Source organism: Liolophura sinensis, chromosome 9, assembly GCF_032854445.1.
Source record: "Liolophura sinensis isolate JHLJ2023 chromosome 9, CUHK_Ljap_v2, whole genome shotgun sequence".
Classification (NCBI taxonomy): Eukaryota; Metazoa; Mollusca; class Polyplacophora; order Chitonida; family Chitonidae; genus Liolophura; species Liolophura sinensis.
This window is the reverse complement of record NC_088303.1, coordinates 18,365,697-18,437,785: the sequence shown is the minus strand read 5'-3', so window position 1 is coordinate 18,437,785 and position 72,089 is coordinate 18,365,697. Positions and strand designations below refer to the sequence as shown.

General features: G+C 39.7%; 2 protein-coding genes across 2 annotated transcripts; one reads left to right on the top strand and one right to left on the bottom strand.

Annotated features, from left to right (window-relative positions):
- The first annotated feature begins 24,660 nt into the window (after positions 1-24,660).
- LOC135475889 (palmitoyltransferase ZDHHC1-like) lies at positions 24,661-42,902 on the top strand. The gene is made up of 12 exons (XM_064755837.1): positions 24,661-24,793; positions 26,424-26,597; positions 26,993-27,165; positions 28,606-28,707; positions 30,369-30,493; positions 31,161-31,199; positions 34,336-34,461; positions 35,338-35,456; positions 36,594-36,673; positions 36,998-37,121; positions 39,114-39,225; positions 39,909-42,902. The coding sequence occupies exons 2-12, from the start codon at positions 26,424-26,426 to the stop codon at positions 40,547-40,549; spliced, it is 1,815 nt and encodes a 604-aa protein (XP_064611907.1). The 5' UTR covers positions 24,661-24,793; the 3' UTR covers positions 40,550-42,902.
- A 7,633-nt stretch (positions 42,903-50,535) lies between these two features.
- On the bottom strand, positions 50,536-67,278 carry LOC135475888 (bactericidal permeability-increasing protein-like). The gene is made up of 15 exons (XM_064755836.1): positions 67,052-67,278; positions 66,270-66,369; positions 61,298-61,420; positions 60,105-60,175; positions 58,787-58,941; positions 58,255-58,318; positions 57,767-57,858; positions 55,616-55,792; positions 54,796-54,870; positions 54,313-54,480; positions 53,547-53,626; positions 53,109-53,151; positions 52,371-52,434; positions 51,623-51,702; positions 50,536-51,267 (listed from the first exon to the last, which is right to left on the bottom strand). The coding sequence occupies exons 3-15, from the start codon at positions 61,333-61,335 to the stop codon at positions 51,103-51,105; spliced, it is 1,272 nt and encodes a 423-aa protein (XP_064611906.1). The 5' UTR covers positions 61,336-61,420; positions 66,270-66,369; positions 67,052-67,278; the 3' UTR covers positions 50,536-51,102.
- Positions 67,279-72,089: the final 4,811 nt, after the last annotated feature.

Here is a 72,089-nt window from a genome sequence, read left to right as displayed (position 1 = left end):
ACCCAGACAAATTGTAATCAGGAACACTAACAGAATGTACGTGAAGTCTGACGGTTTTCGGTCACAGTTTTTTTGTTAAGATTCTGTGGCTTAATTAACACTTCACCGGCGCCAGTGCCTATCCTTACTATCTGTTGTTATATTATTAATTTACCCAGGTGTAAGACTCTTAGTTCAGTTCAACAATATCTCTGCGCAATTCGCTAGCTTCACCGCATCCTCGAGATACCTCACCCATCCCACCATTGTTGGCACATTCAATCTGTTCTTGCTGCTTTGAACTGTTCAGGAATGTTTCCCCTGCTACAAGTTACCCTTTACGCTCTGTTTTCTTCTGGCAATTCGCAACAATTAAAATCTGGATTCTCTGTCCGATTCGCAGGTTTGGGTTGCAGTAACTATCGTGTTCTTTGGCCTTCTTTGCATCAGTAATCTGACCGCCTGTACCGTTACAGGGAAATTTTACAGTTTGTAATGGGTGTCATCATCATTATGAAATCATCTAAAACCATCCAGTTTCGCCAACGGGCTCATGAAAGGGTCAAGGGCCTTCCCCTTGCTGTCAGACAGTCCGCTTTGCCCGGCCTGCAATTTTCTGCACTTTGTGTCCGCTGTTGGCCAGTTGGATTTTTCCTTTCCTGTGATTACTTTTATGGCAGAGGATAAAACGTGGTTTTTGGCCCCTCTTGTGCCTTCGGGGGTGCCTCATGGTTAGTGTGTATACATCTGGATGCAAAGATTACTTATGATTTGTATTGTATGTTATCGTGAATAAATCTTTTTTAAGGCATTTTTATTATGTCATATGTTAGCACTGGATTATTGCATACTCCCTTTTACTTTATGTTTATTTATTTATTCGATTGGTGTTTTACGCCGTACGGCTGCCAGCTTTATGGTGGGAGGAAACCGGGCATAGCCCGGGGGAACACCCACGACCATCCGCAGGTTGCTGAGAGACCTTCCCACGTACGGCCGGAGATTTTTTATGTTCAAGCTTTCACATCCTTCATTGGTATTGCACTAAGTTATACTACAATACTTGAAATGATTACAGCAGTGTTACTAAAAAGTATGGTTGCTATGCCTGTGGCACGCTATTAGAATAGAATACAAGTGTACATTAGATAAATTTACCAATATATATCCAAATAAATCTATCAAGCCCATCCTGTGTGTTTAGTTTTACCACCCTCGTTGTTAAATGTCCTCAGACAAAGACATATGCTTTTCAACACCGTTATCGTTAGATGTCCCCACTTCCGACAATTACATATTTTTACACCACCGTCATTGTCAGATGTCCCCCCTTCCGACAATGTCATATTTTCACCCCACCGACGTTGTCAAATGTCCCTGCTTCCAACAGTACCATATTTTTACTCCACTTACATTGCCAGATGCCCCCACTTCCGACAATGCCATATCTATACCCCACCGACGTTGTCAAATGTCCAAATTTCCGACAATGCCATATTTTTACACCACCGTCATTCTCAGATGTCCCACTTTCGACAATGAGATATGTTTATAATTCCGTCATTGTCAGACGTCCCCACTTCCGACGATGCCATATTCTTACACCATCGCCATTGTCTAATGTCCCCGATAATGACATATTCTTACATCACCGCTATTCTTAGATCTCCCACCTTCGGACAATGAGAGATGTTTACATCACCGTCATTGTCAGACGTTACCACTTCCGACAATGACATACTCTTACAACACCGCCATTGTCATGTGTTATCACCGTCACTGGCAAATGCCCCCTGCAGGATCGTATGTGACTACATTCTCGGGCAGTTCTCCTCGTAACGTCTATGTGATCGTTATCATAAAGTGGTAAAAATCCAGTGTATTTTATTAGAAAAGATTGCTTGGAAATAAATAATTTGTTTTTTATAGCTGGATATAGAAGCTAGTATTTATATCATCTGGATTTACCCAGTGGGAAGGCGATATGCTTTTGAATGCCGTCAAGGTCCTGCTGCGGGAGGTTGACAGGTTCTCATCAGTGTTACCGGATAAAGCATATGCCCATCTCATCCGATCCCCTAGAACGGACAAAAGGCCTTATAAACCACAGCAGTTGGATGCAGAAGAATAAATCATGTGTTACCAGTGTACATGACGGGATCACGGTTCTGGGTGTTCATTCACTCCCTTTGGAGATTAACATTGGACAAACTGATAGGCAAAACTGATCTGGGGCCCGTTTCACTAAACAGTTGTAATTTCACAGTTCACGAAACTTCTATAACTACACATATTGAACAGATTGTTACTGTGGTAAATGCGCTTGATGTTGCATTGCGGCAGGTTTGTGAAACGGGCTCCAGTAGAACATTCAATAACACATTTCGCCGGAAATAACCCACATGTGACCACTTCTTCCAGATCAACAGTGTCGAGGGAGTAAGAAGAGTTTGTAAATTGATGTCAATAGATCTAGTGACATGTAACAGGCGAATCAATGGCTAGGCACAGTAGATCAACATTGCTGCTAAGGCGTCATATCTGTACCCAGCATTCCATACTTTCTACCAGTAACTGATCAACACGACTATTTTATTTTTGGGCAGATTTTACTAGTCTTATTAAAGGGATTCTGTTGTATTTATGGATGGATGAAGGTCTTTAATATCCAAGCAATGGGAAAACAACATGCAATAATAAAGCTATTCATTTACTTATCATAAAAGTAACCAGATATGACAATGACACAGACCTAAACATCTATTTCTAGCGGAACGAAAATCTTCAAAACAAGCTTTACACCCAGAATTTCATACCTGAAAAGAAGACATGACAAACGACTACAGCATGAAAGTGACGGATCGGACGTCATGAGTCCTAACGAGCACGGACATTATGGAATCTGATAGTTTTGGGTTACACAATACATGGTCCTTAATGGACTTCCATCTGTCGGTTGACGCCAACACTGTCTTTACGGTCCACAAAGACTTGCCTTGACGACTAAGCGCCGTATGAGTTCCAGACAGCCTTGTGCTGGCGGAAGCTGACGCTGTGATGTTCCCAGTCATGTCTACCTGCCAAGGACAACTGTGGTACAGCCCTGAAGGAATATATTCATGTCAATGCACTCTCGTTGGTACGATGACCCATTAGTGTCATTCGAAAGGTTTAGCCTTTACTACTTATTTACAACGTGAGGTAAGCTTTCCTCTTATTTTATCACTAAAAACAAAGTGCAAACAAAGGAGAATTTGACGGAATCAGAAACATTCAGAATTCGACAATGCTGTGTTACGACCCAAACTGTCTGTATTATAAAGAGATGGCTTGTTCGAAATACACGACAGTTTATCCGCACAAAAAAGTAACCAAAACCAGCAGATTTTATTTTACAACAATTTATTAGCTTTAACAAGAACAGATAATAAGACTTATACAAATACTAAAGTACTTAAGTTTAACAAGGAAGGAAAGCAGTACCTATACAAATACTAAAGTACCTACATGTACAACGGTGTAAACAAAACAGAGTAAAAAACTGTGTTAAAGCTTTTACAACAGACTTGGTGTTTATATTCCTTAAAGGAACAGCTTTGGGAAATCTGGTTGCTGTACACATAATAGTTAATATATACTGATTCCCCGACGTCGTCTTAGGTAGAGGGCCTACACAATCAATCAATATTTTGCTGAATGGCTCTTGAAAAGCTGGTACAGGCTCTAATGGTGCCTTAGGAATAGTCTGATTAGACTTACCCACTACCTGGCACGTATAACATGATTTACAAAACTGGGTTACATCTCCCTTTAATCCTGGCCAAAAGACGTGGTTCAGTATCCTGTAGTAAGTCTTGTTAACATCCAAGTGACCAGCTAATGGCATTTCATGTGCAATACGTAAAATTTCAGTTCGGTATGCCTTAGGTACAACAATCTGATGTTTAACAGCCCAGTCATCATCAACAGATACATCAGGTGGTCTCCATTTTCGCATAAGTATATCAGACTTGACATAATAACACACAGGTTCAGATGAAACAAGACAATCATCGAGAGCTCTGTCAAACAAACATGAAATTTCCGGGTCTTTATGCTGTTCATTTACAAGCTGATGTTTAGAAACATGTGATATGTCACTAGGTGTACATTGGTCTGATTTATAATTAGTAATGCAGTCGCCTTGAGTAAACATTTGTGTAAGAAATGTATCCTGTAAGTCCGTTACTGTGAAAAGTTTGTTTGACATAGACCTCGTTACAGCACAAGAGGGATACAAATCTGGAATTTCTTTCTCAACAGGATCAACAGTTTGATTTAAACAAGGTTTATCAGTCACAATAAGGTTTATCAGTCACAAGTGACCAGCTAATGGCATTTCATGTGCAATACGTAAAATTTCAGTTCGGTATGCCTTAGGTACAACAATCTGATGTTTAACAGCCCAGTCATCATCAACAGATACATCAGGTGGTCTCCATTTTCATATCTTTTTAAGATAACATCTTTCACAAAATCATAATCTGCAGCTTGTTCTGTTGATAACTCTGTGTAAATATCCATAGCTTTGCCAGTTAACACACTCTGTAAAAGGGTAGTCCAAAACTTTTTAGGCCACTCTAAATTTTGAGCAATCTTCTCAAACTGTAGAAAATATTTATCTACATCAGTCTCACGAAATTGTGGCACCAATCTTATGTTTCTAGCGACGTCAAATTTTGGAGGCATATCAGAAAAACTTAAGCCAGACCTATCTCCTTCTAGTCTCCTCGCTTCAATTTCGCTCTGAAGTCTCAATTTCTCCAATTCGAACACTCTTTCATTTTCCCTTTCTTTAAACAACCTTTCTTTTTCGTTTTCCTTTTCTCTAAACAATCTTTCATTATCCTTAAACAATATTTCTTTTTCATTTTCTTTAAACAATTTTTCACTTTCGTTTTCTTAAACAATCTTTCATCTTACTTTTCTTTAAACAATCTTTCACTTTCCTTTTCTTTAAACAATCTTTCATTTTCCCTTTCCTTCAGTTCTAATTCCTTCAGTCTTATTACAGTGGAATCATCGCCCTCAGGCCTGTACGCATTTAATGCACTTTCATCAAACTCCTGTAATTCTACCAAACATTTAGCAATACTAAACTGCACATCTTTCTTACGTAAGGATCTTTTGATATTAAGATTCAGGTACTTGTTTAAAGCATACAAATCATTCTTATTTAACGCATCAAAAATGTCCTGATCTGGCGCTTCCATAAAATCGTCGGGCTTAAAATCTGACAAGATGAATAAAATCTGCTGGCAAAATTTACTACAAAGTCAAAGGCTAGAAAAATGACACAACTTACACAAAATCCTTTTAATCCCAATTCAAATTCACTTCCCGGACAAGCTACCAATTTGTTACCACCCAAACTGTCTGTATTATAAAGAGATGGCTTGTTCGAAATATACGACAGTTTATCCGCACAAAAAGTAACCAAAACCAGCAGATTTTATTTTTTAACAATTTATTAGGTTTAATAAGAACAGATAACAAGGCTTATACAAATACTAAAGTACTTAAGTTTAACAAGAAAGGATAGCAGTATCTATACAAATACTAAAGTACTTACATGTACAACGGTGTCAAGTCCAAACGGACGCATATATTCCGCAATATATACCACACAGGCATAAATGCTCAAAGGCAAATTCACAAGAGGGAAAATCCACAGTATAACTGAGTGTATGACGAAATGTGCACAAAATTCCACAGACAGCGTCCGTGTACTAATAAGCACAGTGTACACAAGAGCACAAATTAAATATAAATATACAAGCTCAAACTGAACAAGTGCTCGGTGGAGATATGATATAACAAAGCCAGAGGCTATAAAGACACCAATATTCAGCACAAAAGGCCTACACACAGCGAAAGCATCCCAAACTCTCAATAACTCTCCTTTCTCCCTTTGTGACCTGCTTTCATAGGTCTTATATAGCCTGGTGGAATTGTCTAGAATAAGAACACTTGATCTAAACAAACAGGCCCCGAACTGAGCGTATTCTGGAACATTCTAAGGTAGATGCAGACAGCAGGCCCTGAACTTAGCATATGTAAACAGTTGTAAGCTAAATTTAGAAGCTTGGCAGTTGTGCACATAACAGCTGATAAATTCAACTATAAACTTCGAAGAAAGGTTTTCTCAGAGACGTAGGCGTTTAAGTTTCCTCTGCGGTATAATCGCTTTTTCCGTGGTGTAAAGGTATGATAAGCGATCTAAAGGTTTCTCCTCGGTAAAAGATTTCCACCACGGTGCATGCCAAAATTTCTCCTCCATGGAAACGTCTTTATCAAATCAAAATGTTGGGTACCTAAAAATCAGACTAAATGTCACGTGAGTTTCCTCCACGGGGAGAATTATTTACACCGCGGTGATCTTTGTACAGAGGAGGAAAAACCCTACAACTTCAATAATTTTCTATTAAATGCAGTTTAAAGTACGAGAACTTGTTTATGTTCAAAGGATAGATTCGAAATGAAATGTCGCCGGAATGTACCAGTGGCTTTGAGACAGATAACATGAACCGTATGTGGGAAGGTCTGCCGGAAGACCGCGAATGGTCGTGAGTTTCCTCCGGCCTCTGTCCGGTTTCCTCCCATTATTATGCTGGCCGCCGTCGTGTAAGTGAAATGTTCTTAAGGATGGCGTAAAACACATATCAAATAACTAAATGAAGGCCTGAATCGTATAGATAAAACATGAAATCTTTGCTAAGAGGTGCCATCAGCCTGAATTTTTCTTCTAGATTGTCACTGAAAGAAACGTTTTGTTTTGTTTGGGGTTTTTTTTTGGGGGGGGGGGGGGAGGGTGTTATATTTTCTCACTTTTATTAGTTTAACGAATAAGCCCTTTCCACAAAATTCAATTTTCCCTTTGAGGAATCGATGACGCACTGGAAGACCAGACAAACAACCCTGGTAATTAGTCACCAAGGACATTGACCGCTATAACAACACAGGGATCATATTCTAGAGGAGATGACAAGCTATGACGATCACGGGCTGGATAAAGGCTTAATTGATTAGCCTTGTGTACACAAGAGCACAAATTAAATATACAAGTTCAAACTGAACAAGTGCTCGGTGGAGATATGATATAACAAAGCCAGAAGCTATAAAGACACCAAAATTCAGCACAAAAGGCCTACTAAAGTAACACACAGCGAAAGCATCCAAAACTCTCAATAATTCTCTTTTCTTCTCCTTTGATCTGCTTTCATAGGTCTTATATAGACTGGTGGAATTGTCTAGAATAAGAAAATTCTTGAACACTTGATGTAAACAAACAGGCACCGAACTGAGCGTATTCTGGAACATTCTAAGGTAGAGGCAGACAGCAGGCGCTGAACTCAGCATATGTAAACAGTGGCAAGCTAAATTTAGAAGCTGATACACCAAATCCTTCACACAAGAGCTAGTGCCTGTTACACCAAAATCTTCACACAACAGCCTTGTGCCTGTTACACCAAAACCTTCACACAAGGGCTTAGTGCCTGTTACCCTAGAACCTTCACACAAGAGTTTAGTGTCCGTTACACGAGAACCTTCACACAAGAGCTTAGTGCCTGTTACACCATAACCTTAACATAAGGTTTTCACGTTTAGTGCCTGTTACACGAGAACCTTCACACAAGAGTTTAGTGTCTGTTACACGAGAACCTTCACACAAGAGCTTAGTGCCTGTTACACCAAAACCTTCACACTGAAACTTAGGGCCTGATACACCAAACCCTTCTGAGGTGATAGCTTTAAGGCTATTGTTCTTGTTCAGGGGCCACGCGTGTTAACCCGTGGAACACCTATTGAAGTCCCTCAGGTTATTACCCTCTCAAGTTGAAGGCGGGATGCTGGAAGCCTAGTGTTCTTGCTCCCAAGTTGAATGCAGGAAGATGGAAGCCTATTGTTTTTGCCCCCAAGTTGAATGCGGGAAAATAGGAGCCTATTGTTCTTGCTGCTAAGTTGAATGCGGGAGGCTTTGATCGTATTGTTCTTGCTGCTAAGTTGAATGCGGGAGGCTGGGATCGTATTGTTCTTGCTCTGAATATTAATATTATTCTTTTCGTACTGTCATTTCTGTTGTTTTTCTACAAAAAAGGCAACTTGCAGCTCTTTGAAATTTGGCAGTAAAACTCTTCCGGATATTATCTTCTAGGGTTTTGATTTTTTTATTTATTTACTTGATTGGTGTTTTACGCCGTGCACAACAATATTTTAATTATACGACGGCGGCCAGCATTATTGTAGGAGGAAACCGTGCAAAGCCCGAGGGAAACCCACGACCATCTGCAGAGTGCTGGCAGGCCTTTCCACGTACGGTCGGAGATCTAGGGGCCGGAGATCTAGTGGCGGCCATGTAGAATTTTTAGCAAAACCGATAGACATCATTTTGGAAGAACCAACGGGCTAATTCATTAACATTTTGATATGCGTGTAGAGTATCATTAGTTGCATTGTTTGAAAAAGACGTAATAAAGACTTTATAAGTTCGTTATTCGTCGAATATGAAACGTTATAATTTTTTGCCCGAATGTTGATAGAAATTTAAAGTATTTCGGTGTATGCCTTGGTTTATTGGCGATATTTGTAACTTTTGCAGATGTAGTGGAAAACCTAATTTAAGTTAAGTAAATTCAGTGGCCTGTAAATTGAAAGTTTAGAAATTTGACTCCTACGGCTTTCAGAAATAGAACTTTGAGCCTATATAAATACAATATGTAAGCTTAAAATGTCACTGAACTAAAAATGTCACTAAACTTCTTTTCACTGGCATTTCTGTGGTAACATTTCTGTACTGAAATAAAACCGTGAAACTGCAGACAGTTTTAGATGACTTTGTTGGTGGCCGGTGCACTCTAAAGATAAATGTTTAGTTAGCCCAGTGCTTACGGTGAATGCGTTTGACGAAAAGAAAATCAACGTTTACACGATTCACGGGCTGCACAAGAAAAGTAGACCTGATATTTAGCGATGTCCACATTTACCTAGCCAAAAGTGCTGTTTAAAATGGCAGGAAATGTTTTCTTTGTCGCTGTGAAACTTTTCTTTTTTCTCTCTCTCTATCTCTCAAAATTCAACACGTGTCACATTCGGGAAGTAAGCTGAATTTGTTGCATCAGGATCACAAGGTGTGTTTAACTTACATCGATCTAACTGATCTACGCATACAGACCTGCAATCCCCAGGAAAGCCACTGATTTATCAGGTGGCCCCTTAAGACATATCTCCAATTTCATCTCAACATACAGGAACAGAAGTTAATTAGTTTCGATCTATTTGGCCTAGCGATCATCGGTTCTACAGGCTGACCTACATGCACAACAATTTTGAGAGTCTCCATGACAACAGCTAACTCAAATACCAAAATAAAGTGGATTACATGTATCAGCAGGTTTAATGGCTCCGCGTACAACCAGTCGTCTTAAAGGTTATTAAAGACGTGTGTTCTAATCTTACAGCTAACACTTCCTCCTCATCGATCAGATTTTCCTGGTAAACTTAGCATTACCGAGGAGACCTGGTCTCTTTGCATTGCTATCATGAGATTGTTTATGTAATATGACGACAGCACAGCATTTTTTAGTAATTCTAGATCAGTCGAGAGCAATAAATTCCAGTCAACATCATTGTATTCCTGCATCTAATGCTACTTAAGCCATGATGCTAGAGGGTGTAAAAGACGCTGCTTTTTAGCATTTACTTGAACGGTTAGAATAAAACCCTAATTGAGGTAAATTTACATGAGGTCAGGTTTTCGCAAGTATAAATTTCCGGACCACATACATAAAACTGCGTCTAAGCACCCATATGCCATATATGGCCATGAAAGAAATGGTTGCTAACTAATAGCCGGCCAAAAAATGCATCAATTTTTGACTCAAACGAGGCAGTGTGATTTTATTGTACTGTATGCCATCAATGTTATCGAGAAAAATATTTTTACATAAACTTTTTTATATGTATTTCGGTTTTGCTGTCAAAGTTTCCTTTTGAATAAACCCCTGTCTTCATATGTAAAACCTAAATTTTGTGATGTGATCACCTTTGTCATATTTTGGAAAGTTTACAATCCTAATTTCTGATGAAGTCTCTAAGGCATCGTTCATAGTAGGCCTATACAGAGAACTAAGCAAGTCACTTAGGAGAATAGATATAGCACATGGAGAAAGAGTTCGACTCTTGGTTCTGCTTTTTTCTTTGGAAAAATACTTTTATGTGACTAAAGATATAGACTATTTTGCATTAAAGAAATGTTATCATGAATTAAAATCGATACTAGTTGAGGTATGGTAATACGTAACATGTGGCAACTATACCGAAATTATACGGGAATCACTACAGTATACAATATAGTGTCACATGATTCATATGCAATGCAATGTCCCTACTAAGTGTATATAGTTTTGGCAACTATAGCGAAATCATACGGGAATCCTGCATGAGATCACATGTGGTTGTTTATCATTAACGAATCCTGTTATATGTAATGTGTAACGGAATTATAAGGCTGAAAGTTGCATTTGGTATATATTTTTTACATAATTTATTGGTGTTTAATGCCGTGTTAATTTTTTTTTTTTAAAGTTACAAGTGATTTTGTTCATCTTACAGTGTGTAGTACAATAATGCATCTCAGTGGAAATGGTCATAGTTTCGATTGTATGTATATATTGCTTCAGTGCATGCCTGGGGCTTTATAAGACGCAGGTTTACCATACAACATTGTCATACTTGGTACATTGAGGATGGATGAACATGGCCGTGGTTTCACTGAGTAATCTTCAGTTTACTCAAGCTGAATACCGGCGGGCAAGAGGAAATGTTTTGAGCTGACTGTCGATTAATACGCGACTAGTTAACAAACTGTTTTACCAAATCCCTACTTCAGAGAATAAACATGGCATAAAACAGGTTCCGCCTGGAGATTCAGATTGACAACATAGATCTCTCGGTACACGCATCGAATAAGCATACCATTAAAACTGTGCTCCGGAAAAATAACAGGAAAACCATGATAATCTCTTGGAAACAACATCCGGTAGGAAAACAAATAAGTCGGTCACCAAGAAAAAACATCATGTAAAAGCCTGAAATCCCTCGTGACAAGCACTGAAGGAACAAATCAGTAAACTGGCCTCCAGCAAAATGTGGACTGCAAGCTCTTCCTCGCTAAATCTCCCAGAAACCAGGTACCAATCAATTATTTGTTTTACCACTTCCACCCAAAAGATTTAAGCCGCTTAGATCAATGAAAAATTAAACAATAAGAATTAAAACCTTGACACGCTGGAAGGGAGAATAGAAAATGGCCGTCAAAGGCCAAGGAACCGTCCATCAGGCCTCGTGTTCTTGCTGTATCTGTAAGTCAGGAGATTTATAAAGTATCTACCAAAGGTCGGTGGTTACCTCCGAACATTCCGCTTTCCTACATACACGAAAGTGACACTTTTCTTCAACACAGTCAATTAAATCATTCTGCCCTCAGGACGACCAGAAACTGTTCCGTCTACTGCTAGATCAGACGACCAAATCTGTCTCGCCTACTACTAGATCAGACGACCAAATCTGTCCCGCCTACTTCTTGAGCAGACGACCAAATGTATCTCGCCTACTGCCGGAGCAGGCGATCATGTCATATGGTAGATATACTGTGTGCCAAGGCGAGTCCATGTCGCCAAAGTACTGCCGCCACTGAAGTATCACGCCGAAAACACCAGATATGAAACCCCACCCACTCAGATAATGCTCACCGAACAAACCAGTCCCGTTATCTTCCGGTATTGCTGAGCGCTAAGTGAGGCAGTGAAAAGTGCCATTTTTAAAAATCTTTGGTATAAACCAATCTGTTTTGATTATGGGGTCTCCCAACTTCGAGGCGGGCGCTCTAACAATTGGGTCACGTAGCAGTACAAGATTTATTTAAGAAATTTTGGTTTGTTTTTGATTTCAAATATAAGATATACTGGTGTTTCTCCTGCCTTTAGTAATTTTTATGCAACACTGATTTTTCATTTTATCAAAACATTTGATACAGCTAGAATTGCAGAACTGTCACAAAATCTTTTTACTTCTACCGAACCTGTGAACATGTCGGTACTAATTTGGTCTGGCCACAAGGGGTACCGATATCACGTCTGGTCCATGGACTAATATAAGTCTTCCGCTTTATTGGAATTTGATTGCTTTTTCGGTTATATCAGAAAATAATTTAATTTACAGATATATGTATCCTGTATAAATGATGACTGCTTCTTATTTTGCAGGCACAGGTGTGCGGCCTCTGTAACAATCTGGCTTGTTAAAATAGAACCTCGTCGCTGGACCTTCCAAACTACATATAGATGCTTTTATATTCCTTGGATCCATTCCTATAGTTTAAAACGTAGAAAAAGGAAGAAAAACGGTTGAATTTCGTGATCTAAAATGAGAAAATCATTCTACTCCACCAGGCTCGAGCCAACGTTGACCTTGTAACGTCGCGGCGGTGCAGGCATGTCAGGCTTCTCTATATGTGTACAACACAGACCACACGAAACAATCGCTATACTCGAGACATAATTATTCCATGCCCAAGTGTGGCATTGGGACTGCAGTAACACAACGCAGTGTACTGTAAAGTTACATACATTTCCAGGGGCCTCCGTGGTTCAGTTGGTTAACCCGCTAGCGCAGCGTAATGACCCACGAGTCTCTCACCAATGCGGTCGCTGTGAGTTTAAGTCTAGTTCATGCTGGCCTCCTCTCTGGTCGTACGTGGGGAGGTCTGCCTGCAACCTGCGGATGGACGTGGGTTTCCCCACGGCTCTGCCCGGTTTCCACCTACCATAATGCTTGGCGATGTTGTATAAGTGAAATATTCTTGAGTAGGGCGTAAAACACCAATCAAATAAATAAATAAATACATACATTTCCTAAAAATGCCACGGATTGAGAAAATATTGACTAGATCTCATCAAAAACATCCTTTCATTGCGGAGGACTTGATCCTCGTGGTATGAGACTTGCTAATTCAGCCATACCTACAAAAATAAAAGGCCAATGGACGAGGCTTGTTATCCCCCCCACCCCTTGTAAAAGTTTTTGCCTGCTTGTTTGACACAGGAGGCTGTGGCACATACTGTAGGGAGCCGCTATCCTTTGCCCTTCAACGGCCACGACGCTAGAGGGTTGCCCTACACCTCAGTTCACACCTCACATACAGGTCGCTGTGCGAGCGTTATACCCCGCAGCATACCGTACCTTGAAGCCCATAACGGGAACTCATTATTTTAACTGGCATTTCTATGTGTTACCAATCGCTGTTTCCGTTAAACATAATTCAAGTTTCATTTATTTTGGTGATAGTTATTTAAAACATAAAAGATTAGCTCGATCGTTAATTTTCACCGGTGACACACTGTTCTCGTCACTGCAAATCACGATCAGGCTGCCCAACTGCATGGATCATCGTGTAGGCGGTAGGCCTATCGCTTGACATGGCTATTAAAAAGTATAATCTGTGGACTGCGAAACCGCCTCAATTTCTCCACGGATATTACTATAATTCCATGGATGTCCAATTCGTGACAGACAAACCAGACGGGAGCGCGTTTGCGTTTTCTACGCTGGCCAGTATGTGGGTGAAAATCGGTCATCGTACCACCCAGTCGCTATGGTGTACACGTTTTTCCAGGATCTAATACAACTCCGGTATCTTTCAAAATATATTTTGTAAAACTGTTTTACTTATATGATTTTCAGGGTGCTGATTAAGGGGTGTACACGTAGGGGTACACGATAACTTCTGGAAAAACACACAGTGAGTAGGCCTAATGCATGGATTGGTCAGGGCTTGGCAAGGCTTTCCAATAGATAAAACCCAGAGATGGCATGACTTGACCAGGGCTTCGCGACCGATAAGACTTTTTTTAAGTGAAACTAGTTAAAACAATATTTTTTAAACGCAGTTTACATACTAACATAGCCTAAATATTGTGTTTCGGGAACATTTAGTGTGAAAACAAAGCCGTTGGGGTTCTCCTTTAAACTTGACTTTACCTGACCATGGGCAAGACGAAGAAAAAAAACAACTCTCGAACAGTGGCTCAGTATAACATGGCTTTGTGGCTAAATCAATCAGTTAGCAGAATTTTGACAACCGCTGTAGCGCACAACTGCAGCACCAGATGATTCACCGTAAAAAATGCATTGGTGTAATTTTATGGTCAAAGGAAAACGCTACATTACAACACTAAATCATTCAGTGTAAACATTGTATTGACATAATTTAAATACCGTAACATAGATTTAGGGACCCATGTAAAATACAGAAGGGCATATTCAGGTTTTAAAACGTTTTAAGGTGCCTGCTTTCTTCCCACCTTGAGAATCCTGTCGTTGCGTTAACTGAAAATCCTTCCGAATATGTATGTATGTATGTATGTATGTATGTATGTATGTATGTATGTGTGTATGTATGCTTGGGGTTTTACGTCCCACTCAACCATATTTCTGACATATGACGACCAGGAGTCATTACGTGTGTGTATATATACTTTGTCTTCTTATGGCAGGGCTAGTAGGTGCCGTCAAATTAATATCATGCCCTAACCAGTCACATCATTCTGACACGGGGCAAACCATTCCTGCTTCCTTGCTCTAACCTTTCAGTGCTGAGCGCCAAGCAAGGCAGTAACAAGTGCCATTTTTGAAGTCCTTAGTATGACCAGTGTTCAGCTCGGGTCTCCCAACTTCAAGGCGCACGCTATAGCCATTACGCCCTTCTAGTCCTTCTCAAAATGAAATCACCTGATAAATTCACAGTAGAATATCGCATAACGTCACAGTATAATACCTTCAGTAGCCCTTGTATGGAATATGGTTTGGTTGAAAAGTATACCTTGAAGACTGATGCTCTCAACCGCATTGGAAGCTTCTACGTGACTGGATAATATAACCATAAACATTATTAATATGAATACGTTTCAGTTTCTATCTAGTAAACTTTTTGTTATATATACATTATGAGATAAGTCTTCCTAACAGGCGGTTCAAAACACCCTCTCGTCGGAGTGCATGGTGGGTATGTGCACCTTGTCTGGTGAAGCTAGACAAAAGAGAAAACCGTCACCCTCTCGTCGGAGTGCATGATGGGTATGTGCACCTGGTCTGGTGAAGCTAGACAAAAGAGAAAACCGTCACCTTCTCGTCGGAGTGCATGATGGGTATGTGCACCTTGTCTGGTGAAGCTAGACAAAAGAGAAAACCGTCATCCTCTCGTCGGAGTGCATGATGGGTATGTGCACCTTGTCTGGTGAAGCTAGGCAAAAGGGAAAGCCGTCATCCTCACGTCGGAATGCATGATGGGTATGTGTACCTGGTCTGGTGAAGCTAGACAAAAGGGAAAACCGTCACCCTCTCGTCGGAGTGCATGATGGGTATATGCACATTGTCTGGTGAAGCTAGACAAAAGGGAAAACCGCCACCCTCTCGTCGGAGTGCATGATGGGTATGTGCACATTGTCTGGTGAAGCTAGACAAAAGGGAAAACCGTCACCCTCTCGTCGGAGTGCATGATGGGTATGTGCACCTTGTCTGGTGAAGCTAGACAAAAGGGAAAACCGTCACCCTCTCGTCGGAGTGCATGATGGGTATGTGCACCTTGTCTGGTGAAGCTAGACAAAAGGGAAAGCCGTCATCCTCTCGTCGGAGTGCATGATGGGTATGTGCACCTTGTCTGGTGAAGCCAGACAAAAGGGAAAGCCGTCATCCTCTCGTCGGAGTGCATGATGGGTATGTGCACCTTGTCTGGTGAAGCCAGACAAAAGGGAAAGCCGTCATCCTCACGTCGGAATGCATGATGGGTATGTGCACCTTGTTTGGTGAAGCTAGACAAAAGGGAAAACCGTCACCCTCTCGTCGGAGTGCATGATGGGTATGTGCACCTTGTCTGGTGAAGCTAGACAAAAGGGAAAACCGTCATCCTCTCGTCGGAGTGCATGATGGGTATGTGCACCTGGTCTGGTGAAGCTAGACAAAGAGAAAACCGTCACCCTCTCGTCGGAGTGCATGATGGGTATGTGCACCTTGTCTGGTGAAGCTAGACAAAAGGAAAAGCCGTCATCCTCTCGTCGGAGTGCATGATGGGTGTGTGCACCTGGTCTGATGAAGCTAGACAAAAGAGAAAACCGTCACCCTCTCGTCGGAGTGCATGATGGGTATGTGCCCCTGGTCTGGTGAAGCTAGACAAAAGGAAAAGCCGTCATCCTCTCGTCGGAGTGCATGATGGGTATGTGCACCTGGTCTGGTGAAGCTAGACAAAAGAGAAAACCGTCACCCTCTCGTCGGAGTGCATGATGGGTATGTGCACCTTGTCTGGTGAAGCTAGACAAAAGGGAAAACCGTCACCCTCTCGTCGGAGTGCATGATGGGTATGTGCACCTTGTCTGGTGAAGCTAGACAAAAGGGAAAACCGTCACCCTCTCGTCGGAGTGCATGATGGGTATGTGCACCTTGTCTGGTGAAGCTAGACAAAAGGGAAAACCGTCACCCTCTCGTCGGAGTGCATGATGGGTATGTGCACCTTGTCTGGTGAAGCTAGACAAAAGGGAAAACCGTCACCCTCTCGTCGGAGTGCATGATGGGTATGTGCACCTTGTCTGGTGAAGCTAGACAAAAGGGAAAACCGTCACCCTCTCGTCGGAGTGCATGATGGGTATGTGCACCTTGTCTGGTGAAGCTAGACAAAACGGAAAACCGTCACCCTCTCGTCGGAGTGCATGATGGGTATGTGCACCTTGTCAGGTGAAGCTAGACAAAAGGGAAAACCGTCACCCTCTCGTCGGAGTGCATGATGGGTATGTGCACCTTGTCTGGTGAAGCTAGACAAAAGGGAAAACCGTCATCCTCTCGTCGGAGTGCATGATGGGTATGTGCACCTTGTCTGGTGAAGCTAGACAAAAGGGAAAACCGTCATCCTCTCGTCGGAGTGCATGATGGGTATGTGCACCTTGTCTGGTGAAGCTAGACAAAAGGGAAAACCGTCATCCTCTCGTCGGAGTGCATGATGGGTATGTGCACCTTGTCTGGTGAAGCTAGACAAAGAGAAAACCGTCACCCTCTCGTCGGAGTGCATGATGGGTATGTGCACCTTGTCTGGTGAAGCTAGACAAAAGGAAAAGCCGTCATCCTCTCGTCGGAGTGCATGATGGGTATGTGCACCTGGTCTGATGAAGCTAGACAAAAGAGAAAACCGTCACCCTCTCGTCGGAGTGCATGATGGGTATGTGCACCTTGTCTGGTGAAGCTAGACAAAAGGGAAAGCCGTCATCCTCTCGTCGGAGTGCATGATGGGTATGTGCACCTGGTCTGGTGAAGCTAGACAAAAGAGAAAACCGTCACCCTCTCGTCGGAGTGCATGATGGGTATGTGCACCTTGTCTGGTGAAGCTAGACAAAAGGGAAAACCGTCACCCTCTCGTCGGAGTGCATGATGGGTATGTGCACCTTGTCTGGTGAAGCTAGACAAAAGGGAAAACCGTCACCCTCTCGTCGGAGTGCATGATGGGTATGTGCACCTTGTCTGGTGAAGCTAGACAAAAGGGAAAACCGTCACCCTCTCGTCGGAGTGCATGATGGGTATGTGCACCTTGTCTGGTGAAGCTAGACAAAAGGGAAAACCGTCACCCTCTCGTCGGAGTGCATGATGGGTATGTGCACCTTGTCTGGTGAAGCTAGACAAAAGGGAAAACCGTCACCCTCTCGTCGGAGTGCATGATGGGTATGTGCACCTTGTCTGGTGAAGCTAGACAAAACGGAAAACCGTCACCCTCTCGTCGGAGTGCATGATGGGTATGTGCACCTTGTCAGGTGAAGCTAGACAAAAGGGAAAACCGTCACCCTCTCGTCGGAGTGCATGATGGGTATGTGCACCTTGTCTGGTGAAGCTAGACAAAAGGGAAAACCGTCACCCTCTCGTCGGAGTGCATGATGGGTATGTGCACCTTGTCAGGTGAAGCTAGACAAAAGGGAAAACCGTCACCCTCTCGTCGGAGTGCATGATGGGTATGTGCACCTTGTCTGGTGAAGCTAGACAAAAGGGAAAACCGTCACCCTCTCGTCGGAGTGCATGATGGGTATGTGCACCTTGTCTGGTGAAGCTAGACAAAAGGGAAAACCGTCATCCTCTCGTCGGAGTGCATGATGGGTATGTGCACCTTATCTGGTGAAGCTAGACAAAAGGGAAAGCCATCATCCTCACGTCAGTTCGTGAAGGGTTTGCAGTGAAAAGGCATGGCAACCTACGGCCATATTTATCAAGCGTCTTAAGACTTAAGTCAAAAATTCAAACACCGCTACAGTTAAAATGTTTAATTTCCTCTTTTTGTCTATACACTGATTCTTTACTCTAGGGCAATGTATCAACCACGATTTGAGTTCTTTCCGAGTTTGGCTTTGAAAAGTTTAATAACTGAAATTTTGACCTAAGTCATGCATTCTGTTCTCTTCTTATATGTACGGCTGATGTTGCTTGATGTTTGTGATAATATAATGTTCGCTGTTTTGAAAACCGACAAAAAATAAAATATCTTATCTTTTAAGCTTAAGTTGAAATAAGCTCGTGTTTGAGAAAAGTGAACGCCAATGTTGGGAATTAAGCAGCGGTGTGGGAGCAATTTTGTTGATTTCTACTACTGTGCCAAACGGCGAATTAACCTCCGTTAGCTGATAAAAGGTGGTTTATGGCTTATTTTACCTTATTTTGGTGCAGATTATCGAGTTTTGGCAGAAAATATGTATAAAATCAGCCTCATTAACTGTCGATTGAGTATCACATTTTGGGGATTTATATGCCCTTTTTCATAGGTTTGTTACCCTATGTGACAGTGTTTATGTTTAAATAATAAATCTGAACAATAACACTTTATTATATATATATATATATATATATATATATATATATATATATATATATATATATATATATATATATATATATATATATATATATATATATATATATATATATATATATACCCATAATTATTGTGTTTATATCTAAGCTGCAAGTGTTTTGTTATATTTAATGAGCACAAAACCCGTTCAGGTGTGCTTAGGCTCAACAGTCTCCAGTGATGCAGTATTCAAATGAGTACCAGGCTTTTTGAGTTGTCGTTAATCTAAACTTCATATCTCATCTGATATTCGATAGCAACTGTTCATATATCCAACGGGACGACTTTAACCAACACAATGCATATACACTCTCCCATTAGCCAAACCCTCGGGTCGCACGTAATTAGACAGTAAAGTAAGGTCAGGACAGTGTGATAGCTGGCAAATGGTCACAGAAATTATGGACACTCTGTCCATATTTACTCACAAGAGAATTATATTCATTATGAAATGCAAGGACCTTTAAGACAAGAGGTTGGTGGAATATACTGAATACACTAGTTTTAAGAAACGTAGAAATCGTCATTCGCCTAGCAAATGGATCTAACAAATGTAAAAATGCGGGATATGTACACTTCATATGCAGGATTCTTTGGTATATTGCTTTCCCAACAAGGATGATAAGGGATATCAAAATTACAACTATCTCTTTTGTAAATGCTCTCTGACATGAAATAGGAGAGGCAGGTGTGCTGAATCTGCGATATTCATATTCGCTGGTGGACTAAGTAACCCCCGAGGCCTGGTCGATTTTGTTTTGTTTTAATATGCTTGTAAATTAGAAATGTGATGACAATACAGAATATTCAGTAATTCTAGATCGGCGACATCTGAAATCTTTCAATTAATATCACTTCATATTTTTTACCTAATTTTACTTATGTCATGGGGCTATGGGGCGTGTAAATTGTTATTATTTAAAAGGAAAGAATGAATGAATGAATGCTCGGAGTTTAACATCGTATAAAAGAAAGGACATCAACAGACTAAATGTATACATGCAAGGATGAAGGTTCCACCATAAGTGAAGCTTTATTTATTTCTTTTATTTACCGGATTGGTGTTTAAAGAAGAAGAAAAACATAAAACATTGTTTTATGACCCGCTATTAACAGGTGAAATCAGTTTGACAGGAAATAAGATATTAGGGGCACACTGTATCTGACGATAGTGTTGTTGTTTTTTTTTTCAATTATTAATGTGACTTTACTCATGCACGCCTTTCTGTGGCATCTTCATTGCATCGGAAACCAGAAGTAGGCTTCTTTTATCACGTGAATTTTTATTATGCTGAGAATATTTCCCCGAGAAAACGTATTAATCCAGGTTAAAACCGTTTCTACCAAAGTAAAATCCTAGCCGGCCCCTGGGCCTTCGCCTCTAGGGCTGCAATGTCGTGGTTGCTCTGCTTCCAACGCCCCTGAAAATTATTAAGTTTTTCAAAGATTAGGCTAAAAAATATCACAATGAGTGAACATATCATAAACACTACTAAACTACAGTTTGTTCACGACTGAAACCGATCAAATGCTGTATAGATTTGCTTGAAAGGCTCGTTGTGGGTTGATTGATTCGTTCATTGATTAACGAGTTTAACGCCGTACACAAGAATTTTTCAGTCATACGCTTTTTTGCTTTTGGGCTAATCCCATCTATACACCTTCAAACCTGTCCCTGACATATATAAATGGATAAATAAATAAATTGATATAGCCTATGTTAAATCCAATAATCTTCAAATCTGTCCTTTTATTGCTACTTTTTTATATCATCTGAGTACTGGTAAATTAATACAATTACAATTACTCACACCTGCCCATCAACTCTTTATTCGCCGCACGGAATATTTCTTCTACAGACATGTACCGTATGTATTGGGTTATAAAATGTCTCCAAGCCAGACTTGTTCACGTCGTGATGTGTACATGTCAAACTGTCATATACATAACGGCCTGTAAAATATACTACTGAACAGCCCCGAGACGGATAAGTAAGTTCCAGTAAGCTGATACTTTGAACACGAGTAAGACATTTACTCCTTTATGGTCTCTTTGAAATCTAAATTTCTGCTGGTGTCGTTTTTAATCCGATGTCGGACCCTGTCTGGCTTAGACGGTCAAAGTCCTGGCTACTCCGCAAGGATCAGGTCTTTCACCTGTGAGGCCGCACGTTCGAATAAAGCTTTCGTTACCAGCTTCAGTTAAAAAGATTTGTCAGGTATAAACATAATCGTCAATATTTAAGTGAAAAATTGTTGAGTACGACTTTAAAGATCAATCAGTGAAATACATATATAAATAAATAGCCTATGTTGAATCCCACAAATAATGTATCATTCGGTTTTAAAATCGCTTTCAACATTTCGGTCACATCAAAACGGTGTGTTCTTGCAGCTGAGCGGAACCAATGCTAACATGAACTTACATTGCTGTGCCGCGTTGCACTTTTTACTGAAATAAGTTATATATTATACCCCTATGAAGATTATTGTTTCAATAAGCGTTGTAATGGCAACCGTTATTGAAATAATATTTCAATAGGTTTTACAGTTTCTATGCTTCCTGAAATGTTTATTACAATAAGGCCAAACCATAAATTCTGACACAGCACATAAAAGTGCCGTTATAATAAAAATAAAAATGAAATAATCAATATAAAGTCAGGACTTTTTTGTGCGGATGTATTTTAGCATTTTAGCAACTTTTCTGTATTAATAAACACGGTAGTCCACGGTAGAGGCGGGTTTGGTGTTAATGTTTGGTGTATGGGTTGGGCTAGTGGATTTACAAGTGGGTGGGTGGTTATTGCGGGGACGACGATTGCCCATTTCAATATGATGCACCGTTTTGAAAAGAAGTCCGGAAATCTCTTTGGACAAGAGTAGCCATAACTGTGACTAAATTGGACACAGTGTTCCCAATTTCAAGTTGATCTGTAACTAGACAAGGTGAAGTCATGGGAAAATTGGGAAAGCTGTTTGGACAAAAACGGCAATTACGTTACACATGTAACGTGTATAGAAACAATTATCTCAACTGTGTTAATTTATTCCAATAAGAGTTGCAACACAGACCAAAAAGCCAGGGTCCAAAGGCTGTCCATGTCCCTGGATTCCTAGTCTTTAAGGTAGTGGGAGACGCGTTTAGGCGACCTTTAGGTGACTACAATTACAACGCAAAGTAGAAATATATTGCATATTTAGGCCTACCTATTTAGTGTCTAGTGAGATTTTTTTTAATGATAGAAATTCATCATTTTTGCTTTCTTTAAATGTTAGTATACTTTTCGATTCCCGCGTGTACTGAATATATGGAACTGGAATCCTATCTACTTTCGTACAAATATACTAGTTTATATGAATTCGGCATATTACTGTAGAAAAGACTCCGACGCCCAGAGGTTTAGGAGTACCAGGTAACACTGCTCACCCGAGAAAAAACTCACAGTACACACTGAGTGCCAAATATTACAGTGTTAACGTAAATACTGTATATTCCACACTCTAGTTCTAAATGACGTAAGAAACGTTAGAGTTTTGTTTTCTTCATGCGGGGTATATGATGTGGCCTAACATATAAAAGTACAAAAAAAGTTTATCCCCTTTATTCTTAGAGCGTAAATATCTCTAAACTAGTTTTCCTAAGGCACCAGCGGTCAACCGCTAAATTAAGTAGCCTACAGTCGTGACGTCAACTATGATAGCCGTCAAAACAACTTTGTTGGGGAGCGGGGAAAGTGTCCGATTTGAGGGCGCTAAGCTGGTCCCGGGTTCCCAGTATGTTCATCGATGACGTCATTTCTGAATATTTCCGACAACTGACGGAAAATCTGCATAAAATACAGGGATTGTTAAGAAATATAAAATATGTATCAGAAATAGAAAAAAATAAACATCATTCTTGCCTTTAAACCATACGTTTCGTGTTAGAATACCTGTAAACTTCCTTCCATCTCTATTCTCGTTGCTCAGGCTTCTCCGTTTGGGGTGTGCATGCAGTTAACTTTTTTACCATGTGTAAATACATGTATAGGAATTTCGTAAAAACTGGTCACCCAATGGACAAAAAGGAGAAAAAAATTTGGGGGGGGGGGGGGGGGGGGGGGCTATCGGTGAAGTACAACGATCTCATACCGTCCAGTGAAGCACGACTATGGTACTCATGATTCAAGTATCCACTCTAAGAGCGCTTCGGCCCCCAAAGTGGAATGCACATAAATAGAGGGTAGCGCCCAAGAAGGACTCCAAAGAATGCAAATGAGGCTTCTAGAAGGTTTCGCGAAGCCTCTTAGGAGCCTCATTAAACACAGGTCATGGAACACGCAGGAAACACTTATATAGAACGCACAGGGAGACCCTTTATAGCGCCCTAGAAGCCCTTAAGGTCGACCACCAAAGAAGCCCCTCTGGCACATGAAGGGCACATTGACCTCCCATGAAGCCGTTATGAATCTAAGCGTCGACACAGACATTTGCAATCTAAACGGATGCTCCAAGTCAGTAATGGCACAGCCAATTCCCAAACCGATGCTATTATAGGAAGCCAAAACACAGACCACCAAAGAATCAAGAACGTATACGACGAACAAAATTAGGACGCCATCATGCAGGGAAGCAGTCCACAGCTTTCAATGATGGTGTAAAGACGCAAAGAAAGCTCTAGGCGAATGAGTCAAATCAGTGTTCAAATGTCCAAGAGGCCCTTATGAAGGTCCACAAGAAGCCCATCGGGAGTTCCCCTGTAGCTATCAGGAACCCCCAGGAAGCCCTTAAGGTGCCCCCAGGAGCACCCAGGAAGACTTTCTGAACGCTTAGGAAGCCCTCCTCTCCCCGATATCCACCCCACCCCCACCCCCACTCGCTATGGAGCAGATGGGAACCTTTATATTGTACACGTTTCACCGCCAGTCAATGAGCATGACAATTCCAGACCCATGAAGAGTAACTATCTGACTACTTTGAAACCGAAACTACTTTGACATTGTGCAAGTCATTTACTGTCCTTGGTAATGTCCACATTTTATGCCGAGTCTAGGGCCTGAACGTCTAATATACATGTCGCTATAATTATTGTCTTAATTTTAAAAATATCCGATTTTGCTCATCTTTCATGTATAAGTGTTACAGTGAAAAGTTAAATTTATTAGTAAATGTCCTAGCAAAAAAACTTGAATGATTTTGTCATGGGAAAAGGTTTTAAATGAATTGTCCCTATTGTAGAGGTCAGGTAGAGCGTCACATAGTGTAGTAGAAAAAATGCCTGTCTGTGAAAGCCGTCCCAATTCACATGACTTTAATAATACTATCTGATGTTATATAATAACTATTTATATCAATATTTCAATACTGCTTTATTTATGACGCGAACCTTAATTTGGGCTCATATGAAACGAAATAGAATTCTGTCTACTGATAGCTGAAGGGAGACTATTCATATCATACTTCTTTGAGAAATTATTTGATGTAGTTATCTACCCTTGTTTCTTGTCCCAACTAGCTTTTTCGTTTGCTAATTGAAATCTCGTTTTGAGTTCTTAAAGTAAACATAAGTGAAGTTATTTGAGACAACAGCTAACCTGTCGATCCTAAAGTAGAATAGAAGTTTGTTTTACAAAACTAACTCTGAATGATTGAAACAATGTTGGCGTTAAGGTCTCAATAAACAAACGTCATTTCCATGGAAGCACTTTCAAAATGGCGGCCAAAATGTCAAATCAGGGTATCGAGGCAATGTGCATTTTTCGCACGTTGTACTGATAAGTGAACGGCCATGCGTGTGGGAAAGATACCACAGTAGTCCGAAAATCTCCTCATCCCACGTCTGTTGTCAGACGTCGGCCATGAGGTAAGCAGTACTTTCATTCATCGTTGTCTTCAGCTGTTTAATGATGTTGTTGTTGTTGTTTCCACACACTGGCCGTGATGGTGTCGGCCAACTTACTACCGCACCACACTTCTTTGCCACGAACAACAAAGTTTTACTCTTTCACGTATCTAATTCAAAGCAGAAAGGGGGCACAGCCCGATCACTAAATCATGGACGTACAGGTACTCACGGGACTTGAAGACATTTGACAGTTCTCGAGTAACAGATGATGTGTTTAGTGCTTTTATTCCATAAGAATTGTTATATAAATGTTGAATGCAATGACTGCATGAAATCTGATGATTAAAAACTGTTCTAAATTCATGAAATTAGTCTAATGCACAAATACTTTCCTGCTCCTTAATTGATTTCTGAAATTCTTATAATTTTGGTGCCAAGTCATTTCATAGTTGTAGGTCTCATAATAATATCCCTGGCATTAAAACAATCTTTCACACAGGGCATCCCGTGGGATGTGTGCTGACTGCGCACAAATACTACCTAAATGTTAACATTTATTTGGCAGTGTTGGGGGAAACTAACTCAATGCACTTCCTGGGTAATTCCAGCAGTTGAGGTTACATCAAGTACATGGTTATACTCTCACTGTTTACAATCTATACCTGGTCAGCAGTGTTTCTGTGACTGTCTGTTCAGTCTATTTCCGATGAAGTCCATTTGTCTTCCACTAAATATGGTGTGCACATCTGTTTGTCACCAGTGGAAAATTTTATCACTAACTTGCCAAAGTTTTGTGGTTTAATGGCACCGTATAACCACCATAGTGTTAGTGAAATATTCTTGAGGATGGCGTTAAACAGCAATCAGATAAATAAATAAATAAAGTAATAAATATATAAAGAAATAAATGCTTCGTAACTGAAAATGTCAGCAGACGTTTGCCATACTACATGTATTTCTGAAAGATAAGTGTTTTAACAGCATAGATTTATTACACTTTATGTAACAGTAACATATGCCATACCTTTTGGCAGAGGTTATGTACCAGATTTAACAAATGTACAAAGGTGACATGTTGAGATACTGCAGTACATATGTTATTTGAGAACAGGTGAACCCAGTCAAAATGTTCAGATAGAGCAGTTATCGGATCAAATCCTTGTCACTTTTGTCTTCAAGCTGGAAAGGAGTGTGGTGACCAAGACTCTGACCTAGCTTATGTGAATGACATAATATTATGTTTAAAGCACTGTGGTTTTTGTATGTTTACTGCGTGACTGGTAACCAGAATGGCCCACGAAGCGCATAAGTTGTGGGTTCAGTTCCAGCCCTGCACATCTGTTGATTGCCAGCTCTAACTTTTCATATTTTGTTTAGGAGCCCAGGTGACAATAACTGGTCAGTGGCACTCAGGGGGCTGTTTGTATAGTCATGAGTATGTTTGTATAGTCATTCGTATAGTCTTCTACCAATGTGGTGCGCTGGTCTGTGTGACACATGGGAAAGTTTGTCGGTGACTTTCCAAAGGCTGGCGATTTACTCTCAGCACTCTGGTTTCCTCCATTCATAAATCTGACCCCAAAGGTATAACCAAGAATCATGCCTTCACTTGTTTTACCCACAGAATTGTTTTGTGTTGAATTGACAGATGGGCACAGACACTAGTGTGAAATATGAGCCATGCAGCAGAAGGAATGGTTGGTCGCTCCCTCCCCACCCACTCCAGTTCATCTCTTGGGGATGCGTCAGCTTCTTTGCCATCATCTACTTCACAACTATAGTGCCTGGGCTGCCAGTAGAATGGCAGCCTGCGGGGTACATCGTATCCTTATAAACTGATAAATATAAATTATGTAGACGCTCTTGAAAATATTTGCTGTTGTCTAGTCATGCTAGTGAGAGACACTTTCAATGACTGATCTAACTGCCTGACATATTTGTTCAAATTGTAACATCACCTACCTATGTCTACTCTCCTCAGTGCAGTCGCTGTGAGTTCAAGTCCATTTCATTCTGGCTCTCCCTCTCTGGCCATACATGGAAAGGTCGGGCAGCAACCTGGCAATAATCATGGGTTTCCTCTGGACTGTGCCCAGTTTCCTTCCACCATAACGCCGGCCGCAGTCCTATAAGTCAAATATTCTTGAGTACAGCATGAAATATCAAAGAAATAAATATATGTTCTTTACTTTCAATCATCCTTAAACCAGCCTTCAGATCCAGGGCCTGGCCAGCCTGGCTCACATAATCACCCACCTGGTCGCCACTTCCATCAACCCTGCCGACGCCTCTGTTTTAAAGAAACTGTCCAACCGTCCAGGCCGATTTGACCGAAACAGACATCGCCATGTGATAGAAAACCAACACTGCTACCTCTGTGATGTTAACGTGTCAGTTTATATCTTATTGTATCCGCTCACCTCTCTTAATAATCTGATTTAGCCCACTCCCTGGTTTTCATGAAGCACACTTCAATATAGCCCAAAGCTAAGCTGGACGTTCCTCAGTTAATGCTCATCTTCGGTCATATAGACTTCCACACAGACAATTTCACTAAAAAAAGCCGGCTCGAACCCTACCTTATTTTTGCTATCCACCGATTCCCTAAGATGCCCGAAATGTAATATGTCAAAGCCAGCATCGGTAAACCATCATTCAACAGTAATCCAGCTGTTAAATCTTTTGAATCGGGTAAACCAAAGTAACCTCTGCCATGTTTGGAATTTTTGTTTTTTTGGCCTTCGGGAAGGTGATGGGCCGCAAAAATTTTATCCCACCCAACTGTTTATAGGGCATCCAATTTTTTAAAATGCAGTTTATATACTAACATAGTATGAATAATGCGTCTAAGCAACATTTAGTATGAAAATAAAGTCTTCGATGTTCTCCTTTAAGAATTGCATGCCCTGTAAACATAATGTTGGGTTGGATAAAATTTTCGTGGCGCATCACCCTGCCCGAAGGTGAAAAAAAATTCCAAACATGCAAGTGAAGATTGAGGTTTTGTAGACTTTTTTTAGAATATTGAACAAGCTGAAATACAGTGATGTTACATACAGGTTCTGTTTTGCAGCTAAACGTCCTCTGACTGCTATATTTGCACATTCAGCATGGTTTCGCATTCTTAATGTGAAAATATAACAGAGAGTCTATTCAGAAGAAAAAAACAATCTGCGTTCAGTATGGCCAAACAACCCACTGTAAAATTTCAATGTGTTTTGCCTTCCATTCGAAAAAATCTTTATCTTTAAATCTAAATCTTTATATCAAAAATACTTGATGATGTTTCTCAAAACTATCACAACCTTATATGTTATAAAACAGGTAAACTCTGTTAATGATTTTAGCCAAAATTAAGAGCAATGCAGTTCAAATTTAATTAGGATCTCTGAAATGGCAGACTGGGACAATGTGAAGGCAGAGTGAATATAGATGTTACCTTTGTCGACATAGCCTGATGACTGCATGCTTACCTCTAGATGAGATGCCACTTCTAGCAGTTAATACATAAAAAACTAGGCACACGTTATGCCAAGGGAGGTAATTCAGTGGACACCTTGTAGTAACCTGGTAACTGTATTAATATCTGAGATTCAAAGTTTTTATTTCTCCTTGTTCAAATGAGTGCTAGCTTGGTATCTTACAAAAAAAGTAGCAGGTTAAGTATGGTGACTTCATACCATAGATGTCAGATGTCAAGTTTTTCATTTGCCACAGTATGAGTTTCTTCACAACATGATAATTTTTACAGGTACAAAAAAAAGGGATGATGATTAGTTTTCCAAACTTACTTTACTTGAGTATTCACAAATGTTATTTATATATTTCAGTGGGCCTCGGTCAAAGCACTGTAGTGCCTGTAATAAGTGTGTGTCTGACTTTGACCATCATTGCAAATGGCTTAACAATTGTGTGGGAGGCAGAAACTACAGGTGGGTTAAACTGTACAGAGTGTGACAGACAAGTGTTTTGTCTTTAGACTTGCCAGATTCATAGCTTATAATAGTCTTGAGTACGGTGTAAATACACATTAAATTTATTATAGCTTATGTGTGAAGTATATTGTGGTCTCACCTGTTTTGACTACATTGTTCATCTTATCATTTGAGCCAGCCTTGTTGGGCCTTTAGTAGCCGAGGTGTCTACACTGCCAAAGTTCGTCTTATCTTTTGAGCCAGTCTTGTGGGGTCTTCAGTAGCCGAGGTGTCTACACTGCCAAAGTTCATCTTATCTTTTGAGCCAGTCTTGTGGGGTCTTCAGTAGCCGAGGTGTCTACACTGCCAAAGTTCGTCTTATCTTTTGAGCCAGTCTTGTGGGGTTTTCAGTAGCCGAGGTGTCTACACTGCCAAAGTTCGTCTTATCTTTTGAGCCAGTCTTGTGGGGTCTTCAGTAGCCGAGGTGTCTACACTGCCAAAGTTCGTCTTATCTTTTGAGCCAGTCTTGTGGGGTCTTCAGTAGCCGAGGTGTCTACACTGCCAAAGTTCATCTTCTCTTTTGGGCCAGTCTTGTGGGGTCTTCAGTAGCCGAGGTGTCTACACTGCCAAAGTTCGTCTTATCTTTTGAGCCAGTCTTGTGGGGTCTTCAGTAGCCGAGGTGTCTACACTGCCAAAGTTCGTCTTATCTTTTGAGCCAGTCTTGTGAGGTCTTCAGTAGCCAGGGTGTCTACACTGCCAAAGTTCGTCTTATCTTTTGAGCCAATCTTGTGGGGTGTTCAGTAGCTGAGGTGCCTACACTGCCAAAGTTCGTCTTATCTTTTGAGCCAGTCTTGTGGGGCCTTCAGTAGCCGAGGTGTCTACACTGCCAAAGTTCATCTTATCTTTTGAGCCAGTCTTGTGGGGTCTTCAGTAGCCGAGGTGTCTACACTGCCAAAGTTCGTCTTATCTTTTGAGCCAGTCTTGTGGGGTCTTCAGTAGCCGAGGTGTCTACACTGCCAAAGTTCGTCTTATCTTTTGAGCCAGTCTTGTGGGGTCTTCAGTAGCCAGGGTGTCTACACTGCCAAAGTTCATCTTATCTTTTGAGCCAGCCTTGTTTGACTTTCAGTAGCTGAGGTGACTACTGGCCCTTGACTGATAAAGCTATTATTTTCAAATTCAGCCATAAGTGAGTCGTGGTGGAATAGTCAAGGTGCTTGTATTTTGATCACTATGACACGGGAAGTGTGGGTTCAGTTCCACATCTCACTGCCCTGGTAGCCTCGGTGACAGTAAGTGATTGGTGATTCTTGTGCAGTCGTTTGTGCAGCCAGAAGTTCAGTGAAGACCACTTGTTGTATACTAAACAATAGAGTGACTGGGCATGCCTGTGCACCACCCTTGGGAAAGTTTGCCAGGATAAGCTTATCGTTAAACAGTGGTTTATCATGGGCAGTCCAGTTTCTCCCAGTTTTTGGTTGACTGCCATTTATAAGTAAAAAAATCAATCAAATTCAGCTGCCGCTTATTTCACAGTTGTCTTCCATTTGTTCGCTGTTGTGAAGTAAGTGATATGGTGAGGTGTGCTGGATATTTTTTTCACAGAAGTGAAATATGGTTTGTGTACAAAAGACCAGTCATGTAAGTATAGACAATCAGCCCATATTGTTGTTGTTGTTCAGGTGGTTCCTGGGCACACTGGTGACGGCCATTCTCAGCTGTGTCATGTTACTGGTCATCAGTCTTCTTCAATTTGTGGCCTATTACACAGACAGGAACCATGGGGAAATTCTCCAACAGTACAGAGGTAGGATCGATTAACTTGTGCTTTCAGTTTCAAAACCACCTGGACAGGATACACAATGAAATTCTTGAAAGTATTTTTGAGTAAAAGTAATTTTGTTGAAATTTTTTCCAAACCTTATGTTGAAATATGTTCAAAAAAGTTTATTTTGGTTAAGATCTGTTCTTGAAATAATGAATTTATCAGTGTAAAGTATCATAATGAATTATGTTAAAATGGAAAACCGTAATAAATAAGCTATCAAAATACTATCCATTAATTTCAATTTGAAGGTCAGTTGTTCTTAATCTGAGGGGCATTTATGGCTGAGTGGTTAGCGTACCAGAGTAGCGCAATAACTCAGGAGCTTTCACCCATACAGTCGCTGTGAATTCAAGTCCAGCTCATGCTGGCTTCCTCACCTTTCGTATGTGGGAAGGTCAGTCAGCAACGTGCAGATGGTCATGGGTTTCCGCCTGGATCTGCCCTGTTTCCTGCCGCCATAATGCTGGCTGCCGTCGTATATGTGAAATGTTCTTGAGTGCGTCGTAAAGACCAGTTAAATAAATAAATACTTTTACTAAATAGTACCAAATATTGCTGGAAAACAGTTTTTCAATGCTTTTCTAAAATGGTTTTCACATGTTTTTCATTCGTTTATTAGAACATTTCTTTGTCCTTTTCTTCACAGACTTTAAAAGTGCACAGAACTCATCAGTCTCTTCTCCAGGTATTGTAACAAAAGTAGATACACATTGTACTTATTGCACGCTATAAGATGTACAAAGGTTGAATGATGCTATGGGCGTCCGGTGGTGGAGGTGGTTTACGTGTTGCTGTGAGTTCAAGCACAGCTCAAGCTGGCTCCCCCTCTGGCCATACGTGGGAAGGTCTGTCTGCAGTTTATGGATGCCTAGTTTCCTCCCACCATAATGCCGGCCGTTGCCATATAAGTGAAATATTCTTGGGTATGGCGTAAAACACCAATCAAGTGAATAAATGAATAATAAACAAATAATAAATGAGTGATGAAGGGGTTGAGATTAGGAGGGCTGTTGAAGTGAGTGCTGTAGGTCCATGCAGTGAGTTCTCTATTCTCTGAGAGCCGCTGTTTGTCTGTCAGTCAGTGGTTGCACTGAGTTGTCTATCCTCTGAGAGCCACTGTTTGTCTTTCAGTCAGTGGTTGCGCTGAGTTCTCTATCCTCTGAAAGTTGCTGTTTGTCTGTCAGTCAGTGGTTGCACTGAGTTGTCTATCCTCTGAGAGCCACTGTTTGTCTTTCAGTCAGTGGTTGCACTGAGTTCTCTATCCTCTGAAAGCTGCTGTTTGTCTTTCAGTCAGTGGTTGCACTGAATTCTCTATCCTCTGAGAGCCGCTGTTTGTCTTTCAGTCAGTGGTTGCACTGAGTTGTCTATCCTCTGAAAGCTGCTGTTTGTCTTTCAGTCAGTGGTTGCACTGAGTTCTCTCTCCTCTGAGAGCCGGTGTTTGTCTTTCAGTCAGTGGTTGCACTGAATTCTCTATCCTCTGAAAGCTGCTGTTTGTCTTTCAGTCAATGGTTGCACTGAGTTGTCTATCCTCTGAGAGCTGCTGTTTGTCTTTCAGTCAGTGGTTACACTGAGTTGTCTATCCTCTGAGAGCTGCTGTTTGTCTTTCAGTCAGTGGTTGCACTGAGTTCTCTCTCCTCTGAGAGCCGCTGTTTGTCTGTCAGTCAGTGGTTGCACTGGGTTCTCTATCCTCTGAGAGCGGCTGTTTGTCTGTCAGTCAGTGGTTGCACTGGGTTCTCTCTCCTCTGAGAGCTGCTGTTTGTCTGTCAGTCAGTGGTTGCACTGAGTTCTCTATCCTCTGAAAGCGACTGTTTGTCTGTCGGTGGTTGCACTGAGTTCTCTATCCTCTGAGAGCCGCTGTTTGTCTTTCAGTCAGTGGTTGTACTGAGTTCTCTCTCCGCTGAGAGCGGCTGTTTGTCTTTCAGTCAGTGGTTGTACTGAGTTCTCTATCCTCTGAAAGCCGCTGTTTGTCTTTCAGTCAGTGGTTGTACCGAGTTCTCTTTCCTCTGAAAGCCGCTGTTTGTCTTTCAGTCAGTGGTTGTACCGAGTTCTCTCTCCTCTGTTTGTCTGTCAGTCAGTGGTTCACCGTAGTCCTGCCATTTTCCTTCTTCATAAAACTGACTATTGTCATAGATGTAGAAAAATTTTGAGTAGAACATTATACAACAGTTAAATACCCTAAATGTCCTAAATTTCTCCCTCAAAATTGCATTTTTAGAGACAAAAAAATGTCACAAAATATTATTTTTAGTGCTGAAACTTAAAATCTTTCAGCAGAATATCATCCCATGTTCCAAGCAAACCTCAAACAGCTTTCTAAAATCAGTAGAACTCTCAGAATTCATTAAAATGAGTAAGTTAGTCATGGATGAAGTTTATGGCAATTTACGTTAAGTAATTAAATAAATTACGCTCTGTATTGTGAATGTGGAGTAAAGCTTGAATAGAGTTCGAAATTTGTCCAAGAGTGCACATGTGCCATGTACAAATTCGGGGATGAACTGGTAATATAAGTGCAGGCCCTTGCTGATCATACAGTCAAATGGGTTGTCCAAGAAGAAAAATAGGCCTGCTGAAATAGACCGTGACCATTAAGAGTCTCCTGATGTGACATTTATCAGAAAATGTGCATGTCTGTGTATGACCTTACATGTATCTTTGTCCCTATTCTTCATAGCACAACAACCAATCCACAAAATAATACTCAGAATACACACAGACCATATCAAGATGTTGTACTACTGATTCAAATTTTTCTAATTGTATGGGGGGCCTCCGTGGCTCAGTTGGTTAGCGTGCTAGCGCAGCGTAATGACCCAGGAGTCTCTCACCAATGCGGTCGCTGTGAGTTCAAGTCCAGCCCATGCTGGCTTTCCCTCTGGCCGTATGTGGGAAGGTCTGTCAGCTACCTGCGGATGGTCGTGGATTTCCCCCGGGTTCTGCCCGGTTTCCACCCACCATAATGCTGGCCGCCGTCGTATAAGTGAAATATTCTTGAGTACGGCGTAAAACACCAATCAAAAAAAAAAAAAAAATCTAATTGTATGGTATTATCTTGTAGGACAGTGGCTTGGACTGCACAAGTTTTGAAGTTGAAACTTACTGATCCAAACCATGACACAGAACAACCCTTGTGTATCCCTCTATGGCATCCTACCCACATTTTTACAAATTTCTAACAAAAGCAGTGTAAAATTAATAATATTTATTAAAAATTATTATTAATTATTCAAAATGAATTGTTTTTGTCAGTTGCATTTCTAGAGGTGTTTAGTAGTATTAAATGTGATAATTTCTAAATGCACAAGTGGGGTGCTCTGCATAGACACAAAAGGATTGTTTTCTATGATAAATTATAACATCCTAATGAGAAGTAGAAAGAGATATACATATATTGTGTGTCAGTGACTTGGAAAGGAATTAAATTAATCTCAATTGCTGATGGTTTTAAGGTCAGTGTATATAGTCTCTGTTTGATAAATATTATTTTGAGGTCTTTACTGATGCTATATATTTAGTATATAAAGCAGGCTGTGGTGGAAAACAAATGTTGACATTTGATTTTTATCATCAGACAATCATGTGACAGTGGCCACATTACATTAACAAGATCAGGATGTGGGTCAAACACGTGGAGAGGCGTGGAGATTTTCCTTGGTTTTCATCCAAGTGCTTTTCACCTGTAGATCTGTCCACTTTCATACATTGTAAATCAATAAGTATAAGAGAAATATTTATTAGTATGGCATAAAACATCAATGTAATGAGTAAATTAATTGAATGTCTTTTAATATGTGAGTATTCTGCTTATTCCTTCACATCAGAATTCTTGATCCTGTACCAGCCTGTGGAGGATGAAGGCTGGCTGGCACTCATTGCTATCATTGGCATACTCTCCTTCATTGGACTGGGCCTTCTCATACATTTATTCTGTTTTCATATATATTTAAGTAAGTGCACTTCATATTTAAGTTCAAGAATATATAAATATGTAATATATGTAAATGAGAGAAGGTAATACTGTAGGTGTAATAGGAGATTTTCACCCTAGAAATCAAAAATTGCATCATTCAAATCTGTTCCCACATGCATGCATATGAAATGTCAGGCCCTGGGCTACAAGTAGGTCCAGGTTCCATCATAGACTTTATAGTTCTCATACCTGTGATTTTTTAAGTGGTGGTTATCCGGAAATCAATTAAAAACCAGGCATTATAGAGACTCAGTAAAATTACATATATACCAGTCTTCTGTCTGTACATGTATACATTTTTGAAAAAAAAAGACAATCAGCATTTTTATTGGTTCATCTTGGTCAGTTCCAGTAAAATCAGACTTTTAGTAAAAAGTATCACCATTTTTAGGTTTGGGTCACAAAGTTACATCAGACAAAATCAAACTTGTATTATTGTAGTATAAAATTAGCAAGAAAACTTAGACAAACAGCAAAAAATGAGTCAGGTGACCTGTTCAAAATTGCTGCAGAAGCTAAATCGAAACATTTTGCAATTTAGGTTCTATCACCTTCTGAGTCATGTTGTAACTGTACCAAATTGCAGCCTGGTTGGTTTTTGAGAGAAGGTTTTATTTTGGGTTTCTAAAAATTTCAAAATGGCTGCCAAACCAATTCTGACCAATCAAAAATCATGAAGTAGCAAACATTATGGCGTGAGTTCAATATTGAAACTGGTGAGATTGGTTTCTCTACATTTAGCAGTTCTGGAAATATTGAACCTTGAAATTATCTAACAAAAATAATCCCAACAATCTCAGTAGGTGTCCCATGAACTGGACGACCCCTAATTAAATGAATACATCTGTTGTAGTTTGTAAAGGAATAAGCACATACGACTTCATAGTGATGCAGCGTATGAGTGTTGGTGAGTCAGCGGTGAACCCTTCAGCTGAGGAGGGGCAGGGCAAGGCCGCTAAGGCTGCTAAACGCGTGAGTATACCTGAGCCCATGGCTATTCCATATCCGCTTACAGAACATACTTAAAGGGGCTGAAACCACTTGAAATTAAGGTAGCCTTAATAAGAATTAAGACCTGAAAATAGCTTTCTTTTTTTTAGTTGTAGGATTGTTCAAAACATGGCATTTAATGTAGTGAAAATAATATGTTTCAGAAATGTTTTAATTTGTCTTCTTCTTATGATAGCCTTATGTTTACTGGTCTTTTGCTTTATGTAAATAATCATACACACACACACATATATATATATGTATATATATGTGTGTGTGTGTGTGTGTGTGTGTGTGTGTGTGTGTGTGTGCGTGTATTTGGTTCAACTGTGTGATATTAGCTACTGTAGTTGATCTTGAATGAGGTGTGAGTTAAAGCAGCTGATTCTTTTTGAGAAAAGGTCTTGGATTTGGTGTGATTAACATTTGCTTATTGGCATGCATTAAGTAGACTACATATTTTGAATGAACAAGATTAAACTGTTTTGCTCAGTGAATTTGTAGAGAATGACTTAGAAGATGTTGAGGTGGTGGGTTATGCTGTTGTCAGTTTTCATTATGTGATGTACTTTAACACGTTGCTCGTAGGTGGCAGGAGGGTTTTCAGCTACATCTTCCTGGCTAAGGTTGGGTTTTATTCGGGTACTTCAAATTGTTCCACCCATAAACCTGACTGTCTTTGAAAACTTTAAAAGTCTTGAATGCAGGTTAAGCATCATTGAAATAAATAATGTTAATTTTTGAAGATTTTATAGTAATTTGGAGTTTATCACTCAAATTGTTAATTGGTTACGCATATTTTCTGTTTTGGACTTGAGTTGGAGGTGTGATACAGACTATTGAGCTCATGTACAGTCTGAGGTGTGTCACAGGCTGTCATAAATTGCACAGAGTTTAGTGAACTATGTGTGACTGCTGAGTATTACAATGCTTTTATAATATAACCACGTGTTTGTTTGTCCCACAGGAGAGATATGCCTGCTGTTATCACACAAAATAGCTGTCTCTTTTTTCAGTTATATGATATCATCTGATATGGATTTGATAAGAGATTTATATGCAACATCAATGCTTTGATGTACATAAATATTTGGACATTTTGTCTGCACTCTCCCACAGAATAAAATAGCTCCCAGTAATGGACGTGACACAATAGAGCTGAGGGACAGGAAGTTGGAGGCATCCTTCCAGTCTAGAAAGCAAGTATTAATTATAACATTTGTTGTGTTCTCAACAGGTCATGTGTACAAGCTCCGGCTTCTCGTTTGCAGAGTTCATTATTGACTGCAAGCATATTCGGTAGTCCAACTTCTGCATCTGATTTGTGTTGTGTGTTTGTGCTAATACAGGTAGTGTGCAGTGTGTGTAAAATTGAGCGTTTGCTAAAGCTTGCATCTTTTTGATGGAAGTCAGTGTAATGATGTGAGGGATATAAACATTTAACAGTGAGCTGATCACTTAAACACAAAGTTACAAGGTGATCCTTTCATGTTGCGTTTTTGGGGGGTTTGCCTTGGTCATAGGAAGGAGATGAAGAATAACAAGGAGTCGCTGAGTGACTACACAAAGACTGTGGAAGACTCAGATGGAGAAACCCCACCACCTGCAGTTAGCCCCCCTGTACAGGCATCCTCTCTTCAAACACAGGTTAGTGTTATTGTACCTCTTAGAGTTAACCCCCCCCCCCACCTCCACCCTCCACCCCTGCTTAAGGATGCCATGTCTGTAAAGACAAAGTTGGTCAGCCTTTTGTCAAACAAGCCGCATTCTTTGATAAAGTGTGTTGAGTCAAGTTCATATGTGGCTGAGATCACACCACACTGAACTAAATGGAATCTGCATTGATTTCTCTCTGAATCATCATTCTGTGGTTCTGTCATGTAAACATCCCCTGGACTATAACTGCAGAACGCTTTGACCAGTTGGCTTCAAACTTGGCAAATGGTATGACACCAATGAGAGGATTAAAATTGTGGGCAATAACTTAAAGTACTGTCTCCAGTCACCTTTGATTTTGGATAGTGTCTTGACATCAATGAGAGGTGGTCTGAGATTTGTTTTCAGATGTGTGGAAAACATTGTAACTGTTGTCACTGCCATTCATGTTTTTCAGTGGCATACCTGGACTTGCCTACATTTTGACTCAGCTTTACCTTAGACTACACTTTCAACGCATCCACCATTAGAATGTCCTATACATATTTATTTTTTTGTCTGCACGTTCGAATTGGCTCATGCTTCAGGAGCTGTAGATCCAGTGTCAAGTCACTGTGGGTCAAGTCACAGTTCAGACCTTAAAAGAGGAAGTTGTAACTTCCACGCTTGGCATTCAGCGTGAATGGGATAGTGCAATGACTGGTTGACCCGTATCAGTATAATGACTCAGGCGGGCAGCTTACTTGCCTTCGGTAAGGCGTCTCAGTGAAGCAGCACTAAATAAAAGACAGATGGAAATCTGTCCTGCAGTGAGGAGGCACATTACATGCACTCTACAGATTCCTTCATCGTCATATGACTGAAACATTGTTAAGTACAAGGTTAACCCCCTAGAACTGACTCACTCACTTGAATTGGCTCAAAATTGCAATAAAAGATTGGATGTGACCACCTGCCATATTGTATTCAGTAAGACTTTTGTATATTCTCCATTGCACTCAAAGATGGCGTCTGGTTCAAAGTAAATGATTTGTTATTGAGCTTCTAGTTATAGACATTTTGATTGTGTAGATAAGAAAGAATAGGCCCCAATTGGACATTCATAGGAAACGTGAGGAAAAATTTTTGTAGTTGTGTGTTTGTTTCTAAAATGTCCATGATATTGTGGAAGTGTACCTCATACCTTTACCTATTATTTGTACATGTTGTAGGGTAGTCATTAAGGTACATGCATATGACAATGGGCTTAACAGCTTTTATTCAAGCACCTGTGAACTACAGCTTTATTTAAAATTAAAAAAACAAAAAAAAAAAAATGCAAATCCAGATGAATGTGTGATAGATTATTACACATAAAGTTTAAAAAGCATGCCTGGTAACTTTACTTTATGTTTACTAACGGAGATAGTGCAGTTCAACACAGACGAAATTACACACCTTGAGAAAATTGAAAGTGCTGCCATGTTATGAAGTTTAACCAATCAGTAGCTAGTTATTTCTGTAACCTAAAATGGCAACTGTTTTTGCTGACCTCATGCAGACTATGTTTTGCATTTTAGCCATATGTGCATGTGGTACAATCAACTTCACATAATGTTTCCCAACATGGAGCATTCAGTGCCATCATGGGAACTAATAAAAAGTTGATTAATGAGGTTACTAGGACATCAGAAAAAGTGCTTGTGACCCTTTAGTTCTGTTTCAAGCACTCTTCCAAAATGTGATGTAACTAAGGTTATGTTATTCGTTGTCTTTTCCTTTAAAATGTTTGAAAATAAATTCTCAACTACAAATTCAAGGAAAACAAATCTAAAACAGGAGAAGAAAGTTTTAGAGTGACTCCTGTAAATACTAAGCTTGCATTGATGTGATTTCTTTCTGGTTGTGTTTTTTTGGTTTGCTTTTTTTTTATCACAAATGATGTCTGGAATCTGAGCTTTGGTTTTTAAGTGGATGCCATTGTGTTTGTTGTTTATTTTACAGAATTCTATTGCCCATTTACATCCAAGTTGTGTGAGAAAGAAACGAAAGAAAAAAAAGAAAGCCAGCAAGCCAGACACAGCTATGAAAGAGCATGCAAGTGTAGCAACTATTGGTAAATACACAACATTGCCAACATTTGTGTCATTAATCATCTAACTGCCTTGTATTAAAAATCACAGATATTTTAGAAGATTTATGTTTGAGATGTGTGTCTTTCTAACCCACCTAAACAGCATTGTGGTTCTGCTGTCCTAGGTGAATAAAGACGGATCAATATTTAGCATAGGCTCTGAATGAATTTTGTCCACTTTCATTTCAGTGGCAATTGTCTTTGTTATGTCCCGTTGTAAGTGCAGTGTGGGCATCTTTGTTGTGCAGTTGTCTGAGGGTGGGGATGTGTGCATGTTTGCATGAATGTGCGATGGTCTGTACGTGTTGTAATCTTGTATTAAAGCAAGATACTGTGTATGTTTTTCTTACCGTTGCTGAGGTAAGCGATTTTCTGTGGGATTGAGTGTATCCACAGTGAACAGATCTGAACTACCCAGTGTATACACATGTAGATGGATGTGTTTCTGAATATTCCCCATAACTACAGAAGGTTTCTAGTGAAAACCTCTGCCAGGCCCACTGCAGATTCTGGTTTCTTTGTTTTTGTTTGCACATGATGTCTTAATAGGGGCAAAGTAGTAGCTTGTTAGCCTTATTAAAAATGATGCTAATGCATTTACAGTTGCATTTCCTTGAGAACCAGACTTGTGAGGTTATGTTGTTATTTTTGTTTTCTTGTTTCAGACAAAGCAGACCTATACAGTCAATCAGGGTTCGGAACAAGGAGTATCCGGCTGCCGATAACCCCTGTAACCATCCACCGTCCTGCTGAAACCAGCAACAGTTCATCTGTCAAGATGGGCTCTGAATGCCATACCCCTGTTGCCATGGGCTTCGAAGTTAACAGCTCAACTGCCACGGATTATCACTCAGATTCTGCCGAGTCCCTGAAGGAAATCTCCACCAGCACGTTGTACTCTGCCCACACCCCTCAAGGTCAAACCCCATACAGGCCCGTGCTGTACTTGAATGGTAGAGGGAACTATCCGGCTAACGGGCACCTGCCCTCAAGAGGGGAGACTGAACACCCTTCACAAAACCCCATGACAAACCTGAGCAATGCTAGTGTGAGAAGTGCTGGGTCACTGTCAGCCAGTTTTTCTGGGAAGGACAGCCTTATGCCTGGAGGCCAGGTGCTGCTGGCACCCCTACAACACCCACGGAATGTCCCACCCCTGGACCTGTCAGCTCTACGTACCAGCACTGACTCTCTTGTCTCTTACAAGCCTTACAGTGGCCTGAGGTCAGCCTCGGACACCTATCGCACCTACGAGCCGTTTGAACCCTCAGAACAAGTCCTTACCGAGACGATACTGGAAGCGTAGCTTCACCACAAGGGAGATAATCTTTTTCTGGTTAGACATGTAAATATCTAGACAGATTTGGAAGAAATGCTACTTTTATGTGGTTCTCCTCCTTTCTTCTGGAGGCAAAAAGTTTGGGAAATCTTGGATGGCAGTATAGGGTTGATGAAAATTAAACAGTTGTGGAGAAAGGATGAATTGTTAAAACTGCTGTGTGGTTTCTGGGATTTCACCATATATCCATTAATGATAGCTAGCATTTGGTGCATTCCTGGATTTCTTGGCCTTTTTTTCTTGCTAGCCTATTATTAGAACTTCTGGAAAGTAGACTAAATTATCACCAGTGTGGCCATTGATCTTAATGGAAATAACATCACCTAAATGTATGAAAGCAGGTACCCGGTGATTCCTTGCATTTCACTTATGAATTACAGAATTTCAAAGGCTTTCCAGGATGGCTGCAGGTGTTATGTGGTAAAAAAATGAATTATCGCAAAGGCGAGTAATGTGATAATTGACTTCTTTTCTGGATTAATCAGCTCCTGTTGTTACAAGTGGCTGACAGGTAAAAGTTAAGAGGGTGGCCATGTTTGATGGTCAGCCTAGCTTGTTGTCACCCCTTGCCCACTTCACTACATGCTTTTGCATTGACTCTACGTGGTAGCTGAGGGCAGATTTATGTTTACTATGCAGCCAGTCGTGTTGTTTTATATTTATTTGTAAATATTAGAGCAGAGTGCAATTACATGTAAAAATGAATGTAATAGCACTCTGCACTTTAGAAATAGTGTTGTTGGGAAGGATTGTATAAATGGGGTTTTTTTAACAAGTAATAACGAAGTTGGAAACGTTTGTTACATGTGATTATTTTTTACTTCATGTGTTTTTGGTAAGTATTTTACCTTTTGTTGGAGAGGGTTGCATTCTCCTCCCAGATGGCCATTAGAGTAGCTCCAGCGCACTGATGTATACCCCAGCCAGTGTAGTTGGTTGAGGGGATATATGCACTAAATGACCTCAAATTTTGCCCTCAAAAGTGCATTTTTAGAAGCAAGTAAATGTCACAAAATATTATGGGAGTATCTTCCCATGTTCCGAGCAAAGCTCAAAACACCTTTCTAAAATCAATAGAACTCTCCGAATCAGGGAAAATGAGCATGTTGATCATGGACGAAATATATGGTCATTTAGGGCATGTAGCCTTTTTGTTATGGGGCAAGGCTGTCTATTGATTAAAATCCTGTTAATATGTCACTACTGGGCACTAAATCTGCCACTGCTGGCTACTGACAGAGTATCATTCGTGGGCAAACACAAAATCTAATGCCAGTGGCTGTGAGATAGATGAATGGCACACACTCTTGCTGTTGCCGATATGCACACTTAATAACTGTGGACTACAAGGTGTACTAGTCTACATGTAATCCCATGCTTTGAGTGTAGGTCTACTTGAATTGTATCTGGTGCTTTGTGTTGTGCTTGGTATGTGTACATGGAGATGTGTGTTCATGTTCTAGATGTAAGGCCAAGCCTCAAAGTTGTAATTAGGGTATTTACCTGTCAGGTGTTGTATTATGCCTAGTACATTCCTTGTAAACTGTTATGATACTCAAGAAATTCATAGCAAATACTGGTCACTGTCAGGTCACCAGCTTGATCAAAACAATATTCCTTCGTCCATACAAGTAACCCATTGCTAAATAGTTTAAATTATACCATTGTTCAGACTGAGATAAAATGTAATTGTTTTTTGTTTAGATCTGAGATATTTATTTATTTATATTTACATGGAATTTGTTGTTCCATTCAGTCAAATTTCTAGGTCCATTAGCTGTTAAGTAAAGTATATGTATTTTTTTATGTGATTTGTGGATTTAGAATATATTTTAAAACAATTCACAGGTTAATGTACTGATGTAAAGTGTATATATATATATATTAGTTATGAATGTGAGTGTTACCTACTGCCTATATGTTTTTGGAGTTTATTTTATAATTAGCCAAGCTATGATTTATTTTACATGTTGCTTATTGTGCTGAGGTTATACGTGTAATTTTCAAGTTTATTTGTTATTCAAGATGTTCAGAGGGCACCAAATAGGCCGAGGATATTGACTGTAGGGCCCATGGCCTAAAACAATAGCTTAGTAGGACATATTTTTGTGATTTACAAGTACCTCTGTGTACCTGTATGTTTGTAGTTTGATTGCAGTTAACATCAATGGAAATGAAAAATTTAGGGTATTATCAAAATCTGTCAAAATAAAACCATACTTTGTTCATAAAACCTCAAAACAGTTTTAATATGAATGTGACCAAAGGCTATTAAAAGCTAGAGCTGGGACAAACAAAGCTTTAACCTTTAAAACTGTGAGCATATTTACATATACGTTTACATGTGCATATTTCTGTTTTACCTGACAACAGTTCTAAGTGGTGTTGAAAGTTCAAGTCTTTTGTGACATGATTCCATGCACTTCCACCATGATTTTGATTGTGTCTAAAGTAATAGGGTCGTGGACCTGAAACTCCGAAACTAAAGTCGTCTGCACCTGTTCATTGAGAATTGGCAAGTGGTAAATCTAAACATAGAGTTAAATGACGGGCCACATACCTGTGCATGTACTCTAAAATCCTGACTGTTTGGTATTGAAGGATTGGTACTATTATATCATATTGCCTACAGAGTTCCTAAATTGAAACCTTTATACATGTGTATGCATGTATGTGTGTTGGAATGTGTGTTTATTATTTATGATTTACATTACGATGCTGTATTATAATTGTTATATCATTATAATTAACTACTTAACTATGTAGCTAGATATGTTTAGCATAAAGGATCAGTTATTTACTTCTAGAAATTCCCATATTGTAGAAATGTCTTTCATTCTTTGATACTGTTCTTAACCTATAACAAATAGTTAATCCTAAAAATAGGATCTAACATTCTCTATGGCCATCCTGTTTCCCTGAAGAAGAGTTTTTGGTGAAAGTTTAAGTCACTGTGTTTATGTCTGGGGACATGCACATATCTACATCTAGTTGCATGTCAATGTCCACATTAGTTTGTATTTGCATTTCCACATTTGGCTGTATGGCCCTGTCCAGATTTGGCTGTATGGCCCTGTCCAGATTTGGCTGTATGGCCCTGTCCTCGTCTGGTTGCATGTTCTTGTCCAGATTTGCTTGTTGCTCATGTCCACATTTGGTTGCATGTTCTTGTCCACATTTGCTTGTTGCTAGTGTCCACATTTAGTTGCATGTCCACATCTGGTTGCATGCATGCTCATGTCCAGATCTGGTTGCATGTTCTTGTCCAGATTTGCTTGTTGCTCATGTCCACATTTGGTTGCATGTTCTTGTCCACATTTGCTTGTTGCTAGTGTCCACATTTAGTTGCATGTCCAGATCTGGTTGCATGTTCTTGTCCACATTTGCTTGTTGCTAGTGTCCACATTTAGTTGCATGTCCACATCTGGTTGCATGCATGCTCATGTCCAGATCTGGTTGCATGTTCTTGTCCACATTTGCTTGTTGCTAGTGTCCACCTTTAGTTGCATGTCCACATCTGCTCCTGTTCACATCTGGTTGCATGTTCTTGTTCACATCTGCTCATGTCCACATAAGGTTGCATGCATGCTCATGTCCACATCTGGTTGCATGTTCTTGTCCACATTTGCTTGTTGCTAATGTCCCCATCTGGTTGCATGTCCACATCTGGTTGGATGCATGCTCATGTCCAGATCTGGTTGCATGGTCTTGTCCACATTTGCTTGTTGCTCATGTCCACATCTGGTTGCATGTCCACATGTAGTTGCATGTCCACATTTAGTTGCATGTCCACATCTGGTTGCATGTTCTTGTTCACATCTGCTCATGTTCACATCTGGTTGCATGTTCTTGTTCACATCTGCTCGTGTCCACATCTGGTTGCATGTTCTTGTTCACATCTGCTCGTGTCCATATCTGGTTGCATGCATGCTCATGTCCACATCTGGTTGCATGTTCTTGTTCACATCTGCTCGTGTCCACATCTGGTTGCATGTTCTTGTTCACATCTGCTCATGTTCACATCTGGTTGCATGTTCTTGTTCACATCTGCTCGTGTCCATATCTGGTTGCATGCATGCTCATGTCCACATCTGGTTGCATGACCGCACCCAAATGTGCTTGTTGCTCATGTCCACATCTGGTTGCATGCATGCTCATGTCCACATCTGGTTGCATGTTCTTGTTCACATCTGCTCATGTTCACATCTGGTTGCATGTTCTTGTTCACATCTGCTCCTGTTCACATCTGGTTGCATGTTCTTGTTCACATCTGCTCATGTCCACATAAGGTTGCATGCATGCTCATGTCCACATCTGGTTGCATGTTTCTTGTCCACATTTGCTTGTTGCTAATGTCCCCATCTGGTTGCATGTCCACATCTGGTTGGATGCATGCTCATGTCCACATCTGGTTGAATGTCCACATTATCCTGTTGCTCATGTCCACATCTGGTTACTTGGTCTTGTCCACATCTGGTTGTTGCTCATGTCCACATGTGGTGGCATGTCTACATCTGGTTGTATGTCCACATATTGTAACCATGGTCAGGGGGACATGGACATGCTTACGTAAACAAACACCTGGGTGTGTGCAGATGTCCACAGTTGGTTGGATGCCTGTGTCAGCATTGGGATGTCAAAATTGGCATGTTTTATATTCAGGCCAGAACAGTCATGTTACGTTTCCCCAAATTATGTTACTTGACTGTTGCAGTGAACTCTAGTGTCATCAAAATAAACTTGCACCATTTTACATGAATGTGACAAAGATGGTATTTAGTATTTTGTTGGTAGCAGCATTGACCATCAGCTTAAACAGTTATCCATTTGGTGCATTTGATGGAACCTCTCGGCAGCCGTGCTACAAGTCAAACCAAAACAGGATGTGCAGTGTTCCATATGATTTGAAGCATTTAGCTGCAATCAAGTGTCTGTTTATTCACAGGTTACAGCTACAATTCTACAAGTTGGTAGGCAAATCTGCTAGTGTTTAGCACATATACATGTACATACATGTAGGCGTGTAAAGGATATGTACTTTGTTTGAAGCCTTAAATGAGGAAATCTGGCTTCTGGCACTTTATGCTGGGAGGTTTAAAATTCCAACTGTTCTATGCTATTTGAAAGGACGAATAAATTATACATTACATTATTAAAATCTACCGCCTAGTTTAAATTTATTTTAGTATTCATGACGGGTCACACCTAGGTCTACTCAACATGTATTACCCTGTTTCTTCTAATTATTGGGACACCTGGTCTGCTCATTTTAGCCAATATACATGTAATTGTAGCAGTAAGATTGTGTCTTTTTTTTCTCACATGGTGAGACCATCTAATTGACAACATACTCATATCTTTACTTTTTCAAAAGGCTGGTAAAGAAATGTAATATTCTACTGTCAACACTACCCACAGTTGTAATGTATTACCAGATTTCATCATCGGCAGGGCAGGGGCAGGGCAATTTCTGTCGTCCTGACTATGATCTATTCTGTTCACCATTTTGGCGAAGACTTTCAGTTTTGTGAGGGGATCAAGCAGGCTCTGTATTTGAAAGATGTATAATGCCATATACATGCACTGGAGAATTTCGTTAAACCCCAAGCACTCATTCACTCACTGGCGCAATGGCCGTTAATGGGTTTATGATGAACTTCCTCATTTCTCTGGATGACAAGACTTCACCAAAGGTTAGGCAACACAAATGGTGTCATTGATCACTTTTTGTAAACAAGACCCCTCAAACTTAGCGAGTGGATCTACAAATTTTTGTCAAAGGCCGGATTTGAACCCACACCTTGTTTCATAGTGACTGAAAGGCAAGCACCAAACCACTCAGTCTCTGCTCTCCCTGAACATACAAAAAAGTGAATAAAACAAAACCAGTAGCCACCAATGATAATTATCTGTAGCAATGAACTTCCTTGTTTTGTTCCTACTAGAACATCGCGCATCATGCTTATCTGGCCTCCTTGGCTCGGTTAGTGTGCGAGTGCAGCGTAATGACCGAGGAGCCTCTCACCAATGTGGTTGCTGTATCCAGCTCATGCTGGCCTCTTTTCTGTCTGTACGTGGGAAGGAGTTATGGGTTTCCCCCAGGCTCTGCCCAGTTTCCTCCCACCATGATGCTGGCTGCCATCGTATAAGTGAAATATTCTTGAGTAAGGCATAAAACACCAATCAGATAAATAAATAATTCTTCTGCCCTCAGTTTCATTGGGTGTGCAAGGAATGATCAATGCTGATCAAGAAAATTACTGGTGTTCACAACCTCTTTTCTTCTTAACTGAAGGTCCTTAAAATGTGATGAAAGATACAATTTTGGGGCCTTTGAGCTTAAATAGTGGATAGGCCCACTTCTCATGAACGTTTGACATAGCCTACACTAACATAATCAACTTTTTTATGAATAAACAGAGATTAACAAAAACATAACATATGTGTCTTAAAAGAAAAACACAGGACAAAAATCAGAAAAGACAAAATATTTACAGTATATACAGGTGTACATATATATCAAGATTGTACAGTTCAAAATTCATGGCACTTCAATATTATCATTCTTTAACATTTAAAATTATCATTTATGCCATACTGTTTTAACAGGATTGCTCAATCTGTTAACAGGTAATGAAATTAGTTGGTATCACCTTTATTCCACATCTCCTTTAAAAGCAGTCTAAATTACTAAAGCACCTGGGCTATTATGCGTGAAAATAGGACATACAAACATGTATAATGGTATTAAAATACAATCACTTAATATGATTAAGAAACATCTATCTGTTAATATACACGTGTCATATTCTAGAGAAGTCATCTGGTCAAATCTATAAGCCTACATAGAGTATATGCATGCATAATAACTGGCAAATACATTCTGTGTAGGAGACAAATCTTCAGTGACACATTTTCAGCTTTATACCTCAAAGTGCAGGTGACACTTCTCTTCTCACCACAAAGTAAACATGACACTTCTCTTCTCACCACAAAGTACATGTGACATTTCTTTTCTCACCACAAAGTATACGTGACATTTCTTTTCTCACCACAAAGTACATGTGACACTTTTCGTCTCACCACAAAGTACATGTGACACTTCTCTTCTCACCACAAAGTGCAGGTGAGTTGTCAGTTTTTACCTCAAAGGACATTTAACACTTTTGTGATGAACTTTTAACACTTTTGTGATGAACTTTTAACACTTTTGTGATGAAGCATATCTAAATGATATAATGCATAGTTCTGTTGTTACCACAAAATATAAATACACACTGCCCATTACCCTAAATGCTACTGACACCATATACATCCAATATTAAAGTAGGACTACACTTCCGCTTTCCACAAAGTACACCTAAAGAACACGTAACACAAGGTAGATGTAACACTCGCACCATAACCATAATGTACAGGTGACTTAATTTTGTCAATACCATATGCCAGGTAGGACATTTTGTCTGTTATCACCGCAAAGTACACCTAGAGAGCACATGTACCACAAGGTAAATGTAACACTTCTGCTGTAACAATAGGTAGGACATTTTGTCTGTTATCACCACAAAGTACACCTAGAGAACACATGTTGTACCACAAGGTAGATGTAACACTTCTGCTGTAACAATACGTAGGACATTTTGTCTGTTATCACCACAAAGTACACCTAGAGAGCACACGTTGTACCACAAGGTAGATGTAACACTTCTGCTGTAACAATACGTAGGACATTTTGTCTGTTATCACCACAAAGTACTCCAAGAGAGCACATGTTGTACCACAAGGTAGATGTAACACTTCTGCTGTAACAATACGTAGGACATTTTGTCTGTTATCACCGCAAAGTACACCTAGAGAGCACATGTACCACAAGGTAAATGTAACACTTCTGCTGTAACAATAGGTAGGACATTTTGTCTGTTATCACCACAAAGTACTCCAAGAGAGCACATGTTGTACCACAAGGTAGATGTAACACTTCTGCTGTAACAATACGTAGGACATTTTGTCTGTTATCACCACAAAGTACACCTAGAGAGCACATGTTGTACCACAAGGTAGATGTAACACTTCTGCTGTAACAATAGGTAGGACATTTTGTCTGTTATCACCACAAAGTACTCCAAGAGAGCACATGTTGTACCACAAGGTAGATGTAACACTTCTGCTGTAACAATACGTAGGACATTTTGTCTGTTATCACCACAAAGTACACCTAGAGAGCACATGTTGTACCACAAGGTAGATGTAACACTTCTGCTGTAACAATACGTAGGACATTTTGTCTGTTATCACCACAAAGTACACCTAGAGAACACATGTTGTACCACAAGGTAGATGTAACACTTCTGCTGTAACAATACGTAGGACATTTTGTCTGTTATCACCACAAAGTACACCTAGAGAGCACATGTTGTACCACAAGGTAGATGTAACACTTCTGCTGTAACCATATGGTACAGATGACTTCATTTTAAAGCATTAATAAACATTTTTGTACACTTATTAAAAGTTACCAATGATCAATGTTTTAATCACTTGTGTGACTTGAATATCACTTTTTTATATAGAATATATCATTATAAAAAGTTTACCAACAAATAACCATAACCTCTAACATTTACAAGTAGTTTTGATTCAAAGTTAATCATAAAACAATTTGTTTTTCTGCTTTTTTTCTTCCTACTTGCTAAATTGTAAATGCTGTTTATAATTGTAACTAAATACAAAAATAAATTCACACAGAGCTTTTAACAGCCTTGAGTGAAAAAAAAAAGATGATGGCTAAAGATGAATTGTTTGAATGTTCAAACTTAAAAGCGCTATTCTATGTGGAATGACCTCATGACATCTACAGTGCATTTGGTCCAAACGTCTGCAGCCATCACTTCCAGTGTAGGGGGCACACATAGAAACATGCATGCGTCAGCTCTAGCCATGGGCACACGCGGGACAGTCAGATAAAAATTCATAACGGACATTCAGGTTTATGGAACCAGAACACGACCAGACGTAGCCATGATCCTGTACAAGGCACATGTATCTGACAAAATGAGAACTGATTTTATCAGTAATACTGGACGACATTCTGATAAATAACCACAAAAAGTACCTGGGTGATCCATTGGGTGGTGTCTTTATGATGCACAGTTGTGACCATGAGCACATGAAGAGGTCTGCACACTGAGGCACAAGGGGAAGAGGTGACCATGAGCAGATGAAGAGGTCTGCTCACTGAGGCACAAAGGGAAGTGGTGACCATGAGCATATGAAGAGGTCTGCACACTGAGGCACAAAGGGAAGAGGTGACCATGAGCATATGAAGAGGTCTGCTCACTGAGGCACAAGAGGAAGAGGTGACCATGAGCATATGAAGAGGTCTGCTCACTGAGGCACAAAGGGAAGTGGTGACCATGAGCATATGAAGAGGTCTGCACACTGAGGCACAAAGGGAAGAGGTGACCATGAGCATATGAAGAGGTCTGCTCACTGAGGCACAAGGGGAAGAGGTGACCATGAGCAGATGAAGAGGTCTGCTCACTGAGGCACAAAGGGAAGTGGTGACCATGAGCATATGAAGAGGTCTGCACACTGAGGCACAAAGGGAAGAGGTGACCATGAGCATATGAAGAGGTCTGCTCACTGAGGCACAAGGGGAAGAGGTGACCATGAGCATATGAAGAGGTCTGCTCACTGAGGCACAAGGGGAAGAGGTGACCATGAGCATATGAAGAGGTCTGCTCACTGAGGCACAAGGGGAAGAGGTGACCATGAGCATATGAAGAGGTCTGCTCACTGAGGCACAAGGGGAAGAGGTGACCATGAGCATATGAAGAGGTCTGCTCACTGAGGCACAAGGGGAAGAGGTGACCATGAGCATATGAAGAGGTCTGCTCACTGAGGCACAAGGGGAAGAGGTGACCATGAGCATATGAAGAGGTCTGCTCACTGAGGCACAAGGTGAAGAGGTGACCATGAGCATGTGAAGAGGTCTGCTCACTGAGGCACAAGGGGAAGAGGTGGGAATGGGGGCTCATTTTTAAGTGATAGACTAAAGTTACATTTAGAATGTAACACTCCATCTCGATCATGTCAATACGAGAGAACTTCAGATCAACACGCTGTAAAAAGGTTACAGGAAACCATCTAAAGACTATGATAAAATATATATAAACTATGTATTTATATACTCAGCTGTACCATACCAAAAATACGGAACTCTTGACAAACCATTTAAAAGCAAACTTACGTCTAAAACTACAAGGACATTCAAAAGATAAAAACAACAATAAAACCAGACATTTTTAGCCAGCTTAATTACACATTTATAGACAAAGTTTAGCAACAGTTAAAGCTTTGCTTTCAAATAAGAGTTACCAAAAAATTAACACTGGATAGTTTGCTGATTATAGTGTTGTAACAAAACACTGACAAACGCTATCACACAGAGTGGACTTTCTCCATTTTACTGAAGGACAGTTTTACTGCCTTCACAGAAAGAAGATTCAGATGGTTCCAGCTTAAAGCTTGATGGGCTGCCGACGCTGGCCACTGTTTCCATCGACAACTTGGAAAGATCTTTGAGGATTCTCTTCCTTGTAGTTAAATCCAGCAATATGGTGGCCAAAGTTCCACAGCATCTCATCTTTCACATATTTGACATCCACCCCAATAATGAGTGCATTCTAAATTTACGGGAAAACAAAATCACAAACTTAATAAATCCTCCAAAAAGCCTGCAAAATGACATACATACACACATGTACGCAAACAAGGAAAGACACATCACACATAACAAACACTTTTGGCAAAAGGGAAAACTTTTAAGAACTGTTTTCTGAATGACATTTTAATTTTACTATGAAACCCAGATGAACTACGTGTATTTTACACTTTTAAGGTTTTACAAATAGTTTATAAGAATCGACAAAACACTACATGTTCCTTTCATAAAAACAAAAACTGGACAAAATGTACTTTCTTATGCTGGTCAACGAAAAAGTAAATACTGAAATTGAAAACTATTTGAAGCCCCCCTACCTGAGCTTGAATGATCTGTATGTTTTGAAAACGGGTCTTCGTGCTCCACACAGGCAGAGGGAAACCAAATGCCCCCAGCTCTGAAGCAAACAAGTAATCAGTTGTTTGAAACAAGTCTAGCCGGTCACACTGATTATGCATGTGTTAATTTTCACCTTCCATGTTTCCTACAAACCAACGGTTGTATACCACGAAAATTAATGCAATGAAAGCTTTGAAATGGTTACAATAAATTGTATAATCCCTAAAGCACTGTTTACAGGTTTATAGAGATTTTGTTGTCAAGTACATGGCACAAGACCAAATCATTCTGGTGCTAAAACTGTCAGTGTTCACAGAGAAGGAGTTTCACAATTTGTCCTGTTCAGTATCCGTGTGATTTTAATGTCTACATAATTTAAGTAGTAATATATGCCTCAAATACAAGGTGACAGAGAAACTTTGTCATTCTGAATGATTGAAAATCCATTACAACTTATCTGAATGATTCTAAGGTTCATCAGAGATGGTTTCACACAAAGGAACTACTTCAAAATGTTCTTCAGACATACTAGAGAAATTATCATGTTAGCAACACCACATCACCTTTACATGGTCTAAAATGCCACCAAATTTTAGCGTACTTAAAATGGTCTTTAAACATGGTGTGGCAAAACTTCGGATGGTTATACCTGGCTCATTTTTCATGTTCACTTTCAGTAAAAATAGCTGTTGAAGAATCACAATTAAGTGACACCTAAATACTCACTGTTAAGTTGTGGGCGAACGTACAGACTGATAATGGTGTCCATCAGGGTGTTCAGGAGATTCAGCTGAGAAGAGACAACCAGTCAAATATCACATACAGTGTGTACTTGTAGCACATACCAATCAACCAATCACTTCCAATCAGATAACACATACAACCAATCAGATATCATATACAAACAACCAGATCGCACATACAACATATACATGTACAACTGATCAGATGTTACATACAACCAATTTGGTGTCACATACAACCAATCAGATATCACACACAGCAAATCAGACGTCACATACAACCAATCAGATGTTACACACTACCAATCAGATATACAATCATTCATATACCACATACAATCAATCAGATAACACATACAACCAATCAAATGTTAAATACAACCAATCAGATATCACATAAGACTAATCAGATGTTAAATGCAACCAATCAGACAGCACATACAATCAATCAGATGTCACATACAACCAATCAGATGTCACATGCAACCAATCAGATATCACATGAAGCCAATCAGATATCACATACAAACAATCAGATATCAGATACAACCAATCAAATATCACATGCAACCAATTAGACTGGCGATCAGCTTCAAAAAGTTATTTTCATTCCTACAATGCTTACTTCCCAACAGAGCTTTCCTCCATATACACGTATTTGAAAAAATGTGCAAAACTTTGGAAGGAACAGATGTTTTTGCCAATATTATAAGACACTTACGTTTATGGCTCCAATAGCAGAATTCAGTATGCCCACAGACAGGCTGATATGTAAAAGAAACAGTTAAAACATATTCACATGTTTAGGATGACACAGCATCTTAATTCACAAAATAAAGTCAAAGTGACTGACCAGCCAGCTAGATGAATTAATTAATATTGATCCTGATGGAACAACTGACTAAATGATGACTACAAGCAGCTAGGTCATTTATATTTCAAAAAAACATGTGTATGTAAGTTGATAATTATCTTCATTTATACCTTTGTGTTAGGAATTGCATAGCTTTCCAATGGTGAATGTCAAATTCTGAGTGTCAACTAAATAAATCACACAGATTAGGAATCATTTCTTACAGCATGATTGAACTCCGACCACCTGCACAGAGGTTCTGTAAATTTTCTCCCAGGTAAATTTGCAATTTGAGTTCTTACATACCTGGTCGAGTTGATGGCAGCTGTCAGTCTCCCCTTAGTCGGAATGTCATGAGACAGAGCATGAAGCTGAATATCCAGTTTCTGAAATTACATGCCAAGCAGGTGATGTTAGATATTTGATATTATAATTAGTTCCCTTTTAACAGTATATTTAACACTGTGAGTCTTGGGCAGCCCAGTATCAAGGCAAAATGTTGCTCTTACACATATTTGCCCTATGTCCTGTCATGATCTCTTACGTTATGTTCATTATTTCAACTATTGTTACGCAAAACTGAAGTGTACTAGGAAGAATTAACAAAACAAACAAATTTTTCTGGGGGAAAGTATCCACAGAATGTAAAGCTTTAGCTGGGAAAGTATCCACAGAATGTAAAGCTTTTGCTGGGAAAGTGTCCACAGATGGTAAAGCTTTTGCTGGAGGGTATCCACAGAAAGAAAAGCTTCTCCGGCAAAAATCTTTTTAAGGGGGAAAGTACCCACAACTTGTAAAGCTTCAATGAATACCAATACAAGAAGAAACACTTGAGAGTTAAACTTGCATACTGATTCCCTTAATATACATGTAGCTTTGCTGTTCCAAATACTTGCCAAATTTATGTAAATTCGATCTCAGAAAACATTTGAACTCTTTCTAATCATATAGTTTCTTAATTAATCATTGTTTACATTTACCTTGCATTTTTCAGACTACATGCTGGACACATACTCCTCACACCTTGTGGAATGAGGAAATAAAACAAAACCTCCAAAACACTAATGTTTACCGTCTTTATGGCAAAGATGTAAGTTGAGTTTCCATTTGGGCGTCGCATGTAGAATATAATATTTGATGAAAACGAGATATCCAGTGAGCTCTGCGATATGGTGAACACTGGTCTCTCACTTGTCTTGATGTGTAACTCAGCTCGGCTATTGGGAAACATAACAGCAGTCTGTGAAAGTATACAAATAAAATACAAATAAATAAATATACTCCCTTATCTTAAAAATAATCATTTCATTACATCTGTATATTTTTTTTTATATATCATAAACACTAGCTGTTTCAACCTTACACTTTTTCTCCTTTCACTGCTTAAAATCCTAAAATATCAAACTGTACTTGCATTGAACAAACTGTACCCATTTTACCAGAGTGCACACTTGTCTTACCTATCAAGTCAATGCACAAGCTTTCATGAATAGATGAACATACAGGTTGGATGAATGAAAAACCAACTCTTGTACACATGTATTTTTATAATTACCTGAGCTATGAGCTTGCCAAAGCACAAGTTCCGAGGACAGGTTGTGTTAAAGAAATACTGTTGATCACTTGGCAGCTGCAAACGTAAATATACACACATACATATCAGTTGAAAATGGAATTTTTCAGACAATTACTTAACAGAGTTAAAGTAAAAGAAAGCTAAAATATAAAGTAAGGTTTTATCATGCAGACAACTGAAAACTATGCGTAATGGTACTTTCATTTATTTTTTCAGATGAGCCATACTGACAATATCTAGGAACTCTGACGTCACATCACCTTTTTTCCTGATGTTCACCAGAAGGAGGAGATTTTGGGAACATTATTTCAGTAACGTTTTACTCATTGATAAAAAAGAGTTATTCCAACATTCAGTGTCGTGATAAGAGCTGGATAAACTTCCTGTCACATCAAAGTTTCTAAGATCTGATGGTATGGTCAATAAAGACCACATTAGAATTCAAATGTTTGAGCGCCTATAACTCCTTTCACATAAATCCACAAAAATAAATGAAAGTATATTTATGCATAGTTTTAAGTGGCATGTTTAGTGATGCCTACTTCAATTTATGAGGATTTTTTCCTTTAATTGCTATTTTCAACAATTCTGAATAGCTCTGATATGTAAAGTTCTTTGTCTGGTATAAATGTGTGTAGTTACCTCCAATAAAATTAGTGAGTGCTTCATTAAGTGCCATTTCACTGAAGTTCCGTAGCACTTTTTAAAATCTGGTCAGCCATTTTTTTTTAGCATTGCCATTTACAATATTAATGAAGTGAAAACTAGTTAGTCAGCAGACTAATGAAGGGCAGATTACATCTTTGTAGGTCAGGACTTTTTGTAACAGCTCTTGTCTGAAAGCAACTTGTCCCAGGGTGTTAAACACGTAGTCCGTCAGCATGAAATACACCGTGCGGTTTTTAGCAACAAAGGGTGGCAACTGAGGAACTGGCACAGAGGTTCTACTCCGCTTCTTTGTCCAGAAAGTCTCACCCTAGAAAAAGACACAAAACATTACTTATGTAAAGAAACAAACATATACTGTATAACAACGATGAAATTAACACAGCTATTGCTCAAATTTTGGAACACTAGCTAAATGTTATATGTATACTTGCAGTCAGAGAAATTCAGATTTGATACATCAAATATTCAAAGTTCAGGGATCCTTGCTGTGTAAACTGTCTCCTGGGATGTCACTCAAGATGATTGAAGCACCTGAACAATCAGGTTTGGAGTTTGAATCTTCTATGCCCTTATTTGCCGAGTTATCTAGTAGTTTCTTTCAAGAGATGACTATAACATGGCCTTGTTCATTCATTACAAATTCTTGGTAGCAAAGCTGGCTAAACAGGCTAATGGTTTCTTGCAGGAGATGGCTATAGCATCAATTTCATTATCAAGCCAACAGTTTGAAATGTCTGTGGCCTTGCTGGCGAAACCATCTACAACGATCTCATGGAACACAAGTACACTGCATGGCCTTATCCAATGTGGTCTGGAGTTTGAACTGTCTGTGGCCATGGCTGGCTAAACCACCTACAAGGATCTCATCAAACACAAGTAGAGTGCATAACCTTGACCCATGTAATCTGAAGTTTGCACTGTCTGTGGTCATTAACAACCTACGAGGCACTCATGGAATGCAAGTACAGTGCATATCCTTGACCAATGTAATCTGAAGTTTGCACTGTCTGTGGTCATTAACAACCTACGAGGCACTCATGGAATGCAAGTACAGTGCATATCCTTGACCAATGTAATCTGAAGTTTGCACTGTCTGTGGTCATTCACAACCAACGAGGCACTCATGGAATGCAAGTACAGTGCATAACCTTGACCCATGTAATCTGAAGTTTGAACTGTCTGTGGCCATTAACAACCTACGAGGTTCTCATGGAACGCAAGTACAGTGCATAACCTTGACCCATGTAATCTGAAGTTTGAACTGTCTGTGGCCATTAACAACCTACGAGGTTCTCATGGAACGCAAGTACAGTGCATAACCTTGTCCAATGTAATCTGAAGTTTGAACTGTCTGTGGCCATTAACAACCTACGAGGTTCTCATAGAACGTAAGTACACTGCTTAACCTTGTCCAATGTGGTCTGGAGTTTGAACTGTCTGTAGCCATGGCTGGCTAAACGGTTCTCATAGAACGTAAGTACACTGCTTAACCTTGTCCAATGTGGTCTGGAGTTTGAACTGTCTGTGGCCATTAACAACCTACGAGGTTCTCATAGAACGTAAGTACACTGCTTAACCTTGTCCAATGTGGTCTGGAGTTTGAACTGTCTGTAGCCATGGCTGGCTAAATGGTTCTCATAGAACGTAAGTACACTGCTTAACCTTGTCCAATGTGGTCTGGAGTTTGAACTGTCTGTAGCCATGGCTGGCTAAACGGTTCTCATAGAACGTAAGTACACTGCTTAACCTTGTCCATTGTGGTCTGGAGTTTGAACTGTCTGTAGCCATGGCTGGCTAAACCATCTACGAGGATCTTGTAGTGGAACATAAGTATAGTGCATGACCTTGACCAACTGGTTGTGAAGTTGGAACTGTCTGAGGCCTTTCTGGCTATACCATCTACATCTGGCAGGTTTTTATGAGTGGTAACCATAGACAATGATCATTCAACTCCACAAAACATGAGTGCAGGCCTGACCATTCAGGTCAGGAGTTACGGACAGATGATGGTACTTACAGACAGATGTGGCATAGGTGTACAATAAGTTTGATACAGAAACAAGCCACCGTACAACAGCATCAGTCCCCTAGGGTACTAAGGTAATGATAATATCCATACACATATCTACTGTGTCTAATTTTCCCCTTGAATTTCAAAGATGACACTAATATCAGTAAGATTAAACTTGTCAATCCCTTCAAGATCTTCAATATTTACTTTGATCTACAAGGTTTTTTTTTTCATTAAGTCCAAAGAAAGTGTTTGAAAGGAAAGACATACCCTTAAGGAAACCTCCATGTAGCTGGCATTGAAAGAAGGGGGGCTAACCAGTCTGTAATCCACGGTAAACAATGGCCCAACAGTCTTATTCACTAAAAGATAAAATTGTTAGTTAATTAATAATGATATGACTAATTTTATTTTAGTTTGGATTTATAATTTGCTGTGAAAGTCAAATTTGCTCTTACATTTACCCTTATTTTAACAAACAGGAGTAGGGGAATGAAAATTATTTCTTCAGAAAACAGTGTGAAATGCATAAACCATGACCCAAATAACTGAAAAAATATATGTATGTGTATGTTTCGTTGTTGAATTCTTTATTTAGTCAGCTCCTTATTAATTCATGTACTTCAAGACGTTGTTTTTATCTTTGTTTTCTTTATTTTTTTCTGGTTAATATTTGTCAGCATTCAGTTTACCAAGTTTAAATTGTATATGACTTGCTTTTTAAAAATTGAAGATTAAATAAATATGAACTTTCATACCTTGATAATTGCCGAAATATTTGGCTGCACCTTTGTTGACTTCAGTCCTGAACGCTGAGCAAATCTGCCAATAAAAAGTTAAAATAAACAAGCTTTCTGGAAAAATTTACTTGTGCATGTAGATCTATATGTATTATAGCCATGTTAAAAGTCCAACAGAACAAAAACGACCTATCCCTGTTGAAAATCAAGACTGAAAATCAGGTCCGAAAATCAGGACCAAAAATTGAACCTGGGGCCAATTCTACGAAGTCATTTCTAACAAGTCAAAATTTGAAATACAATCTTAGACTTATTTTTAGACTTCAGAAATTACAATTTTGTCCATCTCACAATATTCCCCAACTTTGATATTTTGTGTTGTTTGCACTAAGGTGAAGACTAATTCCAACAGTAGATCAGAATAAAATGCCCTAACACAACTTTGATATAATGCCTCATTGAGGAAACTGACAAATGGTAAACTTGCTGAATTTTAGTACCAAAAGTTCCTCAAGTCAGCATGTTTACCCAAACAGTGATGTCTATTTACCATTTTCTGAAAGAATCCATAGATTGCGCCCTTGAACGTCCTTGCCAGGAAGTTGAAAAACCAGGCATGTTTACCATAAAAAATGAGGGAAGAGTCGTCCACTTCAAAGCGACATGACGTTGATGTCACCTTTGGTCGCCCAGCATTATCAACACCTGTAAAAATGGTCATTTTATAACACAGACCCACCTCACAGAGAGTCTAACAGGACAGACCCACCTCAGAGAGAGTCTCACAGGACAGACCCACACCTCAGAGAGAGTCTCACAGGACAGACCCACACCTCAGAGAGAGGTTCACAAGACAGACCCACCTCAGGAAGAGGATGATAGGACAGACCCACCTCAGGAAGAGGGTGACAGGACAGACCCACCTCAGGGAGAGTCGGACAGGACAGACCCACCTCACAGAGGCTTACATCACAGACCCACCTAAGGGAGAGGATGATAGGGCAGACTCAACTCAGGAAGATGATAGGACAGACCCACACCTCAGAGAGAGTCGGACAGGACAGACCCACCTCACAGAAAGGCTTACATCACAGACACACCTCAGGAAGAGGATGAAAGGACAGACCCACCTCAGGAAGATGATAGGACAGACCCACATCTCAGAGAGAGTCGGAAAGGACAGACCCACCTCACAGAAAGGCTTACATCACAGACACACCTCAGGAAGAGGATGAAAGGACAGACCCACCTCAGGAAGATGATAGGACAGACCCACACCTCAGAGAGAGCCTGACAGGACAGACCCACCTCACAGAGGCTGACAGACCCACCTCAGGAAGAGGATGATAGCACTGACCCACCTCAGAGAGGATAGAGTGGCCTCACAGAAGTTGATGAAGATGTAACTGTTGTGGTGACATGAGTATACAGTTTATATATCTGGTAGCCTTGTGCAAGTAGCATCACAAACTCTCTGGCCATGAAAATTAGCCCCATGTCAGTACTAGGGTACATATCCATCCAAATGTTCCACACAAGTACATGATATCATCACACTTTAAAAAAGTCAAATTGGCAGAAAAAGCATCCTGTTTATATGCACTTATTTATTTTTCTATTTCCTTAATTGATTGTAGTTTAAAGGCATATTCATAAATCATCTTTGATGATGTTGATGCCAAACTTGAGAAACTTGGCAGATCCCAAGGAAACTGTGCACACACCTTCACAAGGTACACATACCTGACAACATTTAACGCCACAGTCAAAGTTCTGAAGAAAACTTAATAAATGCTTGTTATAAACAGCAAGCTACACTTAATGAACAGTCTAAATGTCTAAATGTATGTCTAAATGTTAGTCATTACCTATAGATAATGGAAGGTACAAGCTTGAGTTTCCCACAGAGTAGCTTACGGTGCCATGGCTCTTCCATATGCTGGAAAAGAACCAATACAAACATCTAATGATGAGGCTCAGACAGGACATTGTTCATAAATGTCTAAATACATGAAGCTAGTACTAAAGACAGAGAAAACCACAATCCAAATATTAACACAATGAGTTTCATATATCCCATGACAAAATGAAAATCAAAATATTATGTTTTTGTTTTTGTTTTTTCATTTATTTTTTCAAATAACAGAGTAATTTCAACAGAATGAAAACTTTGTACATAACAATTCATCCAGGTGGGTTTGTGAATCTCAAATACAGCTGTAGAGCTCAGTGGAATTCTGTAATGCTCAAGGTAATGTATTTTCCTGAATTATTGCTTCAGACATTGCTATTCAGATGACTGGAACACAGTAGTGTTTTAGTAATGTGTGCTGTTCTCTCATCAGATTTAATTTCATACTCTGTAATCCGTGCCAAACGGTAGCACATTCTTCTCTAAACCTGATCCACGAATCGGGTCAAAAACTAAAATTATGTATTCTTCTTGTTTTCTACTCCCATTGAAATTGTAAATGTTTGTTGCACGTGAATTTCAGTCCAAAATAAAGAATTACTATTATTATACTCAAGATGGTAATTAATTTTATGGACAAGGGAAATTTGGGGTAAACTACCAACCTTTAGCAAGTTCCAGTCAAACTTTCTCATCTAGTAAACTTAGAAACACACTTTTATGCAAGTTTAACTGGTGGAAGACAATTAAGTGGTCTTCAAGGTATGTATGACTGTTCGTGTAAATGTTTCCAGTAAGCGCATCTAGTTAGCCAGCGCCATAGGCAATTAAAGTGAAAGTAAATTGATTATTGTAAGTTTCAATCTTTCAAAACTAGTCATTAAAATAAAATTCACAACCATTGTCTTTTGACAAATACCACAGCTGTTGTTTGGAGATGATGTTTCTATCTTTCAATCTACCAATTAAATGTGGGGTTATGTGATTTACCTTGAAAGTATGGAATAAATCACATAATTTATCCTCTAGAATGGCTGTAATTATTTTTGGTAACAAAAAGTGTTTGTAGTATATCTGAACTAAGGAAATGTCCAACTTCCAATACTTTATATAAAAATGCATTAAAAAATGTTAGCAAAATGCACTCACCAAAATGACACGGAGAAGTCCGCTGTCAACTCAAACATAACATCTTTTAGTACCCAGGTAATGCCTCTGGACAGATTCCTTGGGATGTAACTCTGCAGAGGTCCAACTCAGAAAACATTAATGCTGGGAGAAAAAGATATGAAAGATCAGTTTCTTTAATTTTCCTGTAGATAAAATCTACATCATGAATAAAGGTCCTTAAAGTAACATTTTGAAGGTTTCTAACGTATTCAGTTATTATTTTCCATTGATGATGTTTTATAACATACTCAACACTACTTCACTGATGTGATAGTACATTGGCAAAGAAAACCAGGAAAAGTCATGAAGCTTATAAGACAGCAGTGATGTGCATGGTGAAGAAAACCAAGAAAAGGTCATGATGCTTATACAGCAGCAATGATGTGCATCGGTGAAGAAAACCAAGAAAAGTCATGATGCTTATACAGCAGCAATGATGTGCATGGGGTGAAGAAAACAAGAAAAAGACATGAATCTTATACGACAAGCAATGATGTGCACGGGTAAAGAAAAACCAGGAAAAGTCATGACCGCTTATACAACAGCAGTGATGTGCATGGATGAAGAATACCAAGAGGAAGTCATGACACTTATACAACAGCAATGATCTGCATGGGTGAAGAAAACCAAGAAAAGTCATGACGCTTATACAACAGCAATGATGTGCATGATTTCAAAACAACCAGGAAAAGTCATGACGCTTATACAACAGCAGTGATGTGCATGGGTAAAGAAAACCAGGAAAAGTCATGACGCTTATACAACAGCAGTGATGTGCATGGGTGAAGAAAACTAGGAAAAGTCATGATGCTTATACAACAGCAGTGATGTGCATGGAGTGAGAAAACCAGGAAAAGTCATGAAGCTTATAAGACAGCAATAATGTGCAATGGGTGAAGAAAACCAGGAAAAGTCATGATGCTTATACAACAAGGCAGTGATGTGCATGGGTGAAGAAAACTAGGAAAAGTCAGTGAAGCTTATAAGACAGGCAATAATGTGCATGGGTGAAGAAAACCAGGAAAAGTCATGGCGCTTACAAGACAGCAGTGATGTGCATGGGTGAAGAAAACCAGGAAAAGTCATGACACTTATACAACAGCAATGATGTGCATTGGCGAAGAAACCAGGAAAAGTCATGACGCTTACACGACAGCAATGATGCGCATGGGTGAAGAAAACCAGGAAAAAGTCATGACGCTTATACAACAGCAATGATGTGCATGGGTGAAGAAAACCAGGAAAAGTCATGGCGCTTACAAGACAGCAGTGATGTGCATGGGTGAAGAAAACCAGGAAAAGTCATGACACTTATACAACAGCAATGATGTTGCATGGGTAAAGAAAACCAGGAAAAGTCATGACGCTTATACAACAGCAGTGATGTGCATGGATGAAGAATACCAAGAGAAGTCATGACACTTATACAACAGCAATGATCTGCATGGGGTGAAGAAAACCAAGAAAAGTCATGACGCTTATACAACAGCAATGATGTGCATGATTTCAAAACAACCAGGAAAAGTCATGACGCTTTATACAACAGCAGTGATGTGCATGGGTAAAGAAAACCAGGAAAAGGTCATGACGCTTATACAACAGCCGTGATGTGCATGGGTGAAGAAAACTAGGAAAAAGTCATGATGCTTATACAACAGCAGTGATGTGCAGTGGGTGAAGAAAACCAGGAAAAAGTCATGAAGCTTATAAGACAGGCAATAATGTGCATGGGTGAAGAAAACCAGGAAAAGTCATGATGCTTATACAACAGCAGTGATGTGCATGGGGTGAAGAAAACTAGGAAAAGTCATGAAGCTTATAAGACAGCAATAATGTGCATGGGTGAAGAAAACCAGGAAAAGTCATGCGCTTACAAGACAGCAGTGATGTTGCATGGGTGAAGAAAACCAGGAAAAGTCATGACACTTATACAACAGCAATGATGTGCATGGGTAAAGAAAACCAGGAAAAGTCATGATGCTTATACAACAGCAGTGATGTGCATGGATGAAGGAATACCATGAGAAGTCATGACACTTATACAACAGCAATGATCTGCATGGGTGAAGAAAACCAGGAAAAGTCATGACGCTTATACAACAGCAATGATGTGCATGATTTCAAACAACCAGGAAAAGTCATGACGCTTATACAACAGCAGTGATGTGCATGGGTAAAGAAAACCAGGCAGAGTCATGAAGCTTATACAACAGCAGTGATGTGCATGGGTGAAGAAAACCAGGAAAAGTCATGACGCTTATACAACAGCAGTGATGTGCATGGGTGAAGAAAACTAGGAAAAGTCATGATGCTTATACAACAGCAGTGATGTGCATGGGTGAAGAAAACCAGGAAAAGTCATGAAGCTTATAAGACAGCAATAATGTGCATGGGTGAAGAAAACCAGGAAAAGTCATGACGCTTATACAACAGCAGTGATGTGCATGGGTGAAGAAAACCAGGAAAAGTCATGACACTTACAAGACAGCAGTGATGTGCATGGGTGAAGAAAACCAGGAAGAGTCATGAAGCTTACAAGACAGCAGTGATGTGCATGGTAAAGAAAACCAGGAAAAGTCATGATGCTTATTACGATAGCAATGATGTGCATGGATGAAGAAAACCAAGAAAAGTCATGACGGCTTATACAACAGCAGTGATGTGCATGGGTGAAGAAAAACCAAGAAAAGTCATGATGCTTATACAACAGCAGTGATGTGCATGGGTGAAGAAAACCAAGAAAAGTCATGACACTTATACGACAGCAATGATGCGCATGGGGTTGAAGAAAAACCAAGGGAAGTCATGACGCTTATACAACAGCAATGAAGTGCATGATTTCAAAACAACCAGGAAAAGTCATGACACTTATACGACAGCAATGATGTGCATGGGGTGAAGAAAACAGAAGATAAATGCATCAGTCCTGGTAGGCCTACCTAATATTAAGTCTCCTCACAAAAATATCTGTTAGGTCCTGGGTTTGTGGTCTTCACAGAATCACTCTTATCAATAAAACCAGACCAACTCAGAAAATGTTGTACTAAATGACAAAATCTAATCAAACTGACTGTGAAATGTTGTACTTAATGACCCAATCGTAATCATCTCACTGTGAAATGTTATACGTAATGATCAATCCTAATCATCTCACTGTGAATTGTTATACGTAATGATCAATCCTAATCATCCTCACTGTGAAATGTTATACGTAATGATCAATCCTAATCATCTCACTGTGAATTGTTATACGTAATGATCAATCCTAATCATCCCACTGTGAAATGTTGCACTTAATGATAGATCCTAATCGTCTCACTGTGAAATGTGTGGTACTTAATAACAAATCCTAATGTCCTCACTGTGAAATGTTGTACTTAATGATAATGCTATTCATCTCACTGTGAAATGTTGTATTTAATGACAAATCCTAATTATCCCAACTGTGAAATGTTGCACTTAATGATAAATTCTTATCATTCCACTGTGAAATGTTGAACTTTTAATGGATAAATCCTAATCATCCTCACTGTGAACATGCTGTACTTAATGACAAATCCTAATCGTCTCACTGTGAAATGTTGTACTTAATGACAAATCCTAATCATCTCAATGTGAAATGTTGTACTTAATGATAAATCCTAATCATCCAACTGTGAAAATGTTGCATGTAATGGACAAATCCAGTGAAATGTTGTACTTAATGATAAATCCTAATCATCCAACTGTGAAATGTTGCATGTAATGACAAATCCTAATCAACTCACTATGAAATGTTGTACTTAATAATAAATCCTAATCAACTCACTATGAAATGTTGTAATTAATAATAAATCCTTATCATCTCACTGTGAAATGTTGTACTTAATAATAAATTCTAATCATTCCACTGTGAAATGTTGTACTTAATGATAAATCCTAATCATCCAACTGTGAAAAGTTGCATTTAATGACAAATCCTAATCAACCCACTATGAAATGTTGTACTTAATAATAAATCTTAATCAACTCACTATGAAATGTTGTACTTAATGACAAATCCTAATCAACTCACTGTGAAATGTTGTACTTAATGACAAATTCTAATCAACTCAGTATGAAATGTTGTACTTAATAATAAATCCTAATCAACTCACTATGAAATGTTGTAATTAATAATAAATCCTAATCATCTCACTGTGAAATGTTGTACTTAATAATAAATTCTTATCATTCCACTGTGAAATGTTGTACTTAATAATAAATCCTAATCATCCAACTGTGAAATGTTGCACTTAATGACAAATCCTAATCAACTCACTGAGAAATGTTGTAATTAATGATAAATCCTAATCATCTTACCGTGAAATGTTGTAATTTATGATAATCTTAATCAACTGACTGTGAAATGTTGTACTTAATGATAAATCTTGATCATCCCACTGTGAAATGTGGTACTTGATGATAAATCCTAATCCTCTGACTGTGAAATGTTGTACTTAATGATCAATCCTAATCATCCCAATGTGAAATGTTATACTTAATGATCAATCCTAATCATCTCATTGTGAAATGTTGTACTTAATGATCAATCCTAATCATCTCACTGTGAAATGTGGTACTTAATGATAAATCTTGATCATCCCACTGTGAAATGTGGTACTGAATGATAAATCCTAATCCTCTGACTGTGAGATGTTGTACTTAATGATAATCCTAATAATCTCACTGTGAAATGTTATACTTAATGATCAATCCTAATCATCTCATTGTGAAATGTTGTACTTAATGATAATCCTAATCATCTCACTGTGAAATGTTGTACATACCAAAAACAAAACCTTCTAAAAAATAATGTGAGATATAACCTAACCAACTACCTCAGAGATTGTATTGTCAGGTTGGTCAGATTAACCTACTCTGACACACAAGTACATATGCACTGTTACAATGACAGAATTACATCACTTACTGTGAGAAGTTGTACTTGATAAAATGGCCAGATCCAGCATAATTGGGAATATTTGTTGTCACAATTTGCTTTCTCAAGGCTTTAGCACCAATCTCACCAGCTGAAGAAAAATATTCAAATGTCAAAAGAATCTCTTATTGGCACCCATGTTCATACATTTTCATACATTTTGTACACACTGGGTTAAAAATTAAGGTCTTGTCAAAAGAAATGGAGCAAGCAGGAATTTATTTATTTATACATGTAGATTCATTTGACTGTTTTTTTTCAATGATGTATTTACAACTAAATCTTATGAGTCATCAGGATTAATTATGTGTAGCCCTGAGTAAACTACCCCCGTCTGCCTGGTTTATGGCACAGTTCCTCACTTAAAGCCGATCTAGCAAGAGCTTAGACTGAGTTTCTCCTCTCAACATTTAATGGTGGATGCCTGACATTTACTGCATATGGCTGGTTCATTTTGGATGAATGAGAAGTGAGGGTTTCTTTATTCATTTACTGAACGGATTTATGTAAGTGTTTTATACGACATACGGAATATTTCACTTCTATGATGGTGCATACAGCCATTATGCTTGTAAGTTAACTTAAAATTTCTGCAAAATGAATGCGCACAGCTGTATATTAATGCAGAAATCAACACATCCCACAGGAGCAATCGCGTATACTGAATTCCTTATTCTGTTTTTGTTTTTTTTTTTCTGTTTTTTGTTGTTTTTTTTTTCAGTGAATTTACATTAGCATACTGGATTGCCTACTGGTTGCGTCCATGCACTCACCGTAGGCAAGTCCTTTCCTGGTCACTCGAATGTCAGCTCCAGGTTTGGCAGCCACGGCTGTTTGCAGGAATATAACGGTCAAGATAGAAAACAACGCAGTTGCAACGACACGTTCCATGTTCTCTGTATACGTAGTCAAATCTGTATGCAGTTGTCTTGAGCTTCCCGTATCTTTTATCTACACATGCAAACTGGGCACATGACTTGTCACGCGATACTTTGCGGTTTAATTGTGTGGAAATTGAAAGCTAGTCGTGACACCTCAAACTCATCCGCATGTGACTGTTGCCGCGCGTATATTTATTGAGACCCGTAAAGTCGATCATCGGCCATTTCCGCCGAAGAGCTGCAAATACATAATCTCATATTTTACACAAACAGATATCGTCAAACTATTCATTTAATATTAGGATCATTAATGCAATATGCACTAATTGTTAGTGGCATTTAATCTTTACACTGGGGGACCTCAATTTCGACATCGCCCACACGGCGCACATCACTAGCCTGCGGGCAGAAGCTAGCAGACGACGACCCGTGAAACACAATGTTGTCACTGTTCGAGATTGTTCAGCTGGCGTTAGGTTTGGTGAAGCTTCTGCTGTACTTCCCGCACTTTAAAACGTGGAGGGCCAGCATATGTTTTTATCATAATACTTGATAGGGGCCTTTGAATTCCCTTGTGTGATTTTGCGGATGCCCCCCTCCCTTTTCAAGCGACCGGCCCGGATAGTACAGTTGGTAGAGCGTCCGCTTCGGGAGAAGTAGATCCAGGGTCGAGTCCCACCTAATACTTTAAAAGAGGAAGTTGTAACTTCCTCGTTTGCCCTTCATCATGAAGGGGATAGTGCAACGACTGGTTGACCCGTATCAGTATAATGGTTCGGGCGGGCGGCTTACTTGCCTTCGGTAAGTTGTCTCATTGAAGCAGCAGGAGATAAAAGAGCGGTGGAAATCCGTCCTGCAACAAGGAGGTACATTATATACACCCTAAGGATTTCTTCGTCGTCATATGACTGAAAAATTGTTGAGCACGACGTAAAACCCCAAGAACTCACTCACCCCTGTTCAAACGAAGGTTGCTCGAGTTCCATCTACAAAATTGTTTTTAAGTTAAAGGCCCCGTACTTCTCTGTGTACATTCGTTTACCGGCTTAAAATGCCTTTAAAACCTCTCGCCGAACGCCTGGAAAGTCAGAGCTTCGGAGCCTACAAGTCGTTTCGATCGTCTGCATTTGTACCTCACTAACACCCCCCCCCCCCCCCCCCTTTCTCTTATTAAGCGTGTGTGTTCCGGGGGCTGTTTACTATGGTTGGTGTGTAATAAACATTGGTCAATTTATCCGCACATCTCATTAAAGTGGGCGACCTAAGCATAGCCTCCCCCCCCCCCCCCCGCCATGAAATGATATTTTATTGTTATTTTATTGTTATTTTAATAAATTGTGACATTATATATACGTATATCGATGATCGTTATTTATGTATACATCTTCAACTTTGTATTTCCGTTTGTATGTTAATTTGTACACTGCAATACTATAATGGAGTTAGTCTACCATAAATCTTTTAATTTTCATAGCTAAAATTATACAGTGTAAGTAATTAGGTTCAAAAGTACTGGGGGCCTCCGTGGCTCAGTCGGTTAGCGCGCTAGCGCAGCGTAATGACCCAGGATGCGGTCGCTGTGAGTTCAAGTCCAGCTCATGCTGGCTTCCTCTCCGGCCGTAAGTGGGAAGGCCTGACAGCAACCCGCGGATGGTCGTGGGTTTCCCCCGGGCTCTGCCCGGTTTTCCACCCACCATAATGCTGGCCGCCGTGGTATAAGTGAAATATTCTTGAGTACGGCGTAAAACACCAATCAAAAAAAAAATCAAAAGTACTGATTCAGCTTAGATCTAACAGCACACGGTTTGGACCAAGGGTTCATAATTTTCAATGCCAAATTATACAATAATTTATTATTTAAAGGCCTATACGAATGCCATTTCTTTTCAACCATTTTAACGCCTGGTGCAGAAATAGTTATTTGAACAATATTTGGTTAACATTATAAACAGTTTGCCCATGAAGTCATTGTAAGTTATAAGCCGTAACAGCTGCATGCGTAGAATCCGACGTGAAGCATGCTCGGTGCATGAAAGACAATTTTGTGAACACATTCCGGGCTCGGCCATGCAGACGTTTGGAACGATTTCAGTGATTTGACCCTAATAAATCTCATCATCACATCTATACACATGATGAAGTGCATGTGACTTAATGTTGTCACTGCCATCGTATTTATAGATATCATATTCCATATCACTTTTCTTCCTTATACATTTATAAAGGCTATATGTGTAAGAATCGACGGAGTTAGTTTTCTATACGAGCACAACAGATCTTAGAAACTTTTAGTTTGGAAGCCTACAAAAAAAGCCTTGCGTCAGACGTAAAAAAACATGTATTTGTGAGGACTGAACTGCACATGCCTGGAACTAATTTGTCAGCAATGGCACGTTCTCGTGTTGAGGAAAGGTTAAGGCCTAACAGCCACATGGTGGTCACGTGCAAGTGGCCTACACACTCGTGATGCAATAACATTGATGTCATTGAATCATCATTATAATTTGCCTCGTGCATGGGTGTGTGTTTCTCTCGTGTTTTAATTTGATTTTTGACCACAGAAGAATGGTTTCTAGTATATACACCTCAGTTGATACTCACATAGTTTATATAATCATTAGCGCAGCTGATACTTAGATGAGAATCGGGGGTTCAGTTAATAGTCCTACTCGGTTATCCTCAGCTTATCGTAGGCTCGTCCGATACTCAATTGATAATCGTGGGCTCAGTTGATATAATCGTAGGCATATCTGAAACTCAGTTGATAATCATTGGTTCAGTTGATTATCATAGGCTTAAATGATACTCAACTGATACTAAGTTAATAATCGTTGACTCATCTGACACCGTTGATAACCGTTGGCTCTGTTTATACTCAGCTGATATAATCACTCAGGTGATAATCGTAGGCTCAACTGATACTCAGGTGATAATCGTAGGCTCAACTGATACTCAGGTGATAATCGTAAGCTCAACTGATACTCAGTTGATATTCGTGGGCTGATCTGATACTCAGTTGATAATCGTTGACGCATTTGATATCCAGCTGACAATCGTACATGTACATGTAGGTTCAACTGTTGATGCTGAGTTGATAACCGTAGGCTCAGTTCATACTCAGCTGATAATCATAGACTCAGTTGATATTTAGGTGATAACCGTTGGCTTAGCGGTTGATGCGGAGTTGATAAGCGTAGACTTAGTTGATACCGTAGACGGTAGGCTAAGTTGATATTCAGTTGATAACCGTAGGCTAGGCTGATACTCAGTTGATAATCGTAGACTCAGCCGAGACGCAGTAGGCTTAGTGACTACTATGGAAACTCGTACATTTTAAAGACATACACGACTCGTGTCCGTCAGGGTCCAGGTACATTCCACCTTCACAAAAACGTAGCGAAAATAACCAATAGATCATTCGCTCTGTTTAGACATGCTTTTGAACTTTTACTACAATGACTCATTTAGACATGCGTCATCCTCAGCTTGGCGTCGAAGTTTTGCGAATCTATATATCTGTGGCATTAAGACGTAAAAGTACGGCTGTTTTTTAAAATACGCTCAATAAGTGTCATACATATAGGAATTTTATAACCAGGGTCGGTCATACCGCTATACAGAGGCCTTTCCACAGTTATATATGTATATCTAACTATCACCGATTGTTCCTCTCCGGCCGTATAACAGCGAAAGTGTTCCAGCAACCTGCGGATGATCGTGGGTTTACCCCGGGCTCTGCTCGGTTTCCTCCCACATTAATGCTGGCAGCACCTTATAATTGAAATATTCTTAAGTGAGGCGTAAAACACCAATCAAATGAAATAAATCAAATATAACCACATTAGGTTCGTTGCTGACCAATGACCAGTGAGTCCAGTGAGGCTTCTGTCGTAATTGAGGCCACCGCTGGGCTTTGTGTGAAAGATAACAGGTGGACAGTACATGTATGAAATTTGGAAATTTCTGTTAGAACTACTTTGTGTATCTTTCACTTTTGACTCAATTGTATTTGGTCCTCAAAAAGGGACATAGTGCCGATAGAAATTCAGACTTTTTAAACTGATTCAGCCATGGGGGTATATATAGGACTACCTCCATGGTTCAGCTAAATCCAAAAATGAATTGCATTTGACTTAACACCTTGGGCCTAAGTCTAAATTAAAAGAATGAGGAGAAATCCGTGACTGGTCTATACTGTCCACCCGTCGAGAAAACAAGCAAATAAGGCAGCACAAAGATTCCCACAATGCAACGTTCGATCGTGGATCGTACATGTACACAATATGTTAGAGGGAAAGCGAATTATTAATATAGTAAACCAAAGATCTTCCTTTCTATCGATAATGTATTTTAAAGTACTCGGAATTCCCAACGATCTGTAGGTCAGAACTGAAGTTACATCGTAGTCTGCATAACTGCAAATCAATACCGTGTCAGTCATTTAACTGAAGTTCACTGAACATGTCTTCTACACCAAGGAGAGGTATTCCAGTCCAAGAAGTCGATCAGTTCGGCCATATTTCTAAATTCAGCAACTTTGGTGAGTTGATGATCGAAGAGAAACCCCGGATAAAAACTGAACATTGGATTGTCCACTCAGATGGATTGATGCATGTCAGAAGACATCTGGAAGTTTTAACATGTACAGGTGGATCTCTTTCTTGCACACGACGACCATCTGGCCCAGTTGTGAGATGCCTCGCACCTGGGATTAAGAGACTAAGTCTATCTTAATCCCAGCTTGCTCGAGGAATAGCAGCAACTTCCCCGTCAGAGTATCAGGAGGCTGACAGGTGGTATGAGGAGAATGGATCATGCTGTCATCCAAGCACTCTGCGGATACACCCGATATTGACCTAACACGCTTTAAGAGATACCAAATGATGTTTTTATTGAGCAATTTCAATTACTGCTTCAACACTGCTTACTC

Excerpts from the sequence above, each read along its gene's own strand:
- LOC135475889 (XM_064755837.1), top strand. The coding sequence starts at position 26,424 with ATGGGCACAGACACTAGTGTGAAATATGAGCCATGCAGCAGAAGGAAT. Across the intron at positions 28,708-30,368 it reads GTGGGAGGCAGAAACTACAG|GTGGTTCCTGGGCACACTGG; the intron begins GTGGGTTAAACT and ends GTTGTTGTTCAG. Across the intron at positions 36,674-36,997 it reads GCATCCTTCCAGTCTAGAAA|GAAGGAGATGAAGAATAACA; the intron begins GCAAGTATTAAT and ends CCTTGGTCATAG.
- LOC135475888 (XM_064755836.1), bottom strand. The coding sequence starts at position 61,335 with ATGTTTGAGTTGACAGCGGACTTCTCCGTGTCATTTTG. Across the intron at positions 60,176-61,297 it reads GACTTCTCCGTGTCATTTTG|CATATGGAAGAGCCATGGCA; the intron begins GTGAGTGCATTT and ends GTTCTTTTCCAG. Across the intron at positions 51,703-52,370 it reads CGTTCGCCCACAACTTAACA|AGCTGGGGGCATTTGGTTTC; the intron begins GTGAGTATTTAG and ends TGTTTGCTTCAG.